The sequence below is a fragment of the Sturnus vulgaris genome, unplaced genomic scaffold, assembly GCF_052056855.1.
Source record: "Sturnus vulgaris isolate bStuVul1 unplaced genomic scaffold, bStuVul1.hap1 Scaffold_155, whole genome shotgun sequence".
NCBI classification, from domain to species: domain Eukaryota; kingdom Metazoa; phylum Chordata; class Aves; order Passeriformes; family Sturnidae; genus Sturnus; species Sturnus vulgaris.
In genome coordinates, this window is record NW_028276072.1 from 818,120 (window position 1) to 888,322 (window position 70,203).

Consider the following 70,203-nt stretch of genomic DNA (forward strand, 5'->3'; position numbering starts at 1 on the left):
CTGTGGAACCAAGGATACCATTGTTACACATTGTGACACCAAAGGGCCATTGTGAGCTGCAGGACCTCGTGGAACCAATGAGACCAATGTGACATTGCAGGGCCTCACGGAACCAAGGGGCCATTGTGACACTGTGTGGCACCATGGAACCAAGGGGCCATTGTGACAGTACAGGGCTCCATGGAACTAAGAACTCATGTAACAGAGAGGGGCCCAATGGAATCAAGGTGCCATTCCATACTTCAGAGCTTCATGGAACCAAGGTGCCATTGTGATACTGTGGAACCAAAAGAGACCATTGTGACACTGTGAGGCCTCATGGAATCCTGGAGACCATTCTGACACTCTGGGTCCCCACAGAACCAAGATGCCATTGTGACACCACAGGGCCTCATGGAACCAAGGCAACCATTGTGACACTGCAGGGTCTCATGGACACAAGGGGCCATTGTGACACTCTGGGTCCCCACAGAACCAAGACGCCAGTGTGACACAGCCAGGCCTCGTGGAACCAAAGGGACATTCCGGCATTGTGCAGTCCCATGGAACCAAGGAAACCATTTTGACACTGCACGGCCTCATGGAAGCAAGGGGCCACTGTTCCACTGCAGAGCCAAGGAGACCATTGTGATACTGCTGGGCCTCATGGAAACAAAAATCTGTTGTGATACTATGGGGCCACATGGAACCAAGGGGCAATTGTGATGCTGCAGGGCCCCAAGGACACAAAAGCATGGAACAGGTCTGGCTGGCTTGGTCTTCTGGGACAGCCTAACTGTTCCAGCTGACCTTGCCATGTTGAGGGTTGCTTCTCATCTGCCCCTGAAACCTTGGAGTTCCATGCTTTCCTTCCTGTGGGAAAGAACTTTCCTTCTCCTCCAGGTGCCCAATGGCCAAAATTGGGATACTTCCTCCAAATGTGATTATATTCTTGGATGGTTCCCATATGAAACCTGCCAGGACAGGCAACTCTGACTGGCCAAGATCTCTTAGGGGCCACCTTGCATCTGCCTTTAAAACAGTGAGGGGCCATGCTTTTCTTTCCATGGAAAAACACATCTTTCATCTTCAGGCGTCCTTGGCCTAAATTGGGAATGATCCTCCAAAACTCCTTCTATCTAAGGACAGCTCCAAGACAAAAGCTGCAAGAAATGTCTAAGTTCCTTTGGCTTCCTTAGGGCCAGCTCTCATCTGCCTTTGAAACACTGGGGATCTTCCCTTCCCATGGAGAAGAACTGTCATTACAATCCAGGGACTCACAGCTGAAATGGAATTCCACTTCGAAAACTCCACAAATATCCAAAAGTTGCTCTCAGAAAAATGATGCAAGGACAGACAGGTCTGGCTTGCTTTGGCCTCTGGTGAGTGCCTCTCATCTGCCCTCAAAACGCTGGGGTTCTCTGGTTTGACTCCTATGGAAAAGAAATATCTTTGTCCTGCCACCCATGGCCTCAGCACATGAGCACTGTATAGGGACAAAGGAGCTCTGTGTTCAGGGGAGTGGAGATTGAGGACAGTGGAGGAGAGCCCTGGGAGAGATTGAAGGGTGGTCTCAGGGATTGTGGATCCTGTTGACATAGTGGAAAAGAGCCAGGGAAAGAAGGAATTAATGCCAAGAGTAGATGGGGTGGTCCAGGTGGAACCCCAGGAGAAGGAATTGCCCTCCAAGAGCAGAGCTGTGGTGCAACACATCCCCTAGAAGGAGTCTGGAGCAGCCCAAGGCTTTGTGTGTGCAGGCAGAGGCAGGCAGGAGGCAGAGCTGTCAGCAAAGGAAGGGGCCAGCGAGGTGGGGCAGCCGGGGGATGACGACAGCCTGCAGGGACAGAGGCGCAGGGCATGGACACCGTAGGACAGCCTGGGCTGCAGAGGCCACAGGGATGGGCAGCAGCTGAAAGGCCCTGACACAGCCAACTCCTGCAGCACTTGGGCCATGCAGGCTGGCCCTGGGCCTGAGGCCAGCAGGGGACAAGTGAGCCTTGCTGTGCTGGGGCCTCATTGCCTCCTTGTCCCTGCTCAGCAGCCTGGCAGGGGCCGCCCCATGGTGCTGCCCTTGGCATTGCACATGCCCAGAGCCCAGTGGCCCGGGAAGAGCCCTGAGCAATGAGGGAGGGACAGGATCTGCCTTGCCAGGGGCTGGGGCTCAGCCCTTGGCCCTTTGCATTCCTGAAACACATCCAGGTTTGCTCAGCACCAGAGACACCTTTCCCTTGTTTGTCCCCATCTGTCATCAGTGCCTCAAGTGTTCTGCTCTAACTGGAACCTGGGGACACTTTCACAGTCATATCCCTCATTGGGACCCATTAAAGTTAAAGAAACTTTGGAGTTTGAGTCTGACCTTTAGTTCTTGAGTACTTTTCTTTCAGCTCCCTCTCAGAGACTCATGTCCAGGGACACAGCTTTGTTGGAAAATCCCATCTCTACAGAGATGGAGCAACTGAGAGGGGTTTTAAAAAGATTTTATTCCATTATCAGTCTCATTGAAGGGTGAAACATAAGAGATGTAAATCTCAATGCCATTCTATTCGAAGCCAATTTATTTGCTGTTTACAATATATTATAAATGTTTTTCAGCCTATTAGCTTTTGCCGCACTGTAGTGCAAATAATCCTAACACCAATCACCTAGTGTTTTCCTCCACGTAGCCTTGCCACAATGCATCTTTCACAGTTCTAATTCTCCAAAATATCTGGTATTTTTGCAAGGCCACCGTTTGAAACTTGTTTCTAGTTCAATCTCTCTCTCAGCAATGTCTTCTCTATTCCAGGGCCATTCTGAGTCAGCACACCTTATCTCAGAGTCTGCATCCAGATGTACAAGAGTGTGTGAGCTTTCAGTCAGGCTTTGAGAATCCTTTACAAATCCATTTCTCACAAGTATCAATCACAGAATGCTGCAATCACCTCTGCTCTAAAGACAACAGTAATAAAATAGAGTCTTGAAAATTGGAATGGATATTTCTAAGAAGGTCTTTGTCATATTTCTCTGTAATTGGAGTAGAAAAACTACTGAATGAACAGGACCAGATGAGAGGGAAATCAAGGCAGGACCATTGTTTGCTAAGAAACATCTCAAAAATTCAATCATAATTAATATCCAAAGTTTCTGATTCCGTTCATGGGTCTTGCTGAGGGCCACGACTGAGAAAGTGTCCCCAGGTTCCAGTGTGAGCAGGAAATTGGAGGCAGAGATGACAGGTGGTGTGGGAAATGCAAGCACAGAGAGCTCTTAGGGCCGTGTGCATACAGGCTCAGAGACTGAGATGGATCCAAGGTTTGACCTAAGACCTTGGAGAAATCTTGGACAATCAGAGCATGAAAAGTAAAATAGGTATAAAACAAGAATATAGTTATAATTATATAGTATAATATAGCTATATTATATAGTTATAATTAGTTTAATTAGAAATATGTTTTAAGCAAGCAGAAATATGCATTATGTAAGCAAAGCTGTATGGTAAGTAAGATAGTAAAAGTTTGTAAAGCTTAGTAATAGAACCTGTTATAAAGTTAGTTAGAAGTTTAAGATATATCAGTGTAGGTTTGTGAAGTGTTATAGGATTGGTTTAAAAATGAAGCATCGCAGCAGAGCCATGAGAAGGAAAGCAATTAATGATTGGTGTAAAAGGATGCTGGCAAACTTCACAGAAGTATTTGATTGGCTAAAAAATGAACATAAGGCATTGTAACTAAGAATGAGGCAGCTTCTGATATTATGGTGTTGGAGGTAACACCTTTAATGTCTCACCCTTCTATGAGACTGACACCATGAGGCCATAAACCATCTTTTACAACGTCTCTCAGTTGCCCCATCTCTTGTAATATCAATCTCCCAATACACGATTTTTTGACATCAGCCACGACTAATGAAATCACTAGGGACTTATGGACACCAGTTGTATCCCATTAAAGTCAATAGGGATTTAGGGACACCTGGTTTAATCCATTCTATTTGATGGGGATTTTGGTGAAATTTGGTCCTAAAATGGGGAAATCTGGGAGAAATCTTGGGCTGAATTCTGGGAATTTCTGCTCCAGGATCGCAGTGCCGATGCTCTGGATGTCCTGGATGAATTCCTGGAGGCCAATCCCAAATCCCTGATCCCACACCTGCAGTCCATGCTTGAGCTGTGCCTCCAGGTAATCCCAAAAATGTCCATTTTCAGCTGAAATCTGGGAATTTTGTGCCCAAAATTGGGATTTTTAGCACCAAAAATTTTGGGACATCAGCTCTGCCCACAGAAGTCAAAGGGGATTGAAGGACACCAGGTCTATCCCAGTGAAGTCAATAGGGATTTCAGGACACCAGGTCTACCCACTGATAGGGCTTGATTAGGAAGAGTTACTGTTTAAACTGGGAGCACTGGGAAGGGCTAAGGGGGGACACTGGGGTGACTGGGAGCACTGAAGCAAAAGTGGGATCACTGGGAGGGATTTGTAGAGATAAACGGAGATAAACAGGACTCCAGGTCAAACCCATTGGAATCAATAGGAATTTAGGGACAGCAGGTCTAGCCTTTAAAGGCAATGGGGTTTAGGGGCACCAGGTCTACCCAATCAAAGCAATGAGGATGTTTGAGACACTCGTTTTCGGGGGAGCCCAGAGGTTTTTCGTGATCCAGGTGTCCAAGGGGTACCCAGGTGTATCCAGGTGATTTCTGGGGGTGCCTAGGTGATTTTTGGGGATACCCAGGTGTATCGAGGTGATTGCTTGGGGGGATCCATGTACTTTTGGGCAGCATCCAGATGTACCCAGATAATTTTCAGGGATATCCAGGTTATTTTTGGGACACCCAAGTGCCCTGATGCACCCTGACAGGCCAGGAGAAGATGATGGCCACTGTCCTCACAGTCGGTGTGGACACAAGTGACCCTTGGCAGCAGCAGGGCTGTCACAGGGCACCCCAACATTCAGGGGGTACCCCAAAACTCCAGGTGAGGACATCAGGGATGAGAGGGAGCCCTGAGTCACCTCAGGAGAGGATGCAGATCAGGTACAGCCAGGTGCTTTGGTGTATGAGGTTGGTGCAGATGGTATTCTGCAGCAGCTCCAGCTCTGGGGTGGGCAAAGGAGGCACCCCAAAATCTCAGGGGGGAAGTGGGGGAAACCCCAATATCTCAGTGGGGGCACCCAGGTATCCAGGAGTTCAGGTCTACCCATTAAAGTCAATGGGGATTTAGGGAAACCAGATTTACCCTTTGAAGTCATTGGGGATTTAGGAAAACCAGATCTACCCATTCAATGCAACAGAACCAACCAGCTCCCACTATAGGCAAGGGACGGGCTGGAAAATTTTGGGGATCTTACAAAATGGTGGGAGTTTTTTTGGGGAATCCCTCAGCTTCCTTCAGCCTTCCAGGGGGCAGTGCCCTTGCTGTAGTTCCTGGTGGGCATCAGCAGCCACAGGCAGTGTTGCCAGGCCGAGAAGTTGGAGAAGCTGGGGCTCACCAATGCCCTGGTGAAGGCCAGCTCGGCCTTGAGGTCCTGCCCAGCTGCAAGGGCCTACCAGTGTTCCCAGGTGTGGACTGGGAAGGCACCAGTATAAACCAGTAAGCACTTGGAGCCACTCCTGAGCTCCTGAGGCCCATGGCAGCAGCTCCCAGTATAAACCAGTAAGGCCTCATGCACCCAAACCCATTCCCGCTGTAGTCTAGGGAGGCTCCTAGTGTGGTCCTGAGGCTCCAAGGTTTATACTGGGAGGGCACCAGTATAAACCAGTAAGGACTGGGAGTCACCACTGAGCCCATGGCGACAGCTCCCAGTATAATCCTGTAAGGCCAGCACAACCTGAAGTCACTCCCAGTAGGTCCCAGGCCCCATCCCAGTATAAATCAGTAAGGCCAGCATCCCCAGAATTTGCTCCCAGTGGAGTACCAAGCATCCCCAAGCCCCCTCCCAGTATAACCCAATAAACCCCAGTTTAACCCAGTAAAATCCAGAATATCCCAGTATAAACCACTACAACCCAGTATAACCCCCAGGACCACATTCCACTATAACCCAGTATAACCCTGTAAAACCCAGTATAACCCAGTGACCCCCAGCACCCCATCCCAATATAAACCAGTATAACCCAGTATAACTCGCAGTTGGCCACCAGGTCCTCACGGCCAGCAGGGGGCGCTGCAGCGTGGCCCAGCACCCAGCCCTGGTGGTGCCACAGCCCGTAGGATTTGGGGTTCACCCCCAGGCACTGCCCCATAAACGACAGCTCTGATGGCACCCTGAAACCTGTATAAACCAGTATGGACCAGTATGGACCAGTGTAAGTGGTAAAACCAGTAAACAACAGTGTAGTGCAAACCAGTTGTAAACCAGTACAAACCAGTATAGACCAGCAAAAACCAGTATGTACCACTACAAACCAGAAAATAGTTAAAAACCAGTACAAACCAGTGAAAACCATTGTCTGTGTCAGGAGCCAAGCTGGCTGGGCCCGGTAACAAACCTGCTGCCCAAAGTCAGTAGAAATGTTACAACCCATTTCAAACACCTCAACACCCATCCCTTCACGCACCAAGTGATTTGGAAAGACATGAGCACACATCTTTCCTCTCACATTGATGGTTCCTGTGCTGGTGACAGTCTGTTAAACCCAGCCTTCAGCCTGAGCTCTCTGCTGTTGCAGTTCCATGCACAGAGGTTGTTGTCTCTCAGCCCTTCCATGGGCAGGCTGGTGTTCAGCCATCTCCAGGACAGCAGGCCCCCAGCCCACGTCACTGTGCCCTGGGAAGACAAAAACCATCACTCCAAATGTCCCCTTCTCCTTCTTCCCAGGCATTTGGCCCCGGCATTGGGTTTTGCTGCTGGGTGCCACAGGGAAAAGGAAACCCCTGTGACACTGTGGGGCACATGGAACCAAACATCCATTGTGACACTACAGAACCTCACAGAACCAAGAGTCCATGGTGACACAACAAGGCCTCAGAGAACCAAGGGAGTCCAAAGGACTAAAACATTCCTTGCATATGTCTGCCTTGGGAAGAGAAGCCTCCTGGGTGGCAGCTTAGGCTTGGCACACACTTCAGGACGGTGTCTGTTTGTAATGGGAAACTCAGGAGTTTTATCTTGCTACAGAAAAAGAAAAGGAAGAAAATCCATGCTTGCCTGAGTGCAGCCAGTTCTCAAAGCAAAGCAGGTCCCAGGTGAGTGAGGACAGACAGGATGGGGTTGGGCAATGTGGAGCAAGGTTGTCCACACTGGGTCAGACCTCAAGGCACAGCTTCTGTGAGCAGGCCAAACCTCCTGAGGACAGACCCTGGACCAATATCAATCACAGAATGCTGCAATCACCTCTGCTCTAAACAGAACAGTAATAAAATAAACACTTCAAAATAGGAATGGATATTTCTAAGAAGCTCTTTGGCATATTTCTCCATAACTCGAGTTGAAAACCTTATTAATGAACTGCACTGAACCAGAGGGAAATCAAAGCAGAACTGTGGCTTTTAGGAAACCTCTCAAGAATTCAGTCATAATCAAACTCCAGTTTCTGATGCCATTCATGTGTCCCAGTGAGGGACATGACAGAGAAAGTGTCCCCAGGTTCCAGTGTGAGCAGGAAATTGGAGGCAGAGGTGACAGGTGGTGTGGGAAATGCAGGCACAGAGAGCTCTCAGGGCCTTGTGCATACAGGCTCAGAGATTGAGATGGATCCAAGGTTTGACCTCAGACCTTGGAGGTGGCTTGGAGAATTAGAGCAGTGAAAAGCTTAGCAAGAGAACCTTCTATAACGCTAGAATCTTAAGATATATCACTGTAGGTTTGTGAAGTGTTATATAATTGGTTGAAAAATGACACATCGTGGCAAAGCCATGGGAAGCAAAGCAATTCATGATTGGTGTAGAAAGACTCTAGCAAAGTTCATTGAAGTATCTAATTGGCTAAAAAACTAACATAAGTCATTGTAACTAAGAATGAGGTGGCTTCTGATATGATGGTGTTGGATGTAACACCTTTAATGTCTCACCCTTTTATGAGACTGATGTAATAAAGCAATAAGCCATCTTTTTTATTGTCTCTTGGTTGCCCCATCTTTTGTAACATTAATCTCCCAAGGAGGATTTTTTGGACATCTGGTCTACATCTCGAAATCAATGGGGATATAGCAAAACCAGGTATACTCTATAAAAAATTAATAGGAATTTAGGGACATCAAGTCTACCACATTGAAGTCAATAAGGATTTAGGGAAACCAGGTCTACCCATTATAGTCAGTAGAGATTTTGCAGAAATTTGGGGTTAAAATGGGGAAAATTTGGGTAGGTTTGGGGGAAATCTTGGGCTGAATTCTGGGAATTTCTGTTCCAGGATTGCAGTGCTGATGCTCTGGAAGTCCTGGATGAATTCATGGAAGCCAATCCCAAATCCCTGATCCCACATCTGAGGCTCATGCTGGACCTGTGCCTCCAGGTAAACCCAAAAATCTCCTTGTTCAGCCCAAAATCTGGGAATTCTGAGGCCAAAACTGGGATTTTTAGCACCAAAAATTTGGGGACATCAGGTCTGCACTTTGAAGTCCAAGGGGATTGAGGGATACCAGATCTAGCCATTAACAGGGCTTGATTGGCAGGGGTTGCTGGTTAAACTGGGAGCACTGAGAGTGGCTAAGGGGGAGCAATGGGGTTACTGGGAACACTGAGGCATAAGTGGGACCATGAGGAGTGATTAGTAAAGATGAATATGGATAAACAGGATACCAGGTCTACCCTATTGAAGTCAATGGGAATTTAGGGACAAAATCTACCCTGTAGAGTCAATGTGGATTTAAGGGCACAAGGTCTACCTTGTCAGGGCAATGATGACTTAGGGACACCAGTCTGAGGGGGGGCCCAGGGGTTTTGGGTGATCAAGGTACCCAGATGTATCCAAGTGATTTTTGGGGTGATCCAGGTGTATTCAGGTGAATTTTGTTGGTACCCAGGTGATTCTGGGTGTACCCAGATGTAGTCAGGTGATTCTGGAGGGTAACCAGGTGATTTTCAGGGATACCCAGGTGTACCCAGCTGATTTTTAGGGGGATCCATATGTATCCAGGTGATATGTGAGTGTAGTCAGGTGATTTTTGGGAGGATCCAGGTGCATCCAGGTGATTTTTGGTGGTAACCAGGTGATTTTCAGGGGTACCCAGGTGTACTCAGCTGATTTTTGGGGCACCCACATGATTTTGGGGGTACTCAGGTGAGTACTTGACAGGCTGGGAGAAAATGATGGCCACCCTTGATCCTCTTGGTCAACGTGGACACAGATGACCCTCTGTGGGAATGGGCTGTCGTGGGGCACCCCAACATTCGGGGCACACCCCAAAACTCCAGGTGAGGGCCCCAGGGGTGGGGGGAGGCCTGAGTTACCTTGGGAGAGGATGCAGCACAGGTACACCCGAGCACTTTGGTCTGTGGGGTCGGTGAAGACGGCGTTCTGCACAAGCTCCAGCTCTGGGCAGAGCAAAGGGGGCATTCAAACTCTCAGGGGGGCAGTGAGGTCACCCAATGATGCACAGAAAATCTTTATAATCCACAAAATAAGTTATAGATATGTATTTTACTCAGCACTGAGGTGCATGGGGGATAGCTCCTCCAAAAACATGCACACCTTCAGCAACCTGCACCTCTCTTTTTATTCTCTACAAACTAGGATTGCACAATACACCAAATACATATTCATTTCCTAACCACCCCTGCTTCATATTAAAATTAGCTCCACGCCTCTTTGAGACTGCACACTGCTCCTTGTTGGTCACTCTGGTGGTCATCTGGGGGTCCTTGGGATGAAGTAAAGAGTCTTCCTCTCAGTTGAACTTTTCACCTCGCCTTCTTTGAGCATGCATATTAGTCTCTGGTCACTTTCCAGATCATACACCAGATTTTTCTGGATCAGTGGTCTAAGACATCCCCCTTATCTGGAAGGGGCCTCACTCTTCCATCTTGATTGTGCATTCTTGCCCTCTATCTTATCTTGTAGCCTTGCTCTGTCCTCCTGTTCTTGCAAAAGTGAATGTTAAGCATTCATAGCATCTTTTCAGCGCCCTTCTAGTTAAAGCATCCACCTGTATTTTTATCCTTAACTCTTTAATTTTAATTTTAATTCCCTCTGTTTCAGTGTCACAATGGCTCCTTGGTTCTATGAGCCCCACAACTTCATCCTTGACCCTTGGTTCCATAGGAGTCCTGATTTTCACAATGGTCCCCCTGATTCCATGAGTCACCAGAGTGTCACAATGGTCTCTTTGGTTCCATGAGGTTCCAGAGTGTCTCCATGGTGTCTTTGGATCTGCTGCTGTCCTTGTCAAAACTGACCCATGGTTCCATGAGGTTCTGCAGTGTCACCATGGTCACTGTCAGAGGCTGGATGAGATCAATGTCCCAGACACCTGGGGATGAGCTGTCAGTCAGTCACACAGTGGGGTGGTGCTGACCCAGGCTCTGATTGCCCCAGCAATCACAAGTCCCACCTGGGGGAGGCCCATGAAGGCCCAGGGGCTTAAAACACAGAGCAGGAACTCAACCCATGATCCATACCCTGCCTTCTCCTGGGGTCTGTGTCTCACCCACACTGGAACCCTAGGAGATGGGAGCCATATGTGTGTGTCTGTCTATAGAGCTTCTGTCCTTTTGTCTCTCTCTTTCCTCTCCTTCTAATGCTCTTTATATGGAACAGTTTTGGGTACCTCAACATCTTAAGTGTTTAAATGTTTCTAAGGTAAAATGGGAAAAGTTAATGAAGTTACTGCTATGATAAGTGTTTTATGTTGACTAGGATGTTTTATTAAATCCTTTTCCAAAGTTCCTTGATTTTCTGTACTTTGCCAGCAAAATTTTTATGTCATTTGACCTCTTGAGAATATCTGGCTGGGGTTCCTCCTTTGTACCAAACTCAAGTAAAGGAACCTTTGGTCACCCCCAGCATTTCAGTGTCCTGGGGTGTTACAGCCCTGCAGGCTCACCATGGCTTCTTGTTTCCATCAGGCCCTGCTGTGTCACACTGGCCCTTGGTTCCATGAGCATCTGGAGTGTCACACAGCCTGATGACATTTGTCCTTGCTGCCTCTCCCATCCCACTGCCCCAGCAACAGCCCCGAGCCACCTGTGAGGGACAGGCCCTGCTGGGCCAGGCCTGGGCTCAGGCCTTGGCCTTTCTGCTTCCTCCACCCAGCCCAGGCCTTGCTCAGCATTGCAGTTCCCTGCTCACAGCCTCGGGCTCCTGCAATCCTGGCCCCAAGGATCTGCTCTCACCACTCCCTGGGGAGCCTTTGGCACTCCCTGCCCTCAGTGAGGCCACTGATGCTCCAAGGGACTTGGAGTTTTGCTTCTGACTCCTTGAGCAGCTTCTTCAACCTTGTCTCAGTGCCTGAGGGTCCTGGACTCAGCCCCAAATCCATAGAGGGGCTCATTAAAATACAGAAAGCCCTCAGGAGCTCTTTGTCTTACTTCAATTGTCTTCATATCTCCAGGACTTGTGCATCTGCTTGGAGCCAGTTTGGAGGAAGATTTCGATGTGCAACTCATGACTTTTTCTTTTTGTTATCGAGCATGTTCTTATTTTTCAGTTTAGAGAAGGAGACGGGTTTGAAGGATTTCCCATGTGATCTTGATGCTGAATGTCTCCTTAGGAGGTCTGGGCATGCAGAAGAATGAACCCCTTGCAGGCTGACCCTTTTTGGACAACCTGCTCCTCACCCCCAACCTCACCATGTCTGACATTGCCCACCTGGGACTGACATCCCTGTGCCCTGCACCAGAACCTTGTCCCCTGAGCTCTGCAGATGGGTGTCCCTGCCCATTGCACCATGTCCCACCTGCTCTCTTCAGGGTTCTGCCTGCACACTGGCCCAGGAGAAGTTTTCCTGTTTGTGAGGACAGAATGGAAAAGCCTGAGCAGGTTTCCTGAACAACAAACCCCACTGAGGAACCACATGCTCAGTCCAGGCTGCCTGGAATGATGTCACATTTCCAGAAGGGCCAGTGTGAGCAACAATGATCTTTGTAAGCAGAATTCTCTGAGTCTTTCAGCTGAATTTTATGTCTCTGTTCTTTCCCTGGATCTCTGTTGCAGATGGAGGCTGCTGGTGCCATTCTCACCTTTAAGCCCATGTTTGAATGCAGACAGATGTTCCCAGGTGTGTTAAGCAGGTGCTGCTCAATGTTTATGCAAAGCTTTGGTGTGCTCAGGGAACCAAGGAGACCCTTGTGACACAGCAGGGCCACATGGAACCAAGGAGACCAGTGACATTTAAGAACCTTATAGAACCAAGGGTCCACTATGACACTGCACAAACAAGGAGACCATGGTGACACCTTGGAAGCTCATGGAACCAAGCAGCCATTGTGACACTCCAGGGCCTTGTTGAACAAGGGAAACCATTGTGACACTCCAGAACCCCATGGCACTAAAGGTTTACTGTGACACAGCAGGGTCCCATGGAACCAGTTGTCCATTGTGACAATTTGGATCCCAGGAGACCGTGGTGAGACTACGGAAGCTCATGGAACCGTGGGTCCATTGTGACACTCCAAGGCCTTGTGGAACCAAGGGTCTGTCATTAAACTGTGTGGTGTCATGGAGCCATGAGCCATTGTGACACAGCATGGCCACATGGAGCCAAGGGGCCATTGTGACACTGTGGATTCAAGGAGACCATTGTGACTGAGGAACCTCATGGAAGCACGAGTCCATTGTTACACTGTGGGGCCCTGTGGATCCAAGGGGATCACAGTGACATTGTGGGGCCTCGTGGAACAATGGAGACTATTCTGACACTTTGGGACCCACTGGAACCAAGGGGCCATTTCAGCATGGCAGGGCCTCATGGAATCAAGGGCACTACAGTGAACACTGTGGGTCTGCATGGGATGAAGGGACCATTCTGACACCATGGAACCAAGGAGACCATTGTGACACTATGGGGCACCATGGAAACAAAGGTCCATTGTCACTCAGCATGGCCTCATGAAACCATGGCGGCCATTTTGACACTTTGAGGCCTTGTGAAACCAAAGGGCCATTGTGGCACTTCAGAGCCTTGTGGAGCCAAGGGGACCATAGGGACACTGTGGGGCTCAGTAAAACCAATGGTCTGTTGTGACACTGTGGGATCTCATGGAATCAATGGTCTGTTTTGACACTGCAGGGCCTTATGGAGTCATGGAGACTATTGTGACACTACAGGTGATGCCTTGGAGCGGCTACCTAGAACAGAGGCTAGACAAGGTTAAGAGAATAAACGGTGTATTTATTAAAGGCCTTCAATAGATTCACCTTGGGCAGTCAAAAGCCTCCCAGGGGCTACACTCAAGATGGACTGTGATGATGAGTTTTTCAGAAAGATTTAATTTTGGTCCATTTGCATATCAGAGGTTAATCCTCCAATAACAGCTTCAGGTAATGAAGCCATATTACCTCAGTTTTCTCACCCTTGAATTCACTTTTGTTTATATTTTTCAGAGCCTGAGGCTGTAGGGCGTCCTTGAGTTTCAGGCCTAGATGAATTGTTTTGTTTGACCAATATATGAATACAGTTAACTAACATTTTGTATGAAGTTTAGAGTTATGCACTATTGCAGTACTGAATTTGAAAACTATAAAGGGTAAAATCTTAAGACATCACAGGACTGACTGAACCAAGGGGCCACTGTGACACTTTGCAGCCCCGTTGAACCAAGGAGTCCATTGTGACACTACAGGGCCCCATGGAACTAAGGATTCATGGAACAGTGCAGGACCCCATGGAAACAAAGGTCCATTGTGACATTGTGGGACTTTATGGAATCCTGGAGGCCATGATGACACTTTCAGGCCTCGTTGAATCAAAGGGCTCTGCAGGGACTCATGGAACCAAGGAGACCCTTCTGCCATTGTGAGTCCCCATGGAAGCAAGGATCCATTGGGATACTGTGGCACCAAGGAGACCCCTGTGACACTGCAAGGGCTCATGAAAACAAGGGAACAAGGAACAAGTCTGATTGGCTTGGCCTGACTGATCCAACTGCCCTTGGCAGGTTGAGGGTCTCTTCTAATGTGCCCCTGAAACCCTGAGCTTTTCTTTCCAATGGAAAAGAACTGTCCTTCTCATCCAGGAACCCATTGCCAAAACGAGATTTCCCTCTCCAAAATTATCAATATCCGTGATTGCTCCCAAACAAAAGCTGCCATTTCCAACATTCTGGCTGCCCTTGGCTTCCTTAGGGCTGGGTCTCCCCTGTCTTCAAACACTGGGGCTCCGTGCTTTCCTTCCTATGGACAAGAATCGTCCCCCCTGCACAGGCACCCATGGCCAAAATTGGTGCTTTTCCTCCAGAATTCCTATCCACAACGGTTTCTACCAGACAAAAGCTGCCAGGACAGACAGGTCTGGCTGGCCTCGGCATCTGGTGGCTGCAGTTCATGAGGCCATGAAACACGGGGGATTCATGGATTCCTTCCTGTGGAGACCATGGTGAGACTGTGGGGCCCCATGGAACCATGGAGACCATTGTGACACTGTGGGGCCTTCTGAAATGAAAGAGCCATTGTGACACTGTGGGGACCCTGTGGAACCACGGACATTGTTGTGGCACTGCTGGGCTGTATGGAAGCAAGGGACCATTTTGACATTGTGGGATCTCATGGAACCAAGGACATCACTGTGGCCCTGCTGGGCTGCATGGTGCCAAGGGGCCGGTGTGAAGCAGCAGGGCTGTGTGGAACCAAGAGGCCATTGTTGCATTCCAGGAACTGGTGCAGCCAAAGGGCCGCTGTGATCCTGCAGGGCACCGTGGATCCATGGAGACCATTGTGGCATTGCAAGGCCCCATGGAATCATGGAGACCATTGTGACACTGTGGGGAACCAAAGGGCCATTGTGACCCTGCAGGGCCTCATGGCAGCAAGGGGCCATTGTGATACTGCAGAAACAAGGAGAACATTGTGACACTCTGAGGCCCCAAAGAATTAAGCTGAGTGCCCAGGAGATAAAACCCACTCGTGTCAGCTGAGCTGTGTGACTCTGCAGGGCCAGGACACGTTCCAGCAGGTGTGTGCTGCTGTGCCATGTCCCCTGGCAGGGATCTCAGACAGGCAGGTGCAGCACTGAGGAGCTTGGTCTGTAGCCTTGGTGACATGGCCAGTGTGAGAAGGTGCCCCAGGGTTTTGAGCATCCCTCCAGCCTCTTCCATCAGCCACTTCCAGGCCTGGACACTCTCCCCAGTTTCTTGGTCTATTTGTTCTGTGCTTATCTCCTTCCTCCTGCTGATTTCAGCACTGCTCTAGGGGCAGCATCAGCCCTGCCCGGGCTCCCTCCTCACCCAGCCCTTGGCAGAGCCCAGAGCAGGGCTCTCTGTGACCCCTGGCACGGGATGTGGGTGCTGGGACTGGACACTGAGGTGTGGAGTGGACACTCTTGTGGGGGACATTTGCCCACCCAAAACACTCCCTGTGCTGTGCCGTGTCTGATGGGGGGATGTGGGGCCTGTGCTGGCCAGGGGGGCTGTGCTGCCTCAGGGACAAATGACAGGCATGAGCCACAGCACAACGACCAGGAGGTGGAAGTGAGGAGAAGATACAGAGGAGGAATTCAGAAATCTGCCCTGAGCGTGTGTTCATGTGTTTAGGAAAGCCAAAGCTCAGCTGGAGCTGATGGAGGCTGCAGGCAACACCCAGAGCAAAGTCAATTCATTGCTGTGTTAGAATTCAAAATGCAATGTCTGTAAGCCAAAGATTAAAACTAAACACAAGTAGAGATAGGTTTAGCTTTTGAATTTAAGATCTAGAAGAAATAAAGGTACTTACAAAGGGAACAAGAAGTTGTAGAGTGCAGCAATGTAAGTTTGTGTGTGAGGATATAATTGGCTAAGAAAGTTCACTCTGTGGAATGAGTCTGTGAAACAAAAATCTTAGTATTAAATTAGATACAGAAATATCTCTGTTGACAGTGTTTTATTGGTTATTAAATCCTTAAAAGACCTTGTAACCATAAGTCTTGTGACTTCTAAGCCATGCTGCGACCACTTCTAAGACAAACTTACCCTTTCTACCTGGATAGAAAATTAAAAAAAAATAAATCACACTTTCTAAAAGAACTCAGAAGTCCTGTCTCTCTGCTTCATTTGGAAAAACAAAAAGTCCCCACCAAAAATTACAACATAAAATCAATAAGGCCACACTTGCAAAATATATAATATAAACAATAAACACACATTTTGAAAATATAATGTAAAAACAACAAACCTGCACCAGGGAACACTTTCTCACTCATGTCTCTCAGTGGGACCCATTAGAACTTCAGGAAACTTTGGACTTTGAATCTGACTTGGAATTCTTGAGAGGTTTCTTCTGCTCCCTATCAGGCACTGATGTTCAGGGACTCATCCCCAACCCCGAGAGGGTCATTAAAGTCCTTGTGCTGTGTCTGTGCTGCTGAGCTGGGCTGGGCTCCTGGCAAAGGCAGAGCTGCAGAGTGAGAGCCAATATTTCCAAAATATTATTTGGAGCTCCTTGGCAGCACCAAATGCACCAAGGGGCTCATTGGGATCAAGCAAGTCCTGACAAACCATGGCTCTGCCTTGATTTCCCTCTGGTCTGGTGCAGTTCATTAGGAAGGTTTTCAACTCCAGATATGGAGAAATATTTCAAAGAGCATCTTAGAAATATCCATTCCTATTATAAAGGGTGCATTTTATTACTGTTCTCTTTAGAGCAGAGCTGATTGCAGCATTCTGTGATTGATGTTGTTCCAGGGTCTCTACTCAGGAACTCTGGCAAAGAGGGGTTTTCTTCTTTTTATTTCTTTTATTTTTTTTTTTTAAGCAATCTAAAACTCCTGATGTTCCCCACTGCAAACAGACACACTCCTCAGGTGTGTGCCAGCCCAAGGCACCACCAAAACCACTGCAGAGCTGCCCTGGGCCAGCTCTGAGGGTGGATCATCATCCCAACCTGCCCTGGGCCACTGCCAGGGGCTGTGGCCATGGACACTGCACTGACCCCACTGCTGGCTTTGGCTGCCACAGCAACCGGGAGAAGTTCAAGTTTCCTTGGGAACACTGGGGAGCACTGGGACAACCTGGGAAGATGGGAAGTGCTGAGGGGGAATCTGGGTGGACTGGGATGGACTGTGGGCTGCACTTGAAAATACAGGGACACATCCTGGGACATCCTGGGATTGACAGAGCCCGACTGGAGCCGGGACTACAACACCTCCCATGCCCCGCGCCCCACAGAACCCCGGTGTCCGTCCCCCACATGTCCCTTAAGTGTCCCCCAGATCCTCCAGGATTCTGAAGTGCCTCCTCAGCACCCATTCGGGACCCCATAAAAGTGTCCCCAGATCCCCTGAATGCTCCCAACCCCACAGATTCCCGTTACAGTCACTTCTGGAATTCATCTCCTGTAATCCCCCACAGCCTCAGAGTCCCTCATAAAACAGGTCTGTACCTAAAACTCCTGCCCTGCCCTGAGCCTTAAAGAGCCCGGTTAGAGCTCCCCAAGCTCCCCCCAAGTGCTCCCGAACCGTTCACGTTCCGTCCTGAGCACCTCAAGTCTCGGCTCGGACACAAAAGTGTCCCCAGGTGCCTTCCCGGACCCCCAAACGCCCCGGCTGAGCCACTTCCGGGACTACAGCTCCCATCATGCTCCGTGGTTCCCATAGAGTGCTATTGCAGCCGTGACTTCATCTCCCGTCATGCAGCATGCCCCACCGACAGACATTTTAGCTGCTCCTACAACTCCCATGATTCTCCGCGGCCCCTTTGAACCGTATTATACCTGTGCCTACAACTCCCATCATCCCCCGCGCCTCGGAGAGCCCCGTTAGAGCCCCCCGAGTGCCCGCCCGGACCCCCAATGACCCCAGAGTCTCCTCCCTGACCCCCAAGTGCCACCCTGGATCCCCAAGAGCTCACCCAGACCCCGAAGTTTCTGTCCTAATCCTTAAAGTGACCACCTGGCTCCCTGAAGTGTCCTCCAGACCCTCAAGTTCTCTCTAAATTCTCTCCCCAGACCCAAAACTTCCTGAAATGTACCCCAGAAATGTCTTCATGGACCCTAAAGTGACCCCGTTTTATCCTGTGAAAATGATTAAAAAGAAGAAAAAGGGATTAAAATAGGACTAATTATCATAAAGAGGGAAAAATTAATGGCCAGTAGTGGTCAATTAATTAATGAAGTTAATTGTGTTTCTTAGAATTAATGACCATTAATTTTTCTGATTTCTAAAAATTCATAGATTTTTTCATATAAATATAAAAATTCGGTATAAAAAAGAATAATAGTATTATAAAAATAAAAGCATAATTATATATTTGTTATTTAATTAAATTAACATATTAATAATAAATTGATAGGGGTTTTTTATGTTTTAGGATGTCAGTCCCAGCTAGGCAATGTCAGACATGGTGAGGCTGGGGGTGAGGAGCAGGTTGTCCAAACAGGGTTGGCCTGCAAGGGGCTCATCCTTCTGCATGCCCAGACCTCCTAAGGAGACATTCAGTATCAAGATCACTTAAGGAATGCTTCAGTGAGCCCTTCTCTGAACGGAAAAATAAAAATAATATGCCCTTGATTAAAACCAAAATTCCTTCTCGTCTCACTCACAAGGAAAGTTCTGTCTCCTGCTGTTCACAAACAGAGAAGGGCTGGTGGGAGATGTGGTGCTCAGAGGCTGTTTGGGGTACAGTGACCATGAAATAATGCAGCTTTTTAATATTCTGTGAAAGCAGGTGGGGCATCAACAAAACTTCTACATTGGACTTAGAGAGAGCAGACTTTGGCCTATTCAAGATGTGGCTTTGTGGAGCACCAAATCAGGTACTGATTTTCTTAAGGGAAACAGCCTTTTAAAACAAAGGATTCCAGAAAGGATGGACACACGTCAAGAATGAAATCTTGAAGGCGCAGGAGCAGCCTGTCCCTCTGTGCCAAAAGTGAACAGTGACCTAGCAAGGAAAATGACAGGCCTGGCTGGGCATGGAGGTTTTTCCAGGAACTCAGGGAAAAAAGAGGGTGCATCACCTGTGGACAGAGGGGCAGAAAACTCAGGAAGTGTTTAAGGATGTTGTTAGGTCATGCAGAAAGAAAATGAGAGAAGTGAAAGCTCAATTAGGATGTAACCTGGCCATTTTTGTGAAGAATAACAAAAATTATTTTAAAAATATATTTATGGGAAAAGGAGGGACAAGGAGAACCTCCATTCCTTATTGGATATAGGGGGGAATATAATAAATAGGATGAGGAAATGGCTGCTATACTTAATTCATGCTTTGCCTCAGTTTTCGACAATAGGACAGGTTTAGTTCAGGACAAGTGTTCTCCTGAGCTGGGAGATGGGGACAGGGAGCAGAACAGATCCCCTGTAATCCAGGAGGAAGCAGCTGGGGACCTGCTGAGCCACTCAGATGCTCACAGGTGTCTCTGGGAACAGATGGGATCCATCCTAGGGGGATGAGGGAGCTGCTGGATGAGCTCCCCAAGCTGCTCTCCATCATTTCTCATCAGTGCTGGCTCAGCAGGGAGGTGCCAGAGGACTGGAGGTGCCAATGTGAGCCCATCCCCAAGAAGGGCTGGAAGGAGGATGTGGGGAACTGCAGGCCTGTCAGCCTGACCTGGGTGCCTGGTGAGGTGATGGAACAGATCACCTTGAGTGCCATCCCAGGGCACCTACAGGATGGCTGAGGGATCAGAGCCAGCCAGCGTGGATTTCAATATCTGCATTGATGATCTGGATGAGGGCATGGAGTGCACCAAAAGCAAATGTGCAGATGGCACCAAGCTGGGTGTGAGTGAGGATGTGCTGGAGGGTAGGAGGGCTCTGCAGAGGGACCTGGGCAGGCTGGATCCAGGGCCCAAATCCAACAAGGTAGGGTTTAACTATGATTCTATGTCCTGCACTTTGGCCGCAACAACCCCTGCAGTGCTCCAGGCTGGGGACAGAGTGGCTGGACAGCAGCCAGGCAGAAAGGGACCTGGGGGCACAGATGGACAGCAGGCTGGACATGAGGCAGCAGAGTGCCCAGGTGGCCAAGAAGGCCAATGGCACCTGGCCTGGATCAGGAATGGTGTGGCCAGCAGGAGCAGGGCAGTGATTCTTCCCCTGTGCTCAGCACTGGTTGGGCAGCACCTCGAGTGCTGTGTCCAGTTCTGGGCCCCCCAATTAGGAAGGACATGGAGGGGCTGGAGCGTGTCCAGAGAAGAGCAACAAGGCTGGTGAGGGGTCTGGAACACAAGTGCTGTGAGGAGGGGCTGAGTGAGCTGGGGATGTTTATCCTGGAGAAGAGGAGGCTCAGGGTGACCTTATGACTACAACGCCCTGAAAAGTGGTTGTAGTCAGGTAGGGATTGGTCTTCTTCTTCAGGCAACAATGACAGAATGAGAGGACACAATCTTAAGCTGCTCCAAGGGAAATATAGGTTGGATATTAGGAAAGCATTTTTTACAGAAAGGATGATAAAGTACTAGAATGATCTGGCAGTGGTTGGTGGAGACACCATCCCTGGATGTGTTTAAAAACAGACTGGATATGGCACTCAGTGCCATGGTCTAGTTGAGGTGTTAAGGCAGGGGTTGGACTTGATGATCTTGAAGGACTCTTCCAACCCAGTGATTTTGTGATTCTGTGATTCTGTGAATTCTCTGAGTCTTTCAGCTGAATCCTCTGTCCCTGTCCCTTCCCTGTGTCTCTATTGCAGATGGAAGCTGCTGGTGCCTTTCTCACTTTTTCCCATTTCCTGAATACAGACAGATGTTCCTAGGAGTGTTCAGCAGGTGTTGCTCAATGTTTATGCAAAGCTTTTGTATCCTCATGGAACCAAGGAGACCCTTGTGACACAGTGAAACCCCATGGAACCAAAAATCCATTGTGACATTGGGGCTGGATGGTACCAAGGAGACCATTGGGATACTGTGGATACAAGGACACCATGGTGACATTGTGGAAACTGATGGAACCATGGGCATTGTGACACAGCAGGGCCTCATGGAACCAAGGAGTGAATTGTGACTCTATCAAACCTCATGGAACCAAGGGGCCTTTGTGACTCTGAGGAACTTCACAGAACCAAGAGTCTATTGTGACACAGGGTACTCATGAAACCATGGAGAGCATTTTGAAACCAAGGCTTGCTGGAATCAAAGGTCCATTGTGGCTCTTCAAGGCCCTGTGGACCAAGGGGAGCACAGTGACACTGTGGGGTCCATGGAACCAAGGGGCCATGGTGACACTGTGGAGCTTTATTGAACCAACAGTCCATGGTGACACTGCAGGGCAGTATGGAATCATGGAGAACATTGTGACACTACACGATGTCATGGAATCAAGGGGCCATTGTGACACTGTGGGGACTTGTGGGACCAAGGGGCAGTTGTGATACCATGGAAATTGTGGCAACTGTGTCACCATGGAACCAAGGAGTCCATTGTGACACTACAGGACCCCATGGAGCTCAGGATTCATGTCACAGTGTGGGACACATGGAACCGAGGGGCCATTATGACACTGTGGGGCTTCATAGAATTACAGAGACCTTTGTGACACTGCAGGGCTTCATGGAATGAAGGGGCTGTTGTGACACTGTGTGCCCTCATGGAACCAAGGAGAGAATTGGGACACTAAGGAACATAATAGAGTTGCTGCAAATGATACAACTTTAAATTTTTTAATGTAACTTCAGTCAGGATTTATGTTCACCTTTGCCCAGGGGGAGGGGAATTGAAGTTTCTATTTGAAAGACTTGGTTCACCAAGGTTGGGTGAGGCCTGATGAGTTTAACATCTACAGATTGGGAGTAGCCAGAAGATACAGAGGAGGTAAAGGAACATTAATGAACATCACCCCCAGTGTGCTTGGAGACACCTGGTGTGGAAAAAGATTGGTGAGAGAATCAAAGAATGAGGACATAATTCACATCAAAGACAAAGGGATCAACAGCCAACAGCCAATCAAATACTAAGAATTGTGTAATTTAAGATCAATGAACGTGAATTTCTTTGGGCTTTGTCTGTATAAATATGTGAAAAGCCTAGTAAAGAACCATGTGTGATGGAATGATTTTGACTGCACAAGGCAGGCATTTGTGGGTGGAATGATTTCTATTGCACGTGCGGGCTACAATATTATCCTGGCCAGAAGAAAGTAATGCCTAAATTCTCTACAAATGAGAACATGTTGTTGGGGAGTTTCTGCCTTTCATGCAGTTTCAGTGTCAGTCCTACTGAGGTCCATCAGCAACACAGGCTCCTCCTGGACTCCTTGGAGGAGAGAGTTGGAGGCCATGATTACACAAAGCTCTCATAGACTCCAAGGCAAAAGCAAAACCCAAAATCCTCTGAAAAACCTGCAGTCCCTGGGAGCATGAAGGAGCCCCCAGGGCCATTCCTGACCAAGGCTCCCCAGGGACTCGTCCCAGCAGATCCCTGAGGCCACTGGGATGTGGGGGGATGCTGAGGGCAGGACAAGGGGTGACAGTGCCCAGCCTTGCTGGGGCTGTGCCAGGAGGCCCCAGTGGCTCAGGACAAGGTGTCTCCTCACAGCCCTTGGTGGCACAGACCCTGCTGTGCCCCAGGACACCAAGACTTGGCTTCTCCTGGGCACTGCCAGCCCTGCCAGGGCCCTTGGCCATGTCCAGCACAGCTTGTCCTGCACTGTCCCACAGCTGCTGCTGTGTCCCTGCAGGCTGCACACTCCCATCTCGCTGCCCCTGCCTCTGCCCTGCCATTGCCAGCCCTGCCCTGACCTCTGCCCACCCTCACCCTCTGTGCCTTGGGACACACACACATGCACTGAGCTCATCCTCCTCCTCCTGGCTGCTTCTCCTGCCACAGCACTGCCCTGGGAGGGTTCATTCCTCACTGGAGCTGCTGTGTTTGTGCTGGTGCATTTTATAGCTCTGCTTCTGCTTCTCTGTCAATTCTGCCTTCAAAGAGCTCTCCAAGGAAAAAATTCATTGAATGGTGGAATAACAGAGGTGGGAAGAGCCCCCTGAGCCCTCTTGGCCTGGGTGTGGCTGGGATGGAGTTCCCTTTGCCCAGAGCAGCCCCTGTTCTGCTGTGCTTGGCTCTCGTGGCTGGAGTGGTTTGGTCCCAGCCCGAGTCTTTGGCTGCTCCTGAGCAGGGCTGGCCCCACATGAGGCATCTCTGCAAGTCCCCAACCAATGTCCTGGGGATGGGCAAGTGTTCCTGGGGACACAGGGATGGGACAGCTGGGCTGGACTGACCCAAGGGATCTTCCAATGCATGGGATGTCCTGATCAGCAGGGAAATAAGGGGGCCAAGAGAGTCTCTGGATTTTCTGTATTAATACATTCGTCTTCCAAAATAACCACTACATGTGCTGAATTCTGGTGGGGAATTCTTGTCTCCCCATGATTTTTCTTGCTTCTGCATTTGGCCTTTGATTTTTACTTCCCTACCCCAAACATTAATGTCTTTTTATGCTGACCCACAATTTTTTCACCTTATTTTCTCCTGTTTTCTGAGTAAGGAGGGACAGTGACAGAGAGACTTGGCTGTCACTTGATGCCCAGAGGGGTTTAACCACAGTCACCTTGCCCAACTCTGCTCTTATGGCCACGCCCAGCAATGTCAGGGCTCTGTCAGGTGCCCAGCCCTGAGCTGGGCTCATGCCCTGCTCACAGCCCCAGGGGTGTCCAGGGACACGAGTCCTTCCCTGGCACACACACACACAGTTCATTGTAGCACGGGCAGGGGCTCCCTGGGCTCTGCTGCCACTGCCAGAGCCTGGCAGGGACCTCAGCCCTGCGGGTGTCACCCTGCCCTGCCCTGCCCCTGCCCGAGGTGCCCCATGGCCGGAGGGATGGACACGGGGAGCTCTGGGCACAGGAGCTCATCCCAGCCCTTCATCCAGGGGTTCCCAGGGGATGTTACTCTCTGGAAACTCCAGGAACAGCTGCAGGTGTTTGTGTCACTGGGTTTATGTCCCCTCACACACACACAGGATGTTCAGGGCTGTGCAATGTCCCTGCACTGCAAACACAGACTCCTGACCCGGTCACTTGATTTCCCTCCAGGGAGGGAAGAACAACCTCTGTGCCCTGGGGTGAGAGGCCACTCCTGGGGGCAGTGCTGGCTTTGCCAGGGCACTGCTGGGACAGCCCCACCCTGAACACTGCCACACTTCTGCTGGTCACTGCTGCTCTCCTCTCCAGGGCGCTGTGTTGGGAACATCCTTGAGAGCAAACTGGGAAGGAGATTGAAGCTTTCAGGCCCTGCACTGGGGAGATGCCCTTGCACGATGCAAATGCTGCTGCAGAGCCCAGGTCTGTCCCAGCTGTGCCCATGGCCTGTCCCTGCCTGCAGTCCCTGGACAGTCACACAGCAGGACTGGGACTGAGCTGAGAGAGCCCTGAGGCCTTAAACCAACACAGGGGCTCTGAAGGGGAGCATGGAAGTGAAGGAAGGGGAGGTTATGGAGCAGAAGCCCTGGGGCTGCCTGGCAGTGAGGAGCATTGGGGTTCCCTTTTCACCTCAGCTCTGCCCAGTGACACCAACTCTGCAGCTCCAGAGAAGTCAGGGACGAAAAATGTCAGGGGAACAGGGCAATATAGAGTTCTTTATTTTGTGTACACAGAACTTGTACAATTCCTGGGTTATATAGTCTATGGCTCACACTAGAAATGCAAATACTGAATGAAAAATGGTACAAAGATTTTCCTGTGAACAAATTCTCAAAAATATAATACCTGTGCCAGCAGGAAAAGCACAGGATACAGACTGGGTGTTAATGAGTAACATCATAGAAGCTATAGAGGAGCATGGGAGTTTATTGGTTCTGAACAGCATTCATAATTATTTTCCTCAGGCCATCCTTGAGCTCTTGGTTCCTCAGGCTGTAAATGAGAGGGTTCAGGGCTGGAGGCACCACTGAGTACAGAACTGACAGGGAGAGATCCAGGGATGGGGAGGAGATGGAGGGGGGCTTCAGGTAGGCAAATATGACAGTGCTGAGGAAGAGGGATACCACAGCCAGGTGAGGGAGGCAGGTGGAAAAGGCTTTGTGCCTTCCCTGCTCAGAGGGGATCCTCAGCACAGCCCTGAAGATCTGCACATAGGAGAAAACCATGAACACAAAACAACCAAAAGCTAAACAGACACCAACAGCAAGGAGCCCAAGTTCCCTGAGGTTAGAGTGTGAGCAGGAGAGCTTGAGGATCTGTGGGATTTCACAGAAGAATCCTCCCAGGGCATTGCCCTGGCACAGGGGCAGGGAAAATGTATTGGCTGTGTGCAGCAGAGCATGGAGAAAGCCACTGGCCCAGGCAGCTGCTGCCATGTGGGCACAAGCTCTGCTGCCCAGGAGGGTCCTGTAGTGCAGGGGTTTGCAGATGGACACGTAGCGGTCGTAGCACATGATGGTGAGAAATGAAAATTCTGCTGCAAAGAAAAAGGCAAAGAAAAACACCTGAGCAGCACATCCAGCATAGGAGATGTGTCTGGTGTCCCAGAGGGAATTGTGCATGGCTTTGGGGACAGTGGTGCAGATGGAGCCCAGGTCGCTGAGGGCCAGGTTGAGCAGGAAGAAGAACATGGGGGTGTGCAGGTGGTGGCCGCAGGCTACGGCGCTGATGATGAGGCCGTTGGCCAGGAGGGCAGCCAGGGAGATGGCCAGGAAGAGGCAGAAGTGCAGGAGCTGCAGCTGCCGCGTGTCTGCCAATGGCAGCAGGAGGAAGTGGCTGATGGAGCTGCTGTTGGACATTTCTGCACTGTGGCCATGGAGTCCTGTTGAAGGAGGACACAGTTATAATTCAGGGGAGACTTTGCTGAGCAATGTCCAAGTTCCTTCTCCTTTGCCTCTGCTACTCTGTGCCACCCCAGTTTCCTTTTATCAAATCCGTTCCTTCAGCCTCGTGCCTGGAGCTCTCCTGGGATCTGGCCCCGTTGCTGTGATGAGCAGGGGCCGTGTCTATGGACACTGAGGGGTCAGCTCTGCTCTGCAGCAGTGGGGTCATGGGAACAGGAACAGGGGCCAGTCCTGGGGCTGGATTTCATCAGGCCAATCTGCTCCTGAGGCAGAGGAGCTTGGCAGCATCTCCTGTCCCAGGGCTAAGGAGCAGTGATGGCCAAAGGCTGTTTGAGAGGGATTCCTGCTATGCCCAGGGAGATCAGAGAGAACTGTGCAATGCAAGAGCTGTAACTCAGTGAAGGGTGAGGGGAGCTGCTCTGTCACTCCATCTGTCCCCAGCTGCCCTTTCTGAGATCCAGGGCAGTCACTGTGTTCCCCTGAAATCAGCCTGACACAGCTGAGAGCAGAGGGACAGCAGAGCAACCTGGCTCAGCCCTTCTCACAGTCTCAGGCCCACTCCTGGCCAAGGACACTCCTGTCCCCCAGTGTCCCCTGGAGGCAGCTCAAAGCTTGGATGGCATCCTGAGGACACACCAAGGGTCCTGTCCATGGCACTGCTTGAGGAGACTCAGCTCATTCCCAGCCTCCCAGCCTGCCCTGGCCTGAGTTCCCCGGGGCACAGGGAGCTGGGACACCCCATTGCTGTGCTCAGCCTGCACAGGAGGAGCCCAAAGGCGGGGCCTGAGCCTGCAGCTGGAGCTGCCATTGCCAGAGAGCCCTTCAGCAATGCCAGGAGCACCTGGGCAAGGCAAGGAGAGAGAGCTGGCCCTGAGGAAAATCCTTTCCCTGTCCATCCCTGCCCAGCCCCTGCCAGGCAGCACCAGGGCAGGACAGTGGCCCTCAGGTCCTGGTCAGCAGGGAATGGGCACATGGCAGGAGATATGCCCTTCATATCTGGTGCTGCTCTGCCAGCCCAGGAGGGGACTGAGGGCCCTGAGCCCCCGGGCTGAGGGCTGAGCTGGCTGGGAGGGGACACCAGAGCTGTGCTGCTCAGGGCAGTGTCTGCCCTGCAGGGCAGGGCTGGCAGGTGTCACATCTGCCCTGCAGCAGGACTACCCTCAGCACTGCCTCCCTCCCTCCCTCTCCATGGCTCTGCTGCTGGAGCTGTCCCAGCCTGGGCTGTTCCTGTGGCCCCGGGCTCCTTCCCTGCCAGAGCTGCCAGAGCCCAGCCCAGCCCCTGGGCCAGCTCTGCCCTGCAGCTGCTCGGGGGTGCAGGGATTAAAGAACAGCTCCCCCAAGCCTGGGCACCATGGAAAGGTGATGCTGGATGGATCTGGAGGATGGATCCCTTTCTGAGGTGCCCAGGAATCCTCAGAGTGATGGTTTAAGAGCCTCAGCCCCATGCTCTACCCTGCACAGCTGAGTTTCCACTCTCACCAAGCTGAGTCTGGGAAAAGTGGGAGCACAGATTCAGGAAACCAGAGGCACAAGCAGGAAACTCCTGCCCTGAATGAACTCATGAAAAGTCCCCTCAGAAATGACCTGGGCATGAGCTGGAGCTCTGAGCAGCCCCGGCCCACACAGCACCCTCTGCACAGCAGCAGAACCTGTCCTGGCAGGACTCACTCCTTGCACCCACAGCTCCCCTCCACCATCCATGGGGAGCTCCCGGGCAGGCTGAGAGCTTTACCTGGCAGGTGGCACATGGCCTGGGCTGGCCAAGAGCCCTGAGGGCTCTGCAGGACAGCCCTGGGCAGCCCTGGCTGCAGCCCCAGCTTCAGGCCCTGCAGCCGTCCCTGAAACTGGGAGAGTCCTCCTGACACATTCCCCAGGCCGTGGGCTGTGCTGGCTCCAGGAGATCCCTCCAGGAGCACAGGGGACATTGCCCTGCACCCACACACTCACCATGTCCAGGGCTGTGAAGATGTTTCCCCAAGTGCAGTCTCAGCTCAATGTCTTCCCAGTCCTGATTGCCTTGAGCCTGTCTGTGCCTGGCTCCTGTGCCCTCAGTGCCTGCAGGCAGTGCCCTCAGCCCTGCTGGGCTGGCAGAGGAGCTGCTCCTCAGCAGAAATGTCTTTTTGAAGCTTCTCTTGGCTTACCTTGGGAGCTGCCTCTGTGTCAGGAGCCTGGCCCAGCTCAGCAGCACAGACACAGCACAAGGACTTTAATGAATCTCTTGGGGCTTTGGTGCTGTTTACATCATAATCATTCCCTGAGAGAGTGTTCAAAAAACTTCTGGAGAACTCTAAATTATATTTAAACTCAAAAGTTTCTTTAACTTTTTATGGGTCCCACTGAGAGACACAACTCACATGAAAGTGTCCCCAGGTTCCAGTTAGAGCACAACACTGGAGGCACTGATGACAGGTGGGGACAAACAAGGGAAAGGTGTCTCTGATGCTGAGCAAACCTGGATGTGTTTCAGGAATGCAAAGGGCCAAGGGCTGAGCCCCAGCCCCTGGCAAGGCAGATCCTGTCCCTCCCTCATTGCTCAGGGCTCTTCCCGGGCCACTGGGCTCTGGGCATGTGCAATGCCAAGGGCAGCACCATGGGGCGGCCCCTGCCAGGCTGCTGAGCAGGGACAAGGAGGCAATGAGGCCCCAGCACAGCAAGGCTCACTTGTCCCCTGCTGGCCTCAGGCCCAGGGCCAGCCTGCATGGCCCAAGTGCTGCAGGAGTTGGCTGTGTCAGGGCCTTTCAGCTGCTGCCCATCCCTGTGGCCTCTGCAGCCCAGGCTGTCCTACGGTGTCCATGCCCTGCGCCTCTGTCCCTGCAGGCTGTCGTCATCCCCCGGCTGCCCCACCTCGCTGGCCCCTTCCTTTGCTGACAGCTCTGCCTCCTGCCTGCCTCTGCCTGGACACACAAAGCCTTGGGCTGCTCCACACTCCTTCTGGGGGATGTGTTGCACCACAACCCTGCCCTGGGAGATAAACTCCTTTCTCTTTGTTCCCAGTCTTGTCCTCCCCATCTGCTCTTGGCATTATTTCTTTCTTTCTCTGGCTGTTCTCTATGTCAAAAGGATCCACCATCTCTGAAATCCCCCTTCAATCCCTCCCAGGGCTCTCCTCTCCTGTCCTCAATCTCCACTCCACTCAGCACAGAGCTCCTTTGTCCCTATACAGTGCTCATGTGCTGAGGCCATGGGCACTTGGACAAGGATGTTTCTTTTCCACAGGAAGGAAACCACAGATCTCCAGGGTTTTGGAGGCAGATCAGAGGTTCTCACTAGAGGCCAAGGCAAGCCAGACCTGTCTGTCCTTGCAGCTTTTGTCTGAAAGCAACTTTTGGATATTTGTAGAGTTTTTGAAGTGGAAACATTTCACCTGTGAGTCCCTGGATTGCAATGACAGTTCTTCTGCATGGGAAGGAAAGGCAAGAGCCCCAGTGTTTCAAAGGCAGATGAGAGCTGGCCCTCAGGAAGCCAAATGAACCTAGACATTCCTTGCAGCTTTTTTCTTGGAGCTGTCCTTAGATATAAGGAGTTTTGGAGGATCATTCCCAATTTAGGCCATGGATACCTGAACATGAAAGATGTTTTTTTCCATGGAAAGAAAAGCATGGCCCCTCACTGTTTTAAAGGCAGATGCAAGGTGGCCTCTAAGAGATCATGGCCAGCCAGAGTTGCCTGTTCTGGCAGGTTTCATATGGGAGCCATCCAAGAATATAATCACATTTGGAGGAAGTATCCCAATTTTGGCCATTGGGCACCTGGAGAAGAAGGAAAGTTCTTTCCCACAGGAAGGAAAGCATGGAACTCCAAGGTTTCAGGGGCAGATGAGAAGCAACCCTCAACATGGCAAGGTCAGCTGGAACAGTTAGGCCATCCCCAGAAGACCAAGCCAGCCAGACCTGTTCCATGCTTTTGTGTCCTTGGGGCCTTTCAGCATCACAATTGCCCCTTGGTTCCATGTGGCCCCATAGTATCACAACAGATTTTTGTTTCCATGAGGCCCAGCAGTGTCACAATGGTCTCCTTGGCTCTGCAGTGGCACAGTGGCCCCTTGCTTCCATGAGGCCATGCAGTGTCAAAATGGTTTCCTTGGTTCCATGGGACTGCACAATGCCAGAATGTCCCTTTGGTTCCACGAGGCCTGGCTGTGTCACACTGGCCCCTTGCTTCCATGGAGACCCAGAGTGTCACACTGGGCCCTTGTGTCCATGAGACCCTGCAGTGTCACAATGGTTGCCTTGGTTCCATGAGGCCCTGTGGTGTCACAATGGCGTCTTGGTTCTGTGGGGACCCAGAGTGTCAGAATGGTCTCCAGGATTCCATGAGGCCTCACAGTGTCACAATGGTCTCTTTTGGTTCCACAGTATCACAATGGCACCTTGGTTCCATGAAGCCCTGAAGTATGGAATGGCACCTTGATTCCATTGGGCCCCTCTCTGTTACATGAGTTCTTAGTTCCATGGAGCCCTGTACTGTCACAATGGCCCCTTGGTTCCATGGTGCCACACAGTGTCACAATGGCCCCTTGGTTCCGTGAGGCCCTGCAATGTCACATTGGTCTCATTGGTTCCACGAGGTCCTGCAGTTCACAATGGCCCTTTGGTGTCACAATGTGTAACAATGGTATCCTTGGTTCCACAGAGTCAGAATGTCCCCATGGTCTCATGGAGCCCCACAGTGTCACTACGATCCCCTTGATTCCATGAGGCCCTGCCATGCTACAATGACCCCTGGGTTATACAAGGCCCTGGAGTGTCACAATGACCCCTTGGTTCCAGTGGGTCATGAAGTGTCATAATGGCCACCGTGGCTCCCTGAGGCCCTGCAATGTCACAATGGACTTTTGGTTCCATGACCTTTTGTAGTGCCAACAACAATCTCCTTGGTTCTTCAGTGTCACAATGGACCCCTTGTTCCATGAGGTGCCTGGCCTCCCACAGCCCCTCACAGCCCCTCATGGCCCCTCACAGCCCCTCATGGCTCCTCCCAAAGGAGTAGGGGTGGGGCCCTCTTGTTCCCCTTTTATTTCGGTCCCTTCACAACGATGAGTAAAGAAAGGCTGAAATGGAGCCTTTCCCCAGTGTTTCCCTCAGGGTTCATTGCAGGCTGAAGCTCTGTGCTGGCGCTGCCCCAGCACCAACATCCCTGCAGCCCCCAAGGCCTTTGCTGTCCCCCCGTGTCCATTCCCTGTCCCCGAGTCCCGCCCGGCTCTGGCAGCAGCAGCAGCCGCAGCGCAGTGGGCGCCGGCCTGGCCCAGCCGGGGCTCCCGGGCAGGAGCAGCAGCAGCGCCGGCCCCTTCCCACCTGCTCCTGCCTCGGCTTCCAAGGCCTTTGTCCAGGGCAATTCTGGAGTACAGCAACAATCACCCACACCCAGCCCTGATTCCTCAGGGCCTGCCTGTGCTGCCCTGACCCAGCCTGCAGAGAAAGAAAGGATCGGGTTCCAGCGCTGCTTTCAGCCCTGTTTTACTCACCCTGAGCTGACAGCAGGAGGCTGTTGTTGCCTTTGCCTTGGGAATTGTAGATCATGGCTGCCCTTGCCCCTCTTCTGTTTGCCAGTTGAATTTTATCTGTAAAACTTCAATTGCCTTTTCCGATCAGTGCTATCCAGAGTGCTTTTGTGATGGGGAACTCGGGCTGTTTGTTGCAGCCATCATGAGTAGCAGATCTCGTAATGCTCACAAGTCCCTGAGCACAAAGTCAAGGAGAATTAAAGCCACACAGGCCACTTTGGCAGTGCTCAAACAGTGCCCTCTTGCTGGTGCTGCTGAAATAGAATCAGCTGACAGAGGCTATCACAGAAATTGCCTCTGGAGTGTCAAATAAAATGAAAAAATCCACCAGGACAAAGAGAAACCAGAACTTGTTGACTTGCTTCATTGTTCCTTCCAAGCAGCAGCAGAAAATGGAGATGCCCAGAGCTATTTCCAGCTGCTGCTGATACCAGTGGGAGCCCAGCCTGCTGCCCAGCCCCAGCGGGATCCTGAGCCCAGCCCGGGCAGCTCCCGCAGTGTCGGGAGCTCAGCGCACACGGGGCCAGGCCCAGAGCCCCGGGCACGGCCGCCCATTGCGGGGCAGCGGCGCAGGCGGAATGTCCTGAGCCCAAACCTCCTGCTCTGCCACACAGCGCCCAGCCTTCTCCCCCTGCTCCTCCTCTCCCAGCACGGCACAAATTCCAGCTCCGAGGAGGCTTCCCCACACAGGCCTCAGGCTCCTGTTTCAGCCTGAGTGTCCCTGCAGAGGAACACGGCATCTCTCAGGCACTTCCACAAGCTCAGGGTTCTCATTTCATGGGGAATTTGGGATGCAAATAGCCTTGCTATAAAGGACAAAAGCAGAGGGAATGAATTGGAAATTATTAGGAAAAGATTACCCTTCTTACAGACAAAGTTCATTCCCTGCATTTCTCCTTTTCAGATTCTTTCAGTCATCTCCTCAGAGAGGTCCAGCTTGTTCTGGTGCTTCTCATGAACTGCTGGTACTCTTGATTTATACCAGTGCAAGAGATGTAGAATCAGCTAAACTGAACACAGAAACCAACTCCCTCTGTCAGCCCATTTTCATCTTCTAGATCACTGTCAAGATGTGCATGGGGGTGTTGGAATTATTATCACACAACCCTCCACTTCTGGCTGCAGGCTCTGGAGATTCTTTCTCTGCATTCAGTCAGGATTGCATTCCCTAACAATTCCTGGTAGCACCTCCTGTTTTCTTAGGTTAGAACAGTAACAATGAAAACCTTACCCACGGCACAACTTCCCAGCCCAAAAGGAAAAGAAAGAACAAGTTGTCAAGTTCTCAAGACATTTATCCTGCTTTGTTGTGAAAATTGTGCTGCCCTCACAGAGTGGAAAGCCAAGAGAAGCTGCAGTTGGTGGCACATCTTGTGACAGGAGCTCGACCTCGTTCTCCAGGAAAGGTTCTTGGAAAGAGCAAACATCACTGTGAAGAAGATTCTCGAGAAGCAGAAGAACTTTCCAGAAGTGAAATGAAAATGGAAAGAGACAACTCAAGATATTCACATATACTATTAATTCCTTTCCTTATATGCTCCCTTTTTCTGGTTCTACATCACAGTAATTCAAAACTGATCGTATCTTGAACACCTAGCACTCAGGAAGTTTTATGCACTGTACAGTATCATTAGCTACACACATTTTGCCTTCTCCCTGTTTGGCATTGAAAGCAATGCTGGACACACCAGAAACCTGCAAATGCCAGATTTTAGAGCACAGTGATTTGGTCGGCTGTGAGTTCTAGAGACAGGGCACGGGCTCCCACAGTATTTCACCCTCAGCAGGGACAATACACAGCAGCAACAAAGGCGATTCCTAGGACATTGTGCAGGGGTCAAGGCTCTGTGTCTTGACTTAACATGGCAAAGCTCACGTGTCTTGACAGACTCAGGATCCAAACTAGTTTGCTTTTCTAGCTGTGCCGATGAACAGCAGGAGAAATAAAGCAGCCAGCAGTTTCTCTGCAGAGAGGGCCTTTGCTCCAGGCTGAAAGTGCTGGATTGGCAGGGAGGAGGCAGGCAGCTGAGAACTGAGCTGCTATATCGGATTGGCACCAAACTGGGCAAAAATAGCAGCTTCATTCTTTTATTTTAATCCTCCTTTCGGCAGTCTCCGATTTTCTCCTGGAACCGGACAAGAAAACAGGAACAGCCCTGGGGAGGAGGGCACCGAGCCGGGTGTGGCCCCTCTGCTGCCGCTGCCCACCCGGAGCGGCCGGGGAGCAGCGCTGCCCTGCAGGGGCTGCATTTCTCACTCCTCATGTGCTGCTCTGCCCTCCCACGGGGCTGGCTCTGCCTGGCGCTGCCAGGCTCCTCATTCAGCACTTTCCTCTGCTCCAGGGGAGAGTCCGGACAGCGCTTTGCTTGCTTGTGAGGAACAGACCGCAGAGCGGGGTGGGCGGGCGGGATGGGGCCCGGGGCATGCGAGCACGAGGGGCAAGTTGCAAGATTGCCAGAAATAGAAGTTCGAAGAAGCTAAACAAGACGGTGGTTTTGGGGTAGGTGTGAGAGGAAGAAGAAATGTTCCGTGACTCTGCTTCGGCCCCGGAGCGGCCCCTGCTGCCCCGAGGAGAGCGGGGCTTGGCTGTGGGGCACAAGGGGCGGAACTGGGAACGGATACACGGGGAATGGACAGACGGGGAACGGACACACGGGGAATGGACACACGGAGCATGGACACACGGGGAATGGACACACGGGGAACGGACACACGGGGAATGGACACACGGAGAATGGATACACGGGGAATGGACACACGGACACGTGGACAAAGGCTCCCGGCACTTCGGCAGTGGCAAAAAAGCAGCGATTTCACCGACCCGCTGTGTCCCTTCTCTTGTTCCCCATCTCCCACTCCAGCTGTCCCAAAGCCTCTCGCGCTCTTTGTTTGGTGCTCTACCCCTACCACCTGCCACCTCCCCGGCGTCCCTCTCCTTACTCCGGGCCGGGCCATGCCCCGGACTCCGGGCGGGACTGCTCCGTCCCCGTCACCGCCCCCCATCCCCGTCCCCCTCCCCGTTCCCGTCCATGTCCCCGCCCTTCCCGCCGCGGTCTCGCCTCCGCCTGGCTCTGGGCGTGCTGCCGGTGCCGTTGCTGGGCGGGCATCAGTGCCTGGGGCTGGGGCAGCATCGCCTCCCTTTGGCTCCGCCTGTCCCGGCCCCGGCCCCGGCCCCGGCCCCAACGTGGGATCCAGCCCCGGCCCCGGCCCCGGTCCCGGCTCCGGCTCCTCCCGGGGCCCGTGGAGGACACACGCGGCGCGGCCGCTCCCGCCGCCTGCGCTGCGGCTCCCCCGGCCCGAGCTCCGCCGCTCGGCAGCGCGGCCGCCGGCCCCGAGCCGCCGCTGTCCCGTTCCGAAGAGCGAACGCCTGGGGCTGCCCGGCCCGGGGCGGCTGAGGGGCGCTCGGGAGCCGTTCCTGGCCCCGGGCCGAGCGCTGACAGCCGCGTCTCGCCGGCAGGGAAGGCGCAGCAGGGCCTGAAGCAGCGGTACCGGGTGGGTTCGCTGCTGGGAGAGCGGGCGTGGGGTGAGCGCTGCATTCCTGATGCAGAGCATCCCGCTGCGGGGTCCTGCTCAGGGACATCAAACCAGAGAACATCCTGCTCGACCTGGCCACTGGGCAGCTGAAACTGATCGAGTTTGGCTGTGGCACCTTCCTCCAGGACAACTTACACCCAGTTTGCAGATGAGCCCTCCCAGAGGATGCTCCTGGGCATCTCATGGCCCAGCCTGGCTGTAGCACCGAGGCTTCCCCCTATTGCAGCCGGGATGGGATTAATGCTTGAGCCAAGTTGATTTGGGTGGGGGTGTGAGAGGTGCCCACTCCCAGCCCTGCTGACAGCCTTCATCACCCACTCTGCCCTGGGCTGGGCTGGAGCTGGGGCAGCCAGGCCGATAAAAACCCATGGGGATAGCAGAGAGGGGGGTCAGACCCGTGCACTGCTCAGTTTGGTGTGCAGGCAAGGAAGGGCTTGAACTGCTCTGCTCCCCTTGTTTGCCTTGGCTTATTAACATTTTTTGGAGGCCATGCAGGTGGGGAGAAGAGTGGGTTTTCTCCACCTCTGGGTGGGGTTTTCTTTTGCATGTCATGGTTGGGCCTCCCTGGGGCTTCTGCTGCCCTCTTCCAGCACCAGTGAATTCTTTTCCAACCCCGAGTTTGTACACAAGTCCCAGGTGCTGCTGAGAGGACAGCGGGTCACGCCCTGTGCCACTGGAGCATCCCCTGCATGCCCAGGGATGCTGGGACGAGGCTCTGGGAGCAGCAGCATCCCCCTGATGAACTTGTGATAATTGATAAAAGATTCATGCTAATCACAAAAGCATTGGGGTCTGTATAAACCAGAATACTAAGCTCTGAAGTGAAGCATGGACACTAGATAAAGGAAATTATATGATAACATCATTCTGTTTAAGATAACCTTGATATGTTATATTATGTTATATTATGTTAGGTTATGTTAGGTTATGTTAGGTTAGGTTATATTTTCCAAATAAGTTGCATCTACTACCAGCTTGCAAAATCAAACTTCCAAATACCCCAAATCAGACTTCCCGATAGCCCTTCCTGCCTTTGTCTGATCAATGCTGCCTATCTCAAGGACCAAACTTCCAGAATTTCACTGGTGGTTATATACAAAGACCAGACGGTTATCTGTGAAAATGGCTATGGCCAGAGACTTTGTGAATTGGGATAAGGATGTTTATTCGACCACCACTGCTTACCTGTCAAAATTGTGACAGCTAAAAAAACAAAAATTATTGATTGTAGTGGGAAACAATAGTATAAGAAGAGGCTGCAGGCCGGGGTTCACTGGAGTGTAGAGGGGGCGGTGACCCCTCATGTTCCACAGAGTGCTTCTTGCTCTGTCTATATCAAATAAAGCAATCTCAATTTTGCTGAATATCAAGACTTTTGTCTCTCATTTATAACAACTTTCATCTGTATTCCATAGGAGCCCTGTCCTGCAGCCCACCAGAGTGGATCCACCACCAACGCTACCACGGCGAGGCAGCAACGATCTGGTCCCTGGGCCTCCTGCTGTACCACCTGGTCATGGGGAAGCAGCCGTTCAGGAGGGGCCAGGAGCTCATCTGGGGATGGATCTTGTTCCCACGAGGGCTCTCTCAAGGTGGATCCTCATCTCTGGGCACGGGGGGAGTACCAGTGCTGGGAGACAGCAGCAGGCTCGTGAGCATCCTGCTCTGGCAGCTGCTGAGGAGGTGGCACATGTCCTGCTCTCCTGCTCTCCTCCAAACACAGAATCCATGGGGAAGTTTAGGCACAACCCTGGGCACACCCAGCATGGCCTGAGCACAGGAACGGGGAGACAATGTCTCCAGCTGACTGGTGATTTCTGGTTTCTCTTTTCAGAGTGCCAAGATGTTATTAAGAGGTGTTTGTCCATACAACCCTTGGACAGGCTGTCCTTAGAAGACCTTTTCTGTGATCCTTGGCTGCAGGGTGTTCATCTGCCCCAGAAGATGGGAGAGATCCACGGGCACAATTGGATCCAGGAGCCTGGCAGGTAACAGCTGCACACATCTCTTGGCAATCAGTGGCAAAGCAAACCAGACTGGTTTTGTCCTGCTATAGCTCTGAGCAGGGATCATCAGAAGGGAACACGCAGCTCTTGGGCTGGAGCTGAGCTGGAGACCTGGTGTGGCAAGCACTGGTGGCCACCATCCATCCTGGGTTTCCTTGTCTGGTTCATTGATGGCTGGGGCCCTGGGCAGAACACTGACAGCCTGGTCTGGCCCCCAGGGAAGGAGAAGGAGCCCCTGGAGAAGCTGTACCAGGTGGGGCTGCTGCTGGAGACACCAAGGACAACCTCAATGATGACAATCTGTTCCTCGACCTGGCCAGCTGAAGGTGATGGACTTGGATTCTGGCAACTTCTGCACAGATCCACACCCAAGTTGTGGGTGAGTCCACAGCCAGGGGGATGCTCCCAGATCTGGGCACAGCGTGGCCTGGCCGGGCACCAAAGGTTCCCCCTTTGCTGGGGCAGATGAAATGAATTCTTCAGGGGCTGCCAAGCTGCTTTTTGGCTCTGGGCAGTTTCTGAGGGGCTGGATGTGCCATGGCTGGCTGCAGGCTGGGCACAGTCCTGCCCTCCTGCTCTGTGCCCAAGGCAGCAATGATGGGCAGCTTTGGGCACCGCTCTGGGCACGGCCAGCATGGCCTGGGCACGGCGGGAGCTGGGACAAGGGGGACAGGAGCCTTCAGCTGACGGGCGGTTTCTGGTTTCTCTCCTTGCAGCCGGGCTCTGTGGATGCTGAGGCTGCTCTGGGCTCTGCCAGGGCTCTGCTGGGCTCAGCCCTGGGCACGGCTGGGCCCGCTCTGCCCTCACATGGCTCTGACAGCTTTGCATCAGATGAGCCCGTTCCCAGCACAGCACCTGAGCTTTGTGCTTCTGCAGGTGAGTGAGACTCTCCTGCAGGCCAAGACACTGCAGTTAGAGACACACATCCAGTTGGCAAGAGCCCAAACTCTCCACAGTCCCAGCTGAACACCTGGATCTCCACAGGATGTTTTGTTGGTCCCACTCTTCATTCCTTCTTAGCTGGAATTGTGCAATTGCACTTTCTTCTTTCTCTAAAAGTGCCCTGAGTGGACAAAACCTAGTGAGTGGGCCATGCTCCTAAGGCAGTGCAGGCTGGAGCTGAGGATGGAGAATTGTCCTTCTGCACTTCCAAACCAAGCAAAAAGCCATAAGTGAGACTCTCTTTAAGAAACCCCTGATAATTTCAAAGGGAATGTGCAGCTCATTCACAGGGTGAGAAGGAAGGGCATCTTCTAAAGGATTTGGACTGTGACAGAATTTAGATTCCCAGTCCTGCTTGGAGTTGGCAGGGCACAAAGGAATTTCTTCTTGCTTCCCACCAGTTTCACCACAATTTTAAATAATATTGGAAACAAACCCCAAAATTTTTTTTAAAAAGGTTACTGAGACCAGTAAGATGCATCAATGCCATCAGCTCATTTACAGAGTAAATAACTGAGTTTTCTGTTTCAAAAGATCAGTTACCTCTTAATTGAAAGTTCAAACAGAAGGTTTTTGACTGCACACTTGGGTGTTTTTATCTTCCACATTTTATAGAGGCTTTTTTTTCCTTTTTCCTTTTTCTTTTCCTTAAAACAGAAAACATGCCATAAAAAAGGAGTGTCCTCTGCTGCTGGTTCCCGTGTGGAGCAGCTCCTTCCTCCTGGCTGAGCTGCTCAGGCAGAGCCCGGCAGCTCCTGGCCCTGCAGGGCTGAGGCTTTTCCCCATTGCTGGGCACAGACTGGTGGAGCAGCACTGCAGAGCACGGGGACACACAGAGGGGCCAGGAGCAGCTGCCTTTGTCCACCTGGAGCTGCAAGGGCCAAACTCTGAGCAGACAGGGCTGGCAGAGACTCACAGGCTCCTGTTTGCTGTGCTGCCCCACTTGTGCCCAGCCCAGCTCTGTGTGGGGCAGAGGGAGAACAAGGGGCAGCTCCCTCCCAGCCCCCAGCGCAGGGGCCCCTCTGGCCCCGGGGCTTGGGGCACTGTCAGCACCCACTGCTGCAGCCACCGCCTCTGCTGGCACTGACAGCAACACCCAAATTGTGGCTGATCCCGAGGGAGCAGCAGCAGGGCCTGGATCTGATCCCTGACTCTGGGGCAGGGCTGGACAAACGACCCCCACAGCAGCAGCAGCAGCAGCAGCAGCAGCAGCAGCAGCAGCAGCAGCACATGGACCTGACTTTCAGCACAGCCCCTGCCACTCTTCCCTCCCGAGTGCAGTGGTGTCACAGCAGCCTGGGCCACCTGGGAGCCCCCAGGGCCAGCAGGGACTGGAGATGGCAGCCCTGGGCTCCTGGAGGTTGTGCAGGGAACAGAGGTGGGGACTCCCTGTCCATGTGGAGCTTCCAGATGGAAAAGGCTGCTGTGAGCAGGCAGCTCCAAGGGCACAGAAAGGAGGGGCTGGAGCCCCTGATCTGTGCCAGTCCCACAGTCCTGGGCAGCAGCCATCGAGCACAGGGGGAACAGAGGGCACAGCAAGAGGGACAAAACCAGTCAAGGTCAGAGACTGGGAAGAGCCAGAGCTGGGAGCAGGAACAGCTGCTTCACTGCACCCTTGGAGAAAGCTCTTGGCTGCTTCAAAGTGCTGAAAGGTGTGAAGGGCAGCGAGGAGAGCACAGCAAACAATGCTCCTGTTTCCACAGCCTCCCCTCTCAGTGTCCCAGGAGGAATTGGATGAACTGTATTCTTCTCTCTGAGCCATCTCGTTCAGCATGAGCAGCTCAGCACCAGGAGCTAAAGGAGCTGAAGCCTTAGGCCACAAGAGCTGACCAAGAGGGAACTTTTGACCAAAGTAATGCTGCCAACAGGGGCCTAACTGAACGCAGCAGATGGAATCCTGGAATTATAGAATCCTTTGTGTTGGGAAAGACCTCTGAGCTCATCCAGTCCTGCTGTTCACCCAGTACTGTCAAGCCCAGCACTAAACCCAGTCCCTGAAGTGCCAAGGCCTGGACAACAGGCCCTGAGCCAAAGGTGACCTCTGGATGAACCTTCCAACCAAAGGTTATCTTTGTATTAGCAAATATACATGGTCATTAGTGCTGTGATAAATGTATGCACTCATGAGTGAAACATGGATTGACCTTTCTGTATTTAGAAACCAGACAAGGCCATGAAATCTGACATCTGGCCTTGTTTGGGGCTGTATGGTCAAAGGCACCTGCCTTGGTTCCTCCTTGAGCCCTGGCCAGGCTTTGGGAGGAGCCCAGGAGGAGAATGAAAGCAGCTGTTCCTGCACTAGAAGTGCTGTCAGTTTGTTTATTCAGCACTATCAGAGCTGGGCCCTCTCACAGCGGGGTTGGAAGCCTCCCCTGTGGCTGGAGGCACCTGCAGGAATTCCCAGTGTCCAGGAGTGGCTCTGCAGTCCTTGGCTGTGACAGCTTCCCCAGCTGATGTGTGCACCTGGCTGATGGCAAAGTCTGAGGGTGACTGGTGCTGTCTCTTAATCCCTGCAGGCAATCTTTGGTGCTGATGGTTGGCTGCATTGCTGAGCTTCTCCTTTTGTGCTGCTTTGCTGCTTTGAACTACAGTAAATGACACTGATTGCTGAACTTGGTGTCTGTGTCTCTGCTGCTGCCCCTGCCCACTGCTAAAACAAAGTTGGTGTAGTCTGGCCAGATCACCACAAAATGTTGCTTTTTAAATGTAAATGTAAGGAATCAGTCTTGTCTGAAATTCCCAGGTATGGGGAAAACCTTCCCTGGAGTTTGCTGGCTCTAAAGGGGGCTGAGGTTGGAGCACTGTGTGAGCAATGGGGAAGGCAGCTGAAAGAAGCTGAACCACAGGATGTATTAAAATGCATCCAAAAATTGCACTTGGAACAAGGAAAAGAACTTATGGGTGTAGGAAGATGAGGGTGAATTTTGTAAACAGAATCCCAGAAACAGCACCAACAGAAGGATCAATTGTTGTTGGAACTCTCCCACATGGAGGAACAGAAGAGGTTCTTAATCTTGAGCTTGGATTTGTTTGTGCAAGAGAAATAATAATAATATAATAAATAATTATATGCATATGTAAAAAACAATTATTTTTAATGTATATATTTATATGTATATAATAACATTGTAAAATAATGTTCCAAATACTGATTTTTTTAGTGCTACAGGGGTAGATAAGAGGTGATTACCAGAGCCTGTCCTGGCTGATTTTGTCTGCGAGAAATCCCTGGATACTGGGAATTTTTTAGGGTCAGTACCAATTTTAGCCATGGGCTCCTGGAAAAAGGGAAGGTTCTTTTCCATAGGAAGGAAAGCACGGAGCCCCAGTGCTCCAAGGGGATATGAGAGGCAGCTTTTGGCATGACAAAGTCAGCTGGACCTGTAAGGTGGCCCCTGGGAGGCCAATCCAGCCAGATCTGTTCCATGTCCCCTGCATTCCATGGAGCCCCTCAATGTCACAATGTTCTCCTTGTTTCTGCAGTGTCACAATGGCCCCTTGCTGCCATGAGGCCCTGCAGGGTCACAATGGCCCTTTGGTTCCCCACAGTGTCACAATGGTCTCCATGATTCCATGGGGCCTTGCAATGCCACAATGGTCTCCATGGATCCACGGTGCCCTGCAGGATCACAACGGCCCTTGGGCTGCACCAGGCCCTGGAATGCAACAATGGCCTCTTGGTTCCACACAGCCCTGCTGCTTCACACTGGGCTCTTGGCACCATGCAGCCCAGCAGGGCCACAGTGATGTCCTTGGTGCCACAGAGTCCGCACAGTGTCACAAAAATCCCTTGGATCCATGGTACCCTGCAGTGTCACCATGGTCTCCATAGGAAGGAAACAAGGAAGTGCCAGTGTTGCAGGGGCAGATGAGAGGCAGTCACTGGAGGACAAGGACACCCAGATTAGACAGTGCTGGCAGATTTTTTCTGGTACCTATCCTTGGACATACAGAATTTTATAGGTGTGTCTTGGGGTGACTGTGTGATGCCTATATCCCCGAATCGTCTGTTCTGTTGGTGTTGAATATTAAATTCTGCAACTTTAAGACTGGTTCCAGGAGTGAAGGGGGGGAAGAAGAAGTGCAGGATTTGTTACCAGAGACTGCACTGGCTCCCCTGCATTCCTGCACACAGACTGTGTTGTCTGCGGTGGACAGGGAGAGAGAGCTCTCCTTTGCTCTTGGTTAGTTTTTGGCTAGCTGAGGCAGAGAAGCCCCCTGGATTGTTGTTTTTCCTTTTTCTGTTTTCCTGGAACTGTTTGAACCTGCTTTGGACTGAAAACCCAGAAGAGCACTGGGAGCTCACACCTGTGGCCCACCAGGCCTGGCCTGGGCATTCCCCAGCACAGGAGGGACTGAGAGCAGCCTGAGTGAGCTGGGCAGCCACGGAAAGAACTCTTCTAAATCTGCCATCTCCTCGGAACAGCGAGAGGTTTTGCTGTTTGATATTGTTCATTGTTGTGCTGGGAGGTGTGTTGCCTGTTGAATAAACAGTTTTTCTTTTTTCCACTTCTCTCAGAGGAATTTTTTTTTCCCTAAGCCGACTGGAGGAGGGACTGCTTGGATCTTTTTTCCTAGAGGGAACCCATTCAGAGGTTTCCTCCCAAATTTTCCCTAAACCAGGACAATAATTGACCCCAATATGGAGATGAACCAAAACTTGTAAACGTGTAAAAACTCATGATCAGGATCCATCCTGGATTTGATTTGCATGTAGCCTCAGCCAGGCTCTTGCACTGCCCAAGGTGCATCCTTTCAATACATTGGAAATCCCTCAAATCTCCCTCAAAACCCACCTGGGACCCCCAAAATCTCACAAATTCACCCCAAAATTCACCTTGGAGACCCAAAATTCACCAAGTTCACCTCAAAATTCACCTGGGACCCCCAAAATTCATCAAATTCACTCCAAAATTCCACCTAGTCACCCACGAATTTATGCCAAACCTCACCTGGCACCCCGCCAAATCCCCCAAATTCACCCCAAAATTCACCCAGACCTCCCAGATCCCAGCTGGGATCCCCCAAACTCCATCTGAGAACCCCCAAAATCCCTCAAATCCTCAACAAAATACCTTAGGGACCCCCCAAAATCCCCCAAATCTCCCTCAAAACCTATCCAGGACCCCCAAAGCCCACTTGGGATCTCCCAAATTTCACCCCAAAATCCACCCAGGAACCCCCAATACTCCTGAAATTTTCAATTTAAAATTTCAATTGAAAATTCACATTGAAAATGTATTGAAATATAAATGCAATAATAAAATACCTATTTTATTCCTTTTGCTCTGTCTAGTCTCTGTTCCAGGTAACAAGTCCTGATCCCTGGTGGGAGCCAGAGCTTTGGGCACCAAGAGCTGCTGCTGGACAGGGCCTGGTAGAAGATGTGGGGTCTGGACATCTGAGCCACCCCAATTGTGGGGCTGCCCCCAGGGCTTGGGACATTCCAATTGCCTGGGGGTCCCAAAATAACCCTGACTCCCCAGGGTGCTGGTGGGGACCCCATCAGAGGTGGGAGATGGGGGCAGATGTGCCAGAGTGTGGTACAGAGTGGAGAGTGCTGGGAGGTGAGAATGGAGGGATTGGGGGTGGGCATGGAGTGGAATTAGTCCTGGGGATGCAGCAGGATTAGAGGTAGGATTGAAGTGGAATTAGGGTAGATTTGGGTGAGATTAGGGTGGGGGTTCAGGTGTCTTTAGGGATGGGTTTAGAGCAGGATTGGGATGGGATTGGGGTGGAGGAGAAGTGAAGTGGGTTAGGATTAGGGTGAGATTGGAGTGGAATTAGGGTTGGGGGTGGGATTTGGGGATGGGATTAGAGTGGGGTAGGATTAGGGTGAGATTGTGGTATGGGTGGGTGTGGCTGGGGTGATTTTAGGAGTGGGATTAGAGTGAGAGCAGGACTAGAGTGGGAGCAAGATTAGGGTGAGATTAGGGCAGGATTAGAATGGGTGATGGAGCTGGGATTGCATGGGATGTGATTATAAATGGAGAGGGATGGGATTAGGGCAGGATCAAGGCAGGGTTGGCGTGGGATTAGGATTAAGACCTGTCCCCAGGGAACAGCACCCAGACCCACATAGGAGTGGCTTTGGCTGACCCAAGAAACCATGCTTGACCCATGGAGGCCATCATGGAGCCAGGATGGCCCCGAGGGCATTGAGCCATTGCCTATGCACCCCTCTCAGCCCAATGGTGACCCCCCAGTAATTCCTCATGAACCCCAAGGTGCCAGCAGGGCCTGGTGGATCTGGTGTCCCACTGCTCCAGCAGAATGAGCCCTCCTAGCCTGGGGCCATCCAGGACTTCATGGTGGACGTGATGGAGAAGCTGGAGAACATCTCAATCCACCATCCAGGAGGGCTGGGGGGATGCAGGGGATGGGAGTTCTAGGAGGTGTTATGGAGAGGGAAATGGGGGAAGTATTGGGAATATAGCAGCACTAAGGGTGTATGGGGCCATAGGGAACACTATAGGATGGGGACCATGGGGGCACTATGGGGGATGGGGGCCATGGGGGCACTATGGGGGATGAGGGCCATGGGGGCACTATGGGGGATGGGGGATATAGGGAACACTGGGGGAATGGGGGTCATGGGGCCACTATGGGATCTGGGGGCCATGGGGCCACTATGGGATCTGGGGGCCATGGGGCCACTATGGGGGATGAGGGCCATGGGGCCACTATGGGGGATGAGGGCCTGTCACAATCCGCCAACACAGGCAGAGGTCGTGATTGTTTGATCTCAGGGGTGCAAAAGACACAGCAGGGGACAAATCAGTTTACTCACAGAAATGCATTTTTATTGAATGCCAACAACTCAGTTGAGATAGAGGGGAGAGATATAGGAAACAGAGTATAGAGAGAGAAAGAAGGGGATGGGGGAATAGCTACCAACAGAAGAGAGAGATGTTTTCATGGCCCTCAGCCAACAGACGGGTCTTCATCCGTGGGGGGGGGGGTCTCAAAAAATCTTCTTCGGAGAGTCACTTTTATAGTCCTTTTCCAAAGCAAGTGGCCTCTGGCCAAGGAGTAGGGAGATTGATGGACCATTGTGAGGGTTGCTGCAATAAACAGGTGTACAGAACCTGCTGCTCCAGCTAGTGCCTGCTCCAGAGCAGTGTACCATGGAGCACAGCGAGCACCTGCACACAGTCCCTTGGCAAGCATCCACCTCGGCCAGGCCAGAATTGGGTGGGGGTCCTTGGGGTCTTCTTGTGACAGTCGTGAGGCAAAATGAGGGAAACTCTGAATGGACTCTTACAACCTGCACACCCCTCAAAGAGTCTCAGCGCTGGGAACCAGGAGACAGACAAGATCCCCCAAAATTAAACACTCGTGACGTCCCTGAGCATCCCCTCTGTGTCCAGAACACCCAAGCACCATCCTGCCCCTTGCCCCCAGCACTGAGATGAAAACATGTAGTTTTATCCCGCTGGAAATCCCTGACTTGGCCCCAGATTGATGCTGGGGGGACCAGAATACCAAATCAGGGTGGGATGAAGCTCGTGGGGGTTTGTCCCCCTCCCTCTCCTGCTCCCCACTCCTCCCACATGTTTTCTGTCCTGAGGCATTGGGACACTTTGAGTTTATTGGGTTTTGGGAGAAATCCTGTTCCAGACTTCTCCATTCTCACTCGTCCCCTGCAGGATCTGACCCGGCAAGAGCAGCTTGGGAATGGAGCTCCAGGCAGGAAGGAGCTCCCAAACTGCTTCTCCTTGAAGCCAGTGGCCATCCAAGTGTGGGGCCCAGCCTTGGCCCAGCCCAGGGCACAGGGATGGGCATTGGCCAGCCCTGCTCTGGCCAGCCCCAGGTGGCAGCCAGGACCTGAGGCTCCCCCTGCCCCCTTGGCTTTGATTCTCGCAGCTCTCGAGCTGCTGCAAAGGTGAGAATTCTGTGGGGGAAAAAGGCGTGGCTGTGGTTTGCTCAGCCCTGCAAGAAGCACAAAACCCGGTGTGAGCCCCAGCAGTGGCTCTGCCAGGGCCTTTGATGGTTTTCAGAGCAGGGCTGGCTGGAAACCCCCCCTGCGGGGGCAGCTGCGAGGGAACCAGTCCGGAAATGCAGCAATTGATCATTTGGTCCCTGTGCCCAAGGCACTGAGAGAGCCCCAAAACTGCTGCAAATCCCACAAGGATCTGCTCAACCTGACCGGGACCCTCCTCGGTCCGAGCTGAGCAGGCAGAGCTGAACAAACCAAAACCATTTCTCCCAGTTTAATCCTAAAGATGCTTTTTTGTGTCCAATGAGAGGGACAAGGGTCCTGTGCCCCCTGGCACTGGGGGAGGGAATGGGGAGCCCCTGGGGATACTGGGAGCACTGGGAGCACTGGAACGTGGAGCTCTGTGCAGCCCCAGATGGGACCCACCACTCGTGGCCACCTCCTGGTCAGGGTGGACACCCATGGGAGCCTGGGGGTGGGCAATGGGTGGGTGCCCTAAGGCAGGGACCTCCAGTGCCCCCAGTGCCCCCAGTGTCACAGCACGTTCTCATAGATGTTTCTGGGGTCCCAGCAGCTCTGTGTGGGCGACCTGGGGGATATGGTGGGGGAAACCGTGAGAGAGACTCCAGGGTTGGAGACCTGGGTGGGGGTGACACCCGTGGGTGACGTGTCCCTGTCCCCCCTGTACTCACCCCCTGCCCTCTCAGTGCCCACGACTTGGGGGTCCATCACCACCCCCTCCTCCGGGGAGGGCAAGGGTTCCTGGGGAGGCCAGCAGGGATAAGGGGGGGGGGGGGGGGGCGGTCTGTGGAGCTGCAGAGTTTCTTGCAGTGAGGGTAAAATGTGGGGTCAAACATGCAGCCCCTCACTCACCTTTCCTGCTGCTTCCTGAGGGCTGGAAAGGAAAGGGGAGAGGGGTGGCTGTGGGGGCCTCAGGGCCCTTGAACATCCCTGGGAACCCTGACTGCCCCCGGAGCCCCCAAACTCCCCAGAAACCCCTGACAGAACCCCCAACATCCCTGCACAACCCTCCAGGGCCTCCCCAAATCTCCCAGGACCCCCAGTTGATGTCTATGGGGGCTCAGCTTCATGCAAATGAAAAGCTGTTGGTGCCAGTCTATCATGCCCCCACTCTGGGGGGCTTCATCCCAATCCCTGGGACCCCCATGTCCCCCCATTATTACCCACCCCGGCGGTGCCACCAGTGACAGCCCCCGATGACAGCCAGGAGCAGGAGCAGGTACAGGAGGGTCCTGCCGACATTCACAGCCACTGCCGGGGACAGAGGGGGACATACCGAGGTCACCCTGAGCCCTGGGGGTCCCGAACACCCCGGTGACCCCGTGTGACCCCACCTGTGAGCCAGGGTGAGCGAAGGGTCACCTCCAGGGCCAGCTCTGGGCTGAGTGCCCGGAACACGCCGTGCCCGTCCTGTCCCAGCTGGTTGGTGGCCACGCACTGGTAGGTGCCCGAATGTCCCACATCGACGGCCCCAAGATCCAGGAGGGGACCCCGGGCCACTTCCTGCCCATCGTGCAGCCAGGTGAAGGTGACAGGGGCTGAGCCCACCTGCACTGAGCAGTTCAGGGTCACAGAGTCACCTGCATGCACCTGGAGTGCCGGGGGACCAGGGGCGATGGTGGCATTGGCCACGGGCACTGCGGGGACACAAACAGGGCTGAGGCCGGGGACAGGTTCTGGCACCTGGTGAGGGGGGATGAGGGAGTCTGCATGGTGACTCCTGGATACAGAGGGTCTCCTTCACCCAGGACGGTGACCCCATGGTGCTGGGGGTCATCATGAGGTGTGGGAGGAGAGCATGTGATGGATGAGGAGTGGGGGATGAAGATGAGATGAGGGTGAGGGGAAGGTGGGATGAGGGATGCCGTGTCCAAGGGTGGGGATGGCTGTCACCTGGTGGGGGGCACAGAATGGCGTGGGTGGGATGTGATGGGTGCCATGAGGAACATCAACGGGGGCATCACCCCAATGCCAAGGGTCTCAGTGCTCTGGGAGGGTCACGCTCAGTAGGGTGAATGTGACATGATGTGCAGTGGGGAATGTGACAGCTGGGCTTAGGGATGCATGGCTTGGATGTCCTGGGTGGGGATCCCTGGAGCCAGAGGGTCCCTGTTCGCTGGTCTGTGACACCAGGGCTGGCACTGTGAGCTGGGCTGGGGCTGGTGTGGGGGGGATGAGGTGGAATTTGGGATGTGTGGAATTGGGGATGCTGTGGGTGGGGTCACCCCCAGCCCAAGGGTTCCACTCACCCATGACAGTGACGTTCAGAGTGGGGCTCTCAGCCACGCTGTCCCTGTTGCTGGCCCGGCACTTGTAGTGGCCGCTGTCATTGTCCCCAACGTGCCGCAGCTCCAGGCGGGGACCGGTGCCCAGTGGTGTCTGCGAACCCTCCCGGAGCCAGGAGAAGGACAGGGGACCTGTCCCCATGGCCACTGCGCAGCTCAGCACCAGGTGGTCCCCCAGTGCCACCTGTCCCCCTGGGGGCTGCACCGACAGGGACACACCAGAGAGCGGGACCCCTGTGGGGAGGACACAGGAGGGACTGGGGACATGGGACGAGTGGGGGACAGCAGGGAGCAGTGAGGGACTCATGGAGAGGGAGGATCAGAGAGGGCTGGGGGGATCCCAGTGAGGAAGAAGGGGGCACGGAGACGGAGTGAGGCTTGGAAAGGGGTGGAAGGATGGGAGATTAAGCGAGGGGACACATGGAGAGGGTTGAAGGGAACCACAGGGAACGGTTTAGGGACCCAGACAGGGATGGAGGGACCTGTGGACAATTGAAGGGCCTCAGAGAGGGAGAGAGGAACCCAGGGATGGGTAAGGGGATCTGGGAGGGATGCAATGGGCAATGGAGGGACCCAGGGAGAGAGCTGGGAAGGAGGGGGGGCTCGCAGAGGATTGAGCAGGGATGGGAGATCTGGGAGGGCGGTGGGGGCTCCCCGTGCCCATCCCCGCACTCACTGCGCACCGTGACGCCGAGCCGGGAGCTGCTCTTCCGCACGGCCCCCCCCTCGGAGAGCACCTCGCACCTGTAATTCCCCGAGTGGGAGACCCCCACGGCGGGCACCAGGAGCTGCGGGGAGCCCTGCGGGCCCTGCAGCATCTGCCCGTCCCGGTAAAAGCTGTACAGGAGGGGGGCTCGGGGCCGCAGGGGGCTGGGGGTGCTGAGGCAGCTGAGATTGAGGGGGGACCCCTCGGTGAGCTCGGGGGGACCCTCCAGCACCGGCACCGGGAAGAGCTCTGGGAAGGAGATGGGGGTGGCGACTGTGACTCTGATTGCACTGAGAAGTGGCTTTGGGGGTGTCAGGATATCGGAGTTCCAGCCGTGGGAGTGCTCACCGTGCACTGTCACTGTCACCGGTGCTGACAGTGTCAATCCTGAGGCCCCCAAGCCCCCGCAGCCGTAGCGGCCGCTGTTGTGCAGCTTCAGGGGGGACAGGGACAGCTTGGCGCCCCTGAGAAACCCCCCTAGATCCTTCCCGTCCTTGTAAAATCGCACCCTGGTGACACGGTTGTCCTGCCAGCCCCGGCAGCGCAGTGTCACCGTGTCCCCCTCCAGCAGCGCCCGTGCTGGCACCTGCAGCACCAGCGGGTCTGTGGGACAGGAGGGTCCCGTGTCACTGAGGAGCCCGAGACAGGTCCAAAGTGGGTGCCCACGGCACCGGGGACATCTGGCTGGAGTGTCCACTGCGCAGGAGGGTCCCAGGGACACCAGGAGCAGCCCCGTGGCACAGCTGTCACCACGGGAGTCCCAACACCCTGGGGTGCACTGGGATGCACTGGGATGCACTGGGATGCACTGGGATGTCCCTGTGTGCAGGGGACAGGCTCTCGCCTGTCACACGAGGGTTGTGAGGCCACCCACGGAGTGGAGCCCACCCAGAGTTATCAGGGAGCCACCCTGAGCATTTCAGATCCCCCCTCACCATTTGACACCATGACGGGGGGGCTGAGCCCACTGCCGGGTCTCTCACACTGGTAGGTGCCACTCTCGGTGACAGGGAAGCGGTCACGTCCCTCCTGCCCCCAGCGCCGCCCGTCCTTGTACCAGGTGGTGGCACGGGCGGTCCCCGAGCCCTGGCAGGTCAGTGTCACCCGGTCCCTCAGCACCGCCGGCGTCCAGGGGGGCTCCACCAGGAGCTGGGGGGTCTGGGCACCTGCGGGGGACAGGGGACACCAGCCTGCCAGGGCCACCAAGGGGCTGGGGACAGCGGGGTGGGGGCATGGCATCCCCCGAGGACTCACCAGCGAGGCTGAGGGTCTGGGCTGGAAGGGAGAAGGGACAGGGCAAGGTGGAATTGGCTCCGTGGGGACAGGGTGTGAGGCTGTCCCCGAGCTGTCCCCGTGGGGACACGGCTTCTTGTGGGAAAATGCCCGGGCACGGTCCCCAACAGGTCTGGAGAGGCTCCCAGGGGACAGCTCTGTGTCACACGTCCGGGTGGCACGGACGCCTCGGGGACAGGGACACCACGGCCAGCCCGTGCTGGCACAGCTCACCCCCGCCAGCCCCACGGCCACATCCCCGTGGTGCTTCTCCCCTTGTCCCTGTCCCCACAGCTGCCCCAGCCCCGTGGAGCCAAACCTGACATCCCTGTCCCCTGAAACTCTGTCCCCCATCCCTGTCTCCACATCCCTCTCCCACATCCCAGTTCCCCTTTTCCTGTTCCCAGGGCCGCCCCAAAACCCCGGTCACACTGAGGAGCCACTGGCTCTGTCCCCCACTGGCTCTGCTGGCCTTGGGGACCTCAGGGGACCCCGCAGCCCCCCTGTGCCCCCTCCCCACCCCTCTCTGCCTCACCAGGGCCCGTCCCCAGGGTCATCAGGCCCGTGCCCGGGGCACTCACCCCACAGGAGCAGAGCCACCTTCCCGGCCATCCCGGTGTCCCCGGCCATGGGCACTGGCTGTCACTCACTGCTGTGGCTGTCCCCTGTCCCCTGGCTGGCGGCTCTTCGGATGAAGGGACAGGAAGCGAGGTCAGCTCTCGTCCCCATGTGTAGGTGGCCCTCGGTGGGGGCAGGGTGGGACAGGATGGGGGCAGGGTGGGGACCTTGTGGGACATGGAGGTGATGGTGGGACATGGTGGGACAGGATGTTGCCGGAATTTGGAGGCTGAGGAGGTGCAGGGAGCCAAGGATGGGTGTCCAGGGGACTGGAGTTCCAGGGATGGGAATGGGGGTCCCAAGGGTTGGGTGGATTCAAACTCAGGGATGAGAATCCCAGAACAACGTGGCCTTCAGGGATTTGTGATCATGGGATGGACCCCAGGGATTGGGGTGTCAGGGGAATGGGAGTCCTGGGGGAATCTTGGTCCCCAAGGGAAGGGAGGGGTCCTAGGGGCTGGAACTACCAGGATGAGGGTCCTTGGGAATGGAGATCCTGGGGAGTGGAGGTCATGGCATGGGGGTCCCAGGGAAGAGGGGACAGAAGGAATGGTTGTCCCATGGTTGGGTTCCCAGGGGAATGGGGGTGCCAGGGATGGGCAGTGCCTGGGTAGGCCCCATGGGTCACCACTCCTACCCTGGGTGCCTCAGATTTTGGGGTGACCCAGGGCCCAACGTTGCCCCCCTGGAGTGTTTCCTGGGCAGGCATCACATGGGGGTCCTGAGCAGCTCTGCTTCTGTGCCCTTCCCACGCTTGACTTTTTCCTCTCTTTATTTCTCTGGTTTCCTTATTTTCTTCACTCTTGTGCCATTCCCCACCACTCCCAGTTCTTGGCTCAGAAATCCTGGGGAGCAGCTGGGCAGAGAATGGGTTGGGGGGGAATCCAGGCAGGGAGAAAAGGGGGTGAGGGGTCTCCAGGGAGGGGTGGGGAGGCTGTGGGGGATGGGGGTATCCAGCTGTGCCCCCCAACACTTTCACTTTCTCTCAATTTGGGGTGTGACCCGGCCACTCTACACCCCCTCATTGGCTGCCCCCACCCATCTGGGAGCCCTCAATCCCCATTTGGGAACCCTCACAGGTGCAGCACCTCGGCCCCATCCCACAGCCCACCAAGATCATTCTGTGGGGGAAAAACCCCAGCAAGGCTGAGTGGGGAGGGAAGGACATGGCCTGGTGCCAGTCAGGAAGGGCACAGACACCCCAAAAACACCCAAAGCCCACCCTCATACCCAAAACCCCTGCAGGGTCTCAGTGCTGGCAACCAGGAGATGGATGAGACCCTGCACATGGAACACTTGTGAAGCTCTTGGGAGGCTTCCCCCTCCCTCTCCTGCTCCCCAAAATCCCCTACATGACATTTCTGTCCTGAGGGCTTAGGAACTTTGGGTTTATTGGGTTTTGGGAGAAATCCTGTTCCAGACTTCTCCATTCTCACTCGTCCCCTGCAGGATCTGAGCCAGCAAGAGCAGCTTGGGAATGGAGCCCCAGGCAGGAAGGAGCTCCCAAACTGCTCCTCCTTGAAGCCAGTGGCCATCCAAGTGTGGGGCCCAGCCTTGGCCCAGCCCAGGGCACAGGGATGGGCACTGGCCAGCCCTGCTCTGGCCAGCCCCAGGTGGCAGCCAGGACCTGAGGCTCCCCCTGCCCCCTTGGCTTTGATTCTCGCAGCTCTCGAGCTGCTGCAAAGGTGAGAATTCTGTGGGGGAAAAAGGCGTGGCCGTGGTTTGCTCAGCCCTGCAAGAAGCACAAAATCCGGTGTGAGCCCCAGCAGTGGCTCTGCCAGGGCCTTTGATGGTTTTCAGAGCAGGGCTGGCTGGAAACCCCCCCTGCGGGGGCAGCTGCGAGGGAACCAGTCCGGAAATGCAGCAATTGATCATTTGGTCCCTGTGCCCAAGGGACTGAGAGAGCTCCAAAACTGCTGCAAATCCCACAAGGATCTGCTCAGCCTGACCGGGACCCTCCTCGGCCCGAGCTGAGCAGGCAGAGCTGAACAAACCAAAACCATTTCTCCCAGTTTAATCCCAAAGCTGCATTTTGTGTCCAATGAGAGGGACAAGGGTCCTGTGCCCCCTGGCACTGGGGGAGGGAATGGGGAGCCCCTGGGGATACTGGGAGCACTGGGAGCACTGGAACGTGGAGCTCTGGCAGCCCCAGATGGGACCCACCACTCGTGGCCACCTCCTGGTCAGGGTGGGCACCCATGGGAGCCTGGGGGGTGCCAAAGGGGGGGTGCCCTAGGAAAGGAACCCCCAGTGCCCCCAGTGTCACAGCACGTTCTCGTAGATGTCACCGGGGTCCCAGCAGCTCTGTGTGGGTCACATGGGGGATGTGCTGGGTGGGGACCTGAGAGAGACTCCAGGGTTGGAGACCTGGGTGGGGGTGACACCCGTGGGTGACGTGTCCCCCCCATACTCTCCCTCTGCCCACTCAATGCCGACGACATGGGAGTTTATCACTGCCCCCTCCTCCAGGGGGTCCTATGGGGATAACTGGGGCTCTGGGTGGAGTCTGGGGCAGGGGGGAAAGGGGAGGCCCGGCCAGACCCTCCCACTCACCTGTCCTGGGGCTTCCTGGCAGCTGCAAGGAAAAGGGGAGGGAGTGACCATGGGGACCCCGGGACCCCTGACCCTGCCTGGGACTTTGGCAGCTCCAACAACCCATGGGATACAAAAATTCCCACTGCACCCCCGATTCCCACTACACCCCTGATTGCCCCTGGACACTCCAATCACCCCTGAATCCCCCAGAACTTCTGCACCACCACAGTGCCCCCATTGCCCCCCGTGCTCCCGACCCTCTGAGCAACAAAACTCGAAGCCTGGCAGGTAGGGGCACCCCTCAAACTCCCCCAGGACCCCAGAAAGATCCCCCAACATCCTTGCATGACCCTCCAAGAGTTCCCTGAACCCTCCAGGATCTCCCAGTGCCACATCAATATTCCTGAAATCCCATCCATGGATGCCACTGCAGTCCAACCAAGACCCTCCAAATTCCCCCCACAGCTCTCAGTAGCCCCAGCCGAGGTCACTGCGGGCTCAGTTTCCCCCAGCCCAGGGGCCCTGGGTGCTGCCCAATCTCTGCCCCCACTATGGGGCCTTCCCATCACTCCAGTGCCTCCCACTTCCCCGAGGGTCACAACTTTTGTTGTAGAATGTCACAGATGTCACGGGGTTCCCACGGTTGCCCATGTGGCCCCTGCAGCTCCACGTTGGTCGCCTGAGGATCCTCCACCATGGGGGCTCCGTGGGAATAAGGGGATGTGTGGAAGAGGATGGGAGGTCCTGGAGATTTGGGGATAACACAAATCATGGTCAAAGCCTGCAGTCACCTTTCCTGGTGTTTCCTGGAATCTGCAAAGGAAAAATGGAGGGGTGACTTTGATTCCCCATCCACCTCCGGGAATCCTGAACCTCCACCAGACCCTCAATTCCCTCCATTCCACCCATGTGGATCCACCAGTGAAAGGCCACAATGATACCCATGAGCAGCACCAGGAACAAGAGGGACCCAACCACCCATGCAGCCTCTGCAGGAAATCGAGAGGGACACACTGGGGTCCCCGGGGTCACCCCAGAGGTTCTGCAATCCCAGTGACCTCATGAGCTCCCCTCCTGTGCCCTGTTCCATTTGTGTCACTGCCAAGGACAGAGCAGGGGGTGAACCTGGGTCATCTGTGATCAAGGGATTGGAGACCCACATAGGAACCCCGAGTGACCCCACCTGTGCCTCCATGTCCCCAGGGTGTCACCTCCAGGGCCAGCTCTGGGCTGAGTGCCCGGAACACACCGTGCCCGTCCTGTCCCAGCTGATTGGTGGCCACGCACTGGTAGGTGCCTGAATGTCCCACATCGACATCCCCAAGATCCAGGAGGGGACCCCGGGCCACGTCCTGCCCATCGTGCAGCCAGGTGAAGGTGACAGGGGCTGAGCCCACCTGCACTGAGCAGCGCAGGGTCAGGGGGTCACCTGCATGCACCTGGAGTGCCGGGGGACCAGGGGTGATGGTGGCATTGGCCACGGGCACTGCAGGGACACAAACGGGGCTGGCACCTGGCGTGGGGGAACGGGGGGACAGGAGGTATGGGTTTGATGGGGAAATGTCGTGGATGGGGTGACCTCATGGAGAGTCTACAGAGAGCGATGAGGAGACACAGGCCAGAGGCTGGGGAACTCAAGAAAGATGTCTGGGGGTGTTTGTGGTTGAATTGTTCCCTTTTCTTTCTGTGGAATTTTTCCCATTGTTATGCTAAGTATTTGTGGCTACACCTTAGTAGCAATAGTTTTCTCTCGCAGGGGGTGGGGGATAGGGGGACACCGGAAAAGGAAAGGTGGGACAGGGGTCTGGAGGGGCTCTCGCTCTCTCGCTTGGCTCGTGGAGTGGGAGGACGGCCCGGGCTCTGATCTGGCATCTCCCCTGCCATCCCAGCGCTGAGATCCACGCTCCCTGCTATCAAACACCGCTCTGCTCCTCTCCCACCTCATCCTCCTACCTCCGGACCCTCTGCCGAGCACCACGACCGACACCGTGAGGGGGAGTCGCCTCCCCATCCCTCTCACCCCTGGGCCCCCGCCATCACCCAGCCCTCTTCAACTGCGCGGGACCTGCCCTGCCCCCAGCACCGGGAACTGAGCGCAGGGAGACGGCCTGTGGCCAAAAGGGACTGGAGCTGAGCTAGACTGTTCTGTTCTGTTGTCAGTTTTTATAGCTGTTGTTGTTTTCTGCCTTGTTAGATATCAGTAAAGAACTGTTATTCCTATCCCCACATCTCCTGCCTGAAGGCCTCTGATTTAAAACTGAAATAATTAAAAGGGAGGGGGTTGCATTCTGCATCTCAGGAAAGGGGTTCTCGCCTTTGCTTAGCAAATACCTGTCTTTCAAACCGTGACATCAATAAATACCTCTGCACAAAAAGCTGACATAATTGCTTTAACTCGCGCCCTAAAGATCACAAGAAATATATATATATTTATACAGACTCAAGATACACATTTAGCGTTATACACGCACATGGAGCCATCTGGAAAAAGAAAAGACTGTTAAACTCACAGAAGAAAAGTATCAAACACGTGCAAGAAATATTGTGGCTACTAAAAGCAGTTCAGCTCCCTGAGCAAATAGCAGTTATGCACATTAAAGCACACCAAAAAATGAGCTCAAAATTGGAAAAAAGAAACGAGCTAGCAAAGAGGCAAAAGATGCAGCAAAAAGTGAAATAACGATTAAGGAAGCTTTATTTCCAAATAAACAAATCTCCCTTGAAAGTAAGCCAGTATATTCCAGAAAGAATAGAAAACTAATTAAAAATCAAGAAAGAACATATAACCAAAAGAGATGAGCTGTTACTGCAGAAGGAACAATGGCCATCCCTTCTCACCTGTTATAGTCATTAGTAAAGAAAGAGCACCAAAAAACACACTGGGGAATAGATGCCCTGGTTCAGGTTCAGGTAACCCGACAGTGTGACATTTGCCTCCAAGCCAAACCCAGAAATATTCCCAAACCAATTTTTCCCAAAAAGTTTTTTGTTCCAAGAAAATAGAAGAGACATTCATTCAAAAAAGGAGAAAAGGAAAATAAAATAAAATAAATATGAAATAATAAAAAAAAAAGTTGTCATAAATATTTATTGGTCTTGAAATCGGGTTCACCAGGTGGGACAGGGCTGCTAGAGGCATGCAACTCCTGGGCGTTTTGGGGCTGGGGGGTTCCCCTGGCTCCAGGGTGTTACGAGGGTGATAAATGATAAAAGATTCGTGTTAATCATAGAAGTTTTGGAGTTTATATAAGCCAGAATACTTAGATAAAAACATGGACCTAGATAAAGGGAAATATATTATTAAAACCATTCTGTTTAAATCCACCTGTTTTGAATAGTGTTTTCTAAATAAATTGTATTTGATACCAGTCTGTAAAACAAGGTTTCCACGGCTTGAAAGATTTTGCAAAATCAGATTTCCTGCCTTTGTGCAATCAATTGCAACCTATCTGCTAAGACCAGACTTCCCACTTCTGCTGTTCTTTATCGACCAAGGCCAGATGGTTACTTGACAAACCATCTGGACAGCGGTCCCACGGATGTTTCTTTGACCACTACTGCTTACTTAGCAGAATTATGACAGCAAAAAAAATAACAACTATTGATTACTACAAGGAAAACCATACTATAAAAAGGAGCTGCAAACCAAGGTTCGGTGGAGCGTAGTGTGGGCGGTGTCCCCTCACATTCCCCAGCGCGCTGCTTGCTCTGTCTATATCAAATAAAGCAATCTAAATTTTGCTGAATATCGAGACTTTTGTTTCTCATTTATAATACGAGGATACTTCGTCTGCCCGGCCCTGGAGCGGCTGCGGGAGGCCAGGTCTACCCGGCTCCGGGGCCGGAGGCGTCCTGGATCGGACAGGTCTGCCCCGCTCCGGCAGGACGGGCGAATTTGGGCAGGGCTGGGTAGACCTGTTGTCCCCACCGGGCTCCGATGTTCACCGGGGGCTCGCTGTTTGTGGCTGCCTCCAGCTGTGCCACGCGGGCGGTCACCGGCGCAAGGAAAGTGCAGCCCCCGAGGGGAAGAGTGGCGTGGCTTTGTCCGGGTTCCCGTCCCACCCAGCTTCCAGGGACAGGCGAGCCGAGAGGTGATGCCAGAGCCGCTCCCCGGCCGAGGCGAGGCGAGGCAGGGACAGAGAGAAGCCGCGAGCGTGTCCCGCTCGGGCCCGGCTGCCGCCGGCTTCGTGAAGGGGGGCGGGCGCCCGCTCGCTCCTCCGGGGATGGCGGCGGGCGAGGCGGCGGCGCCTCGTCCCTTTTCTGCCTGGCCTTAAGCCGGGGCCCGCCCGCTCGCCGGGGGCGGCGTTTTCGGCTCTCGGCCTGGTGCGGTGGCCGGCAGCCGGGGCTGGACTGTGGCCAGGCTTGTGTTGAGGCCGCCGAGGCTTTCCCCGGCCCCTTCCCCGAGAGCCCCGAGCATGGCTCGCTCGGCCGAGGTGGCTGCGCCTCCTTTCCCTCTCCCGACCTGTTTGCCGGAGTGTCCGTGTCAGAAGGGCCGCGGGGACGTGCAGTGGGGCGTGTGGCCTCGCCTCGGCCTCGCCCGCTTGCCTGAGGGGCTCGGTGACGGGAGTCGCCCGATGAAGTTTGCGGGCCGGGGTGGCGGCACCCTGTCCCCGCCGTGTGTTGTTGAAGTCGTCCCCCTTCCTCGGCCCTAAGCCGGGGACCCGCTTAGCGGGCGGAATTTTTCAGGGTTGGCGGCGGTGGCGGTGGCCGGAACCCGGCAGAGCCCTCGGGAATGTCGTGGGCGAGGCTGGAGAGCGAGAGATGTCGATGGAGGGGTTGGGGGGAGTGAGAGGCGCGGGCCTCGCCCCCAGCCCTGGCCCGTGACCCGGTGGCTAACACGGGTTGTATGACTCATCCTGTGCTTTTTATTTGTTTTTTTATTTTTGGTCACTGTTTGCCATCCCCCGGCTTTTCCTGAGGGAATCCGATCGCTGCGGGGTGGGCAAAAGCTGCTGGCCCGTGGCATGGTCGGTGGCAGCTTCTCCCACACTTGGTGGATGGGTTCCCTGGGGGCGGTGAAACGTGGCCTGCCACGGCCGCCCCTGCCCGTTGTGCACTTTTCTCACTAGGCAAACATCCTTCCATGTCGGCTCTCCCAATCATTGTGAAGCAGAATTCACCAGGCCTTGGATTGTTCACCCACTGATAGTGAACGTGAGCTGGGTTTACACCGTTGTGAGACAGGTTAGTTTTACTCTAGTGATGATGTGTTGTTGCAACAGGCTGCTCCTGCTCCTTCTAAATTACTTTCTTGAAGTGTGTCCATCCTTCCTGGACCCCTTTGTTCAGAAGGACTGTTCCCCTTGAAATATCAGTACCTGATTTGGTACTCTCCAAAACTGTATCCTGAATAGACCAAAGTGTGCCCTCCGTAATTCCAGTGTAGAAGTTTTATTGATGCCCCTCCTTGTTTCACATAATATTGAAAACTGGATTATTTCATGGTCATTGTACCCCAGGCAGCCTCCGAACACCACATCTCCCACCAGCCCTTCTCTGTTTGTGAACAGCAGGAGACAGAGCTTTCCTTGGGAGTGAGAGTGTTACCAAAAATTTGTTCAAATTAAAAACTCCTTAACACCAGTGCAGCATTAAAAAGCAGCATTCTTTATTTGGATGGATACACAGGGGGACAGCTCCTCCCAAAGCCGTGCATGCTGAGTACAAGAAATTTCTGTTTATATTCTGTACTCTGCAAACCTATTCATTGATTGTCCTGGACTAAACACACGTATGATAATCATTTCCCCAAAATCATGAACATATTTTCCCTCCCCTTTACCCATGGCTTCTTCTGTCCTGGGGGTCTCTATGGTGGTCCCTGGTGGTCATTAACCCCAATGTTCCAGTTCAGGCTGGCTGAGTTGGCAGGACACTGAGGCAGGGGAACTCCCAGGTTCCCTTCTCACACAACGGGCATTGTGCAGGTTCCAGAGGCCAGTGGTTTTGGAGAACAGGAATTGTGTTAGCTCAGCTAGGGTGGGCAGTTTATCATCTGGTAACATGAGGTCACAGAGTGGGCTGTGACATCACAGAGTGGGGTATGTGAGGTCATCGAGCAGCTATGACATCATAGGCTGTCTCTGTGACATCACAGGGCAGAGATGGGACATCCCAGAGAAGATTATAACATCACAGAACAGGCTGTGACATCACAGAGCTGACTGACATCACAGGACAGAGGTCTGACATCACAGGGCAGGCTGTGACATCACAGGAGGGGCTGTGTGACATCCCAGCAGGGCTGTGTGAGGTCACTGGGTTGGTCACTCTGCCCCAGCCCCTCCTCACAGTTTCCCCAGACAAGTCCAATGCTGTTCATGCCCAGCAGGGTCCCCTGTCCCCTGGGATCCCCCTGGTCCACCTGGAGCCACAGCCTCCCCCAAGGATGTTCCACAAATCAACCCCAGAGCCTGACACGGGGACAAGGGGCCAGGGCTGTGTGACCAGGACATCAAGGACGTGGATTATCCAGGTCACTGGGGCCTGGTTTGGGTTCCCCAGGGCAGGAAAGATGTCTGGGGCTGGAGCAGGGTGAGGGAAGGGCCTCCCAGGTGGGGCTGGAGCCCTTTGACTGTGAGGAGAGGCTGAGGGAGCTGGGCTTGTCCAGCCCGGAGCAGGGAAGGCTGAGGGGCTCCTCATGCCAGCCTGGCAGAGCCACCCAGGAGCTGATGGAGAACACAGAGCCAGGCTCTGCACTGGGGGGGCTGGGGGGGACAAAAGACAATGGGTGGAAGGGGAATGAGGGGAGATCAGAGAGGACATATGGAAAACCTTTGTTCCCATGGGCTCAGACAGGTTCTGAGATGCTGCCCCATCCCTGGCCTTTGGGATTTTCCAATCCACACCAAATCAAGCCTTGAGCCACTTGGTCTGACCCAGTTTCTGACAGGTTGGGCTGCAGACTCCCTGAGGTTCCTTCCAACCTCAGCTCCTGGATGATCCCTGGACGATGCTGCTCCTGATTTTGGAATGGGCTGGAGCAGATGTTTATGGGACAGGAGCCCTCTGGGGCTGTAGGGGACCTGCAGCTTGGAAGGTGCACGAGCACATCTCATTAGCTGGGGCATTTGAGTACTTCACAAAATGTCAAAAATTTCCCACCAGAAGAGAATAGAAATTTCCTGGATATGTACTGATGGCAGGACAAGAAATACTGATCTTCCCCTGTACCTGTGTTACCACTACACTGTCTATTATTTCATGGCCCTCTTCATTTGGGTGTTTCCACCTCTCCTCTTTAAATGGCCATGTCTAAGGACATCTCTTCCTTAGACCAGCTCCTATGGCCTTGCCAGTTCCCATGGCCGTGCCATTGCTCCCAGATTTCCTCCTCCAGTTGTTCTCTGGTCATTCCACATTAGTCAACATCTTAATTGTGTCTACATCTATCACAGAATCACCCTTTCTAATGCCTGTGTCTAAAACTGTTCCTGTATGGAAATACCTTGTGCATGGTGGATATATCAGATACTGCTTTGACGTTGCACAGAGCTGAGGAAAGAATTTTGAAGTTTATTGAATTTTATGGTGGGTACTTTGTTTTATGTAGGCCACGAAGAGAAACCTTCTGTGCCTCTGAGTCTCACCAGTTGCTGACCCCCAAAGGACACAAACCTGATGAGTTGTGGTTCCCACTGCAGTGGTGGCACTTGCACCTCCCTCCACAGCCACAGCAGAGCTCCCTTGTCACACAAAGTCCCTGGCAATCAGGGATGAAGGAACCAGGACAGGCTGTGGGGATCAGGGGCAGGGCACAGCCAGGGATTTGGGGTGGCTGTGAGCCCAGGGCAGGTCCCAGCCCTTGGCCTTGGTGAACCTCATCCAGTTGTCCTGGGCCCATGGCTCCAGCCTGTCCAGATCCCTCTGCAGAGCTTCCTGCCCTGCAGCACAGCCACACTCCCACCCAGCTTGGGCTCACCTGGACACTGACTGAGGGTGCCCTCCATGCCCTCGTCCAGATCAGCAAGAAAGAGATTTCACTGCCCTGGCCCGAATCCTGAGCCCTGGGGACACCCCTGGATGTGGCTCCATTGCCCAGCACTCCTTGGGCTGTACTTGTGGTTTTTTATGGAGCTGTGCCTGCCTTTGGTTTTGTTTGCTGACAATAAATGAACATCCCTCTGTGTCTCAGGCAGCTCCTTCTCCAAGGAAAGCAGGTGGGAGTTGGTGCCAAGGAGCTGAAAGCTGCAGGCACAGCCTGGAGGGGAGGGAGCTCAGATTTGCACAAGGCTGCTCTGAGTGCCAGGGCTTGGATGGGGGAAATGGTGGGGTGGGGGTAGGGATAGAGTGTGATTGATTGTCAGCCATAAAGAGTCTTGATTTTCATATCTATTCAGACTGCATTAGGAGGTGCTTGGGATCAATATCAACTGGAGATTGCTGATACCAATCTATAAACAGAAAAAAAAATAAATAGGAAAGAAGTGCTTCTCTCTTTTTATTTTTAATTGAAATATGTTTTGAATGGAGTGAAAGCTTAGACAAGTCCTGCCTTATGCTCACGTTTCTGGCAGTAGCTCTTTTTCAGGAGACCAGAATTCCAAATTGCTCTTGCTCTCAAGTTTCTTAGAATGCCTGCTTAGATATAATATAAAATAAATTATTTACTGGAACGACTCAAAATTCATCAAGAGACTTTAAACGGACTACTGACTGCACAGGATAAACAAAAGAAGTCCAGGTAGATACAAACACAGTGCACAATAAAGTTTCCTATATTACAGCTAGTGAAGAAATAGCAGAGATCAGGAGTCAATGTAACTTATCACCAAACTGATGAGGGAGTACACAGGGAGCCCTTTCACTCAGCTTCCAGAAAAGGAACCACAAAGTTGCATCCAGACGTGGGGGAGAAGCCCTACCTGTTTGCAGGGACTATGCAGAAGATTTCTGCTTGGTGAAAGTTCTGTGTGGTTTTTATAGTTTGTAAAGTGAAGTGTGTGTCACTCAGAAATTCAAGGCTCATCTCCCTTCAGCTGCTCTCAAGGCCAGATGTTCATGGTCAGCTGGGAATTCCACCTCCCTGGCACCAGAGAGAACTCAAGACAGGACAGATGTCGGGCCTGGGTTATCTCAGCAATTCCTGAGAGGGGGAAGATGCCCTGAGTGATGGCCCCAGCTGATGGACAGAACAGATGAGCTCTGCTGGGCCATAGGGGAAGTCCTGCTGCAGGATCCTCTTGGAACCAAGGGTCTGTTGTGACATTGTGATGGCTCCTGGAACCAAGGAGACCATGGTGACACCAATGAACCTCATGGAACCAAGGGCCTGTGTGGTACTGCACTAGAGAGAGAGAAAAAGAGAGTAAGAACAGCAACACACGTGGACCTCTTTAGGGGAAAAAGGCCAACTTTATTGAACAGACAGCCCATATTTAAAGCATGTTACAGAGAGTTAAGATAAGACAGTAACTCATTGGATAATTGGGAAAAACATCTGTGAGACCATACCTTAGAATGTGTCTCACAGAAAAACACCAGGTCTAATCTTTATTGTGAATTCCGTTCTGTTTTTCACCAGATTTCATGTTGTTTTGACCAGATCATCATCCTGGGAGAGATTCTCCTCAGCTGAAGCTAGAACCAGCTTATCAGCCTGGGAATGAAACTGAAAAGCTCCAGCCTGAAATATTTTTCAGGATGTAATTTTTCTAGCTTTCTAACAATGTGTCCACAGGTCTGTGGTGATACTTTAGAACTACAAAGACCATTGTTGAGTACAGAACCTCATGGAACCAAAAGTCCATTGTGACACAGCAAGGCCTCCTGGAACCTAAAAGAGCATTGTGACACCGTGGGACCCCATGGACCCAAATCTCCATTGTGACAGTGCAGAACCTCATGGAACCAAGTGTTTATGATGACAACAGCAAGGCCTTGTGGAACGAGGGAGTCCAGAGGTTTAAAACATTCCTTGTATGGTTCTGCCTTGGGGAAGGAGAACCTCCATGGTGGCACCTAGGGCTGGCACACGCTAAGGGAAGGTGTCTGTAATGTGGAAATTCAGGAGTTTTAGATTGCTTCAAAAAAAGAAAAGGAAGAAAACCCCTGTTTGCCTGAGTGCAGGCAGTTCTCCAAGCAAAGCAGGTGCCAGGTGAGTGAGGACAGACAGGATGGGCTTGGGCATGTGGAGCAAGGTTGTCCACACTGGGTCAGACCTCGAGGCACAGCTTCTGTGAGCAGGCCAGACCTCCTGAGGAGAGACCCTGGATCAATATCAACCACAAAATGCTGTAATCATCTCATCTGTAAAGAGAAGAGAAATAAAATACACCCTTGAAAATAGAAATATGTACTTCTAAGAAGCTCTTTGAAATAGTCCTCCATAACTGGAGCTGAAAGCCATTGTTATGAACTGCACTGGACCAGAGGGAAATCAAGGCAGAGCCATGGTTTGTCAGGACTTGCTTGATCCCAATGAGTCCCGTGGTGCATTTGGTGCTGCCTAGGAGCTCCAAATAATATTTTGTAAATATTGGCTCTTTCTCTGCAGTGCTGCCTTTGCCAGGAGCCCAGCCCAGCTCAGCAGCACAGACACAGCACAAGGACTTTAATGACCCTCTCGGGGTTGGGGCTGAGTCCCTGAACATCAGTCCCTGAGAGGAAGCTGAAGAAACCTTTCAAGAATTCAAAGTCAGATTCAAACTCCAAAGTTTCTGCTACTTTTAGTGAGTCCCACTGATAAACATGAAGGAGAAAGTTTCCCATGGGTTGAATTAGAAGAGAAATTGATGAAAATGACATCAGGTAGGAAAAAACAGGGTAAAGGAGGAAAAGAAACATCTCCAGTATTCAAAGTCAGATTCCAAACCCAAAGTTTCCTGAAGTTCCAATGGGTCCCACTGAGGGACATGCCTGAAAAAGTGTCCCCAGGTGTGGGTTTATCGTTTTTATGACATATTTTTTAAGTGTAGGCTTATTGTTTTCAGGTTACAATTTTGGTGGGGATTTTTCTTTTTCTGAATGAAGCAGAGAGATGGGACTTCTGAGTTGCTTTAGAAAGTGTAGCTTATTTTTTTTATTTTCTATAAAGGTAGAAAGGGTAAGGTGGTTTCACAGATGTTCACAGCATGGCTTAGAAGTCACAGGACTTATGTTTACAATGGCTTTTCAGGATATATTAAGAACTAAAACAATGTCAAAAGAAATATTTATGCTTCTAATTCAATACTAAAATATTTTGTCTTATTGAGACATACTACAGTGTAAAATTTCTTAGCCAATTATAACACAGAAACGTACATTGCTACACTCTAAAACTTGTTGTTACCTTTGTAACTGTCTTTATTTTTTCTATATCTTAAATTCTAAATTTAAACCTATCTCTACTTAACTGTGCTTAATTCTAAACTTTACCTTACAAACCCAATGTTCTGAGAATTCCTTGCATTTTGAATTTCAACGCTTGGGTTCCAGTTAGAGCAGAACACTGGAGGCACTGATGACAGGTGGGGACAAACAAGGGAAAGGTGTCTCTGATGCTGAGCACACCTGGATGTGTTTCAGGAATGCAAAGGGCCAAGGGCTGAGCCCCAGCCCCTGGCAAGGCAGATCCTGTCCCTCCCTCATTGCTCAGGGCTCTTCCCGGGCCACTGGGCTCTGGGCATGTGCAATGCCAAGGGCAGCACCATGGGGCGGCCCCTGCCAGGCTGCTGAGCAGGGACAAGGAGGCAATGAGGCCCCAGCACAGCAAGGCTCACTTGTCCCCTGCTGGCCTCAGGCCCAGGGCCAGCCTGCATGGCCCAAGTGCTGCAGGAGTTGGCTGTGTCAGGGCCTTTCAGCTGCTGCCCATCCCTGTGCCCTCTGCAGCCCAGGCTGTCCTACGGTGTCCATGCCCTGCGCCTCTGTCCCTGCAGGCTGTGGTCATCCCCCGGCTGCCCCACCTCGCTGGCCCCTTCCTTTGCTGACAGCTCTGCCTCCTGCCTGCCTCTGCCTGGACACACAGAGCCTTGGCCTTGACACCAAAAGGGTTTAATTCAAGTTTTACTCTGCCTGCGCAATTTAGCAGATAAACAAGGTATTGAGGGGCTGCTTTCCCTTCAAGGATGGTTGGAAGAGAAGAAGATGACATCTGTCTCAAGGGTGCAGTGATAGAAAAAGCAAGGACTGAATCTGGGAACATGGGGTAGTTTTCATGGAAATGGGTAAATTGTAATACATACATAACAACTGCATATGAGCAACATGCATTTTCAGTCATTTGTCCAGGTCAGGTTAGGTGTTATCTGCTCCAAGACCTCAGGCCTCAATAAATTATGCCTCTTTATCATCAAATTAGTGTTAAGGAGTCTTATTCAGGTATTTTTGGATTTGGTCACAGCATGGCCTCACAGACGCAAGGAGTCAATTGTGACACTCTGGAATCTCATGGTACAAAGTGTCCATTGTGGCACAACACAATGCCACGGAACTAAGGAACACTATGACATTGTGGGGCTGCATGGAACCTAAGTCCATTATGAAACTGCAGGGCCACATGGAACTGATGGTCCATTGTTATACTGCAGATCCAAGGAGACCATTGTGACACCATGGAAACTCCTAAAACCAAAAGGTCATTGTGACAGAGAAAGGCCTCATGGAGATAAGGGGCCATTGTGACACAGCAGGGCCTGACAGAACCAAGGAGTCCATGGTGACACTGTGGAGCCTCATGGAACAAAGGGTCTGTTGTTACACTGGGGGCCCTGTGGAAGCATGGAGACCATTCTGATACTGTGGTGCTCCATGAAGAAAAGGGGCCATTCTGAGAGTGCCAAGCCTCATGGAACCAAGGGGCCATTTGAGACACGGTGGGGCTTTATAGAACCAGAGGTCCATTGTGGCATTGCAGGGCCTCATGGAACAATGGAGACTATTGTGACTCTTTGGGACCCACTGGATCCAAGGGGCCATTGTGACACTGCAGGGCCTTGTATAACCAAGGGGTCATTGTAGCATGGCAGGGCCTCATGGAATCAAGGGGACCACAGTGACACTGTGGGGCTCCATGAGACCATGGGGACATTCTGACACCATGAAATCAAGGAGACCACTACTACACTAAAGGGTCCATGGAACCATGGAGGCCATTTTGAAGCAGTTGGGCCTCATGGAGACCATGATGACACTGTGAAGCCTCTTCTAACCTGAGAACCATTGTGGCACTTCGGGGCCTTGTGAAATGAAGGGGGCCCAAGAGACACTGTAGGACTCAGTGGGACCAAGTGTCCACTGTGACATGTGGGGTCTCACGGAACCAATGGTCTGTTGTGACATTACAGAGCCTTATGGAGTCATGGAGACTACTGTGACACAACAGGCCTCATTCAACAAAGGGGCCATTGTGACACTTTGTGGCCCCACAGAACCAAGGAGACCACTATGACACTGCAGGGCCCATGGAACTAAGGGTTCATGTGACAGTGCAGGAACCAAAGGTTGGATGTGACATCGTGGGGCTTCATGGAATACTGGAGACCACTGTGACACTTCAAGGTCTTGTTGAATGAAGAGGCTCTGCAGGACCTTGTGGAAGCAAGGAGACCATTGTGACACTACAAGACCCCATGGAAGTAGGGGACAGTTGTCACACTGTGGGGCCCCATGGAAGCCAGGGGCCAGTGTGACACAGCTGTGCCTTGTGCAGCCAGGGGGCCATTGTGATCCTGAGGAGCCCAATGGAACCAAGGGACCCTTGTGACACTGCAGGACTGTATGGAATCACAGAGACCATTGTGACACGCTGTGGCCTCATGGAACCAAGGAGCTATTGTGTCAATGTGCAGTCCCATGGAACCAAGGAAACCATTTTGATACTGCAAGGGATCATGGAAGAAAGGGACCATTGTGGCACTGCAGGGTCCCATGGATCCAAGGGAACAGGTAACAGATCTGGTTAGTTTGGCCTGACTGGTTCAGTGCCCTTGGCAGGTCAAGGGTCTCTTCTCATGTGTCCCTGAAATACTGGGGCTTTGGGCTTTCCTTGAGATGGAAAAGAACTGTCCTTTTCACTCAAGCATCCAAGGTCAAAATGGGATTCCCTCTCCCAAATTTCCAATATCCAGGGATTGCTCTCAGACAAAAGCAGTCTTTACCAGCAAGTGTGGCTGTCCCTGTATTCCTGAGAGCCAGCTCTCACCTGCCTTCAAACCCTGGGGCTCAGTGCTTTCCTTCCTATGGAAAAGAACTGTCTCTCCTGAACAGACACCCAAGGCCAAAATTGGTATTTCCCCTCCAAAATTCCCTATGCGCAAGGGTTTCTCCCAAACAAAAGCTGCCAGGACAGACAGGCCTGGCTGCCCTTGGCCTCTGGTGGTTGCCTCTATTCTGCCCTGAGACATTGGGGCTCCTTGCTTTCCTTCCTACAGAAAAGAACCATCCTTCTCCATGTGCTCATGGCTGAAATTGGGATTCTGCCTCCAAAATTCTATGTAATCAAGGATTGTTCTAAGACAAAAGATACCAGGACAGATGGGTCTGGCTGCCTCTGGTGGCTACTGCTCATCTGCCTCTGAAACACCAGGGCCCTATACTTCCCTTCCAGTGGAGAAGAATCATCCTTCCTTTCTCCGAGTGCCCATGGCCGAAATTGGGATTCCACCTCCAAAAGTCCTAGATCCAAAGATTGCTCCTACACAAAAGCTGCCATTACAGACAGGTCTAACTGGCCTTGGCCTCCTGAGGGCTGGCTCTCCCCTGCCTTCCAAACACAGGGGCTATGAGCTTTCCTTTCTGTGGAAAAGAACTGGCCTTCTCCTCCAGGCACAAATGACTGAAATTAGGATTCCACATTCAAAATTCTTTATATCCAAGGGCTGCTCCCAGACAAACCTGCCAGGACAGACAGGTCTGCCAGGCCTTGGCATCTGGTGGCTGCAGTTCATCAGCCCCTGAAACACTGGGGCTCTGTGGTTTCCTTCCTTTGGAGACCATTGTGACACTGTGGGGCCTCATTGAACCAAGGCGAGATGAAACAGATATGGCTGGTTTGGCCTCCCAGGGGCCACCTGAAAGATCCAGCTAACCTTGGAATGTTGAGGTCGGCCTCTCATCAGTCCCCGGACCACTGGGGCTTTATGCTTTCCTTCCTGTGGAAAAGAACCATCCCTCTTTCCAGGTGCCACTTCCAAAATTGATACTCCCGCAGAAAAATTCCCTACATGCAAGGCTTACTCCCAGTCAAAGGCTGCCAGGACATAGAGCTCTGGCTTCCCATGGCCTCTGGTGGTCACCTCTCATCTCAAGGAAACCCTGGAGAAAGTATTTAAACAGGTTTGTCTGCTGGAACATCAATGAGGCTCTCATCATCAAAACTCAGGTGCTCTTCTGATTATATGTGTCTTTATTTTCCTCATTGTGTATTATGCATGAACAATTTTTCAGCTGAATAATATTATTCTTATCACTCTGCCAGTGTTACCTGACACAAAACACCTCCTCTACATGTGGATGGACATCACCTGTATAAGCAAACACACTAAAGAATCCAGCAGGAATTATTTGTCTCTGCTCCCATGTCTCACATCTCCTGTAGAGCTGGAGGTGCAGCCATGGTGCCCAAAGCAGCCCTGGGGCTCTGTGCCCCATGGCCTCCCTGCTGGGCAGCCTCTGCCAGCTCCTGCACAGCCCGTGGCACCTGTGGGCCTGCACTGACAGCCCTGCCCCGGGCTCTGCCGGGCTCTGGGCCAGCACAGAGGCCAGGCAGGGCTGGCCATGGCCGGGAACAGGCCCTGAGCCCCGCAGGAGGATGGAGCTGGGCCACAGCCAAACTCAGCCCAGGCCAAAGCTGGGCTCAGCAGCCAGGGCTGGCAAGGGCTGGGGACAGAGGCTGGCACTGACAAATGTCCTGGGCCCCCTCCCTGCTCTGTGCATGCCACCAAGGGCACAGAGCAGCCTCCTCTCTGGGCCACTTGCCTGTTTGCAATGCCTTCCCCAGGCGCTGGCCCTGCCCCACAAGGCCTGGGCTGAGTCCTGCCCCTGCCCGCTCAGCCAGGCTGAGATGGACACTGCTGCTTTCTCTGGCAGGCTCTCTCAGGCCAGCCCAGCTCCCTGCAAGCTGTGCCAGCTGCCCTGAGCTCTGTGCAGCACCAAGGGCCTCTCCCCAGCACAGCCCAGCCGGCTCTGGCCCCACAGCTCTGCTCAGGCCAGGGGGCTCTGGGCAGTGGCCCCACGGCCTCAGCCCCTGCCAAGGGCACAGCAGCAGCTGCAGCTCAGAGAGGACTCAGCCCCAGCCATGGGGAAGGTGCTTGGCCAAGGCAAAAGGAGGCTCCCTGTGTGCCCTGCTCCCCTGTCCCTGAGCTCCTGAGAGCTCTGCAGCCCCTCCTGCCATCCCATCTGCCCAGGCCAGCACAACAGCCCTGGCCTTGGGGCCCTCCAGAGCTGCTCCTGCTCCAGGCCCAGGGCCCATCCCAGAGCTGGGGCAGCCACAAAGCTGTGCCCATTTCTGATCCTTCCTTCTCTCATGAGGATAGTAAAACATTTTTAAAATGTGGTTGCATGGTCATTTATTTCACCTTAATGCAATGTGAGACCCCCTTCTTACACAATGTCTCTGGGTCACACAAGAAGGGTTGTAAGTAAGTAACTAGATGGGGGTGAATAATAGCATTTCTTTTAATATAACAGAATCAGAAACTGAAAAAAAATATATATAAAAGCAGACATGGCCTCTCATGATGTGCATTAGGAGCTGCTGACAGAGGAAAGAAGGCCTTCTGTGGCTTCTGCTGGTGGGATACCTCCACTGGATTCCATGTGCCCACCAAGCCACTCAATCACTCCCCTCCTTGGCTGGACAGGGGAGAGAAAATAATGCAGAATACAACTCATACGTTGAGATAAGACAGTTTTCTATAGCAAAAGAAGTTTTTACATGCATCAGCAAAAAGAAACAAACAAAATAAAATTTTATTCTCTACTTCCCCTCAGCAATTTATGTTCAGCCACTTTCCAGGAAGCAGGAATTCAACAGGCAGAGGTTGATCGGGAAGGAAAACACTGTAAAATAGGGAATGCCCCCAATTCACCCTCCTTTCCTTAGCTTTTATACACTCTGGAATATTGCTTTGGTTAATTAGGGTCACTGGGCTGGTGTCCCTTCCCAGGATCTGACCCTCTCTCAGCTGCTTGATGGAGAGAGAAT

At 52.9% G+C, this 70,203-nt stretch overlaps 2 protein-coding genes across 2 annotated transcripts in view; both read right to left on the reverse strand.

Annotated features, from left to right (window-relative positions):
• Positions 1 to 24,722: 24,722 nt before the first annotated feature.
• On the reverse strand, positions 24,723 to 53,775 carry LOC148219310 (olfactory receptor 14J1-like). Its single transcript, XM_088157720.1, has 5 exons — positions 53,720 to 53,775; positions 53,097 to 53,118; positions 49,002 to 49,179; positions 47,912 to 48,079; positions 24,723 to 25,350 (listed from the first exon to the last, which is right to left on the reverse strand). The coding sequence occupies exons 1-5, from the start codon at positions 53,773 to 53,775 to the stop codon at positions 24,740 to 24,742; spliced, it is 1,035 nt and encodes a 344-aa protein (XP_088013846.1). The 3' UTR covers positions 24,723 to 24,739.
• Positions 53,776 to 69,599: 15,824 nt separating this feature from the next.
• The window catches only part of LOC148219311 (olfactory receptor 14I1-like), a 1,654-nt gene continuing 1,050 nt past the window's right edge, over positions 69,600 to 70,203 (reverse strand). The window contains exon 2 of the mRNA XM_088157705.1: positions 69,600 to 69,851. Within this exon, the coding sequence (XP_088013831.1) occupies positions 69,744 to 69,851 (108 nt within the window). The 3' untranslated portion in view covers positions 69,600 to 69,743. The remainder of the gene's footprint in view (positions 69,852 to 70,203) is intronic.

Excerpts from the sequence above, each read along its gene's own strand:
- LOC148219310 (XM_088157720.1), bottom strand. The coding sequence starts at position 53,775 with ATGGTGGAGGATCCTCAGGCGACCAACGTGGAGCTGCAGGGGCCACAT. Across the intron at positions 49,180-53,096 it reads GCCAGGAAGCCCCAGGACAG|GACAACCGTGTCACCAGGGT; the intron begins GTGAGTGGGAGG and ends CGGGGCTGGCAG. Across the intron at positions 48,080-49,001 it reads GGTGACAGTGACAGTGCACG|GTCCCCTGTCCTTCTCCTGG; the intron begins GTGAGCACTCCC and ends CCATGGGGACAG.